The 71,361-nt window shown below is 35.7% G+C and overlaps 1 protein-coding gene across 2 annotated transcripts; it reads right to left on the reverse strand.

Annotated features, from left to right (window-relative positions):
- Positions 1-23,550: 23,550 nt before the first annotated feature.
- Positions 23,551-59,233, reverse strand: ptchd4 (patched domain containing 4). 2 transcript variants are annotated; one of them, XM_073817106.1, is made up of 3 exons: positions 58,198-59,233; positions 51,486-51,966; positions 23,551-25,214 (listed from the first exon to the last, which is right to left on the reverse strand). In XM_073817106.1, exons 1-3 carry the CDS (start codon positions 58,627-58,629, stop codon positions 23,551-23,553), a joined length of 2,577 nt encoding a protein of 858 aa, XP_073673207.1. In that variant the 5' UTR covers positions 58,630-59,233. The 2 variants fall into 2 exon arrangements, with proteins under 2 accessions (XP_073673207.1, XP_073673206.1); XM_073817105.1 differs by having other exon boundaries at positions 58,024-59,233.
- Positions 59,234-71,361: the final 12,128 nt, after the last annotated feature.

Below are 71,361 nucleotides of genomic sequence, written 5' to 3' on the forward strand. Positions count from 1 at the left end.
CACGTTTTATTAGCTCATTGGTTGGCTTGCTAGTTATAAACCCACGATGTTAGGATTGAAAACAACATCAATCAGTTAATAAAAAGTATTTATTTCATCCGTCATTTATATATTTGGCTGTATTGTTTTTCATTTTTGACTGACTGTTGAGTCCGCCCTTGGTAGAACCCTGCTCTTGAAATAAACAGTGTGATCTCAGCGGGGGCCACAATGTGATGTGTGTGAGATAAACTTAACACACACCATGATTTTTTTGATTCCAGAGCGGGTAGAAAATGGGCTGAGAACCGGGAGATTCAGCTCAACACAACAGACACGCTGTGCTGATGAGCTCACAGCCGCTTACCCACGCGCGAGCACAAGCCCACCTCCCTGCGACAGTCAAATGGACCGTTCTCACGACCTGATGGGAATCACAATTAGCCCAAAACTCCTTTACAGTTTCAGTCATTTCTTATTCACTCTTGGAACAGCGGTATGTCTCTTTTTAAAGCATACAGGCATTTAACTTTTTGTATGGCAGCTCCTTTGTACAATGCAGTAATATTCGAGAAAGTAGCGAAGCATGTTAATAGCCTACTATTTCTCAGCAGTGGTAGTGTCGCGGTTTTTAAAATCATCCTGCTGTGTAGAAAAACTATTTTAGCATAGCATAGCAGGCGAGCGTTGTTAAACGCTAAATTTTTTCTTGAGACATTTTGAGCAGAAAAAAACTGAGGTATTCTTTTTCGGCTATTTTGAATCAAAGAAAGTGGTGCCTGATTCTTTTCAACCTCGAATCGTCAGTTTGAGTTTGAATCAATTGCAGTAGCGTAAATGACTCACTAGTGAATCAGTTGGGAGGTTCGTTTAAACTGGACATAGTTTTCTTCTTATTTCTTACTAATCTGTTATTCACGGTTGAATAAAATGTACTAGTCTATGTACTTATGTACTACTTAACACGTTGTTCTGCTAATTTATGCTGTCTTAACCATTTGAGAAAACATGTGGAAGTCGCTAAATCATATAGAGAAGGAGGTCAGCAGGAAAGGGCACAATATTTTGACAAACTAAAGTTAACAGGTGTTTAAGATATGTACAAGCAGAATTAATTAAGATATTAGAGTAATATTTCACCTACCTGACTGAAATGATAAAAACAAACGTGAATGTTGTCAAGATTGTTGCCCTGGAATTCCTGATTCAGTTTGGCCAACGACAAACTGCCTTTTGTTTCTCAATTTTTTTGCACTCTTCTCCTTGATTTGTTATAACTTTTGGCAGTCTATAGTACTCCTAATTGTATTCCCAGTCTGATAGATGAATACAGCCCAAAACAAGTCAATAATTGATCATTTTTTTAGCAGCAATAATCAGCAAAATATGCGAGTTTTGTTGAGGTTCAGTGGCATTGTTTACATTCACTGCCACCAATATGGCCAGTTGATGGTGCATCATAAAAACAGTCTTTTCAGCAAATACACATGAATAACAACTGGAAATATGTATTTTTTATACTTATTTTGGATTTTAATAAAATTTAAATAAAATGATTTGGTCAAAGCTTACTATTCCGAAAATGAATAGCTTGAAGTTCTCCCTCTGAAAGGTCTCTTTCAGCATAGCTTAGCTATGGCGCCGCCATTTGTAAATGTAATGGGTTTGGCTTCCCTGTCATTGGCTTCCAGCGATTTTTACACTCCTAAAAATAAACGTGCCTTATGATGCCATAGAAGAATCTTTTTTTGTTTAAATGGTTCCATAAAGAACCTTTAACATCTGAGAAACCTGTTTCACAAAAGGTTTTTGTGGCGAAAAACAATTCTTCAGATTATAAAAAGGTAAGAAAGAGGTGGTTCTTTAAAGAACCTTTGACTGAATGGTTCTTTGTGGAACCAAAAATGGTTAATCTATGGCATCGCTTTGAAGAACCTTTTAAAGCACCTTTATTTGTTAAAGTGTAGCTGTACAAAACGGTTCGTTTTGCTGCTTGATATTGCAAACTGGTGTCTTACCATATTATTTTAATGTATTATCTTACTAGTTTGTAGGGCAAACAGTTTTACCGTTTCCTGCATTTAGTTATTCTTCTGGTTATTTCCCTACAGCAGCTAATGAACCAGAAGTCTTGCATAGTCACAGAAAAAGGCTTACTTCTGTGTTGAAAAATAGGGTGGATAGTATAGCAACACTCTGGTTAAGCAATAATTTTTCAATTTTACTCTCTCTCTCTCTCTTTCTCTCTCTCGCTCTATGTGACCCTGGACCACAAAACCAGTCTTAAGTCGCTGGGGTATATTTGTAGCAATAGCCAAAAATACATTGTATGGGTCAAAATGATTGATTTTTCTTTTATGTCAAAAATCATTAGGAAATTAAGTAAAGATCATGTTCACTGAAAAAAATGATTATGGCCCCAATTAAATTAAGCATGATTCAATTTCGCTAGTTTAAATAATAAAAATTTAGTTTTTGATTTTAATTAATAAGTATTAATTGGTTTTAAGCGAATTACATGTGTTTTAAATCCAAGCCATGTGAATTAATTAAATTCAGTTAGAAAATATTAAGTAAACTTTCTGCGCATGCGCACAAATGCACATTCTCCCTGGCGCCAAAAGGAGTTTCCAGTCACTAGGGCTGTTCGATTCCGAAAATTTTGGAATCGATTCCGATTCCGATTCCTGGTTCTGGAATCGATTGGATTCGATTCCAGAATCGATTCCTCACTGTTGTTTCGATTCTTTTTTCGATTCTTGTTTTTTAGATTGGAGGAAGCTAATTTCGCAATAAATGCAGGATGTAAAGGTCGTATAAAGTTACCTTCTCATAATATGAAGCTTCATTTGTTAAAAAAAAAAAAAAAGATATATATATATATACTATTTTTCTGTAGCTCTGACTGTTTTCAAATTGTAATTCATTGCCCAGGAAATTAGTCATAACCCACAGCTCAGCAGTGGACATGCATTTATTGCATGAATAAAACAAGACGTGACGTGTATAAAATGACAAAATTAGCAAACTATACACTGAAACAAAATAAACAGAACTTTAACAACAACACTGATATAAGAGCTATAATTTCGCAATAAATGCAGGATGATATAAGAGCTCGAGGCGTAGCTGTCAATCAGATGCGCTCTCGGCCACTGACGTGCTCTCTGCATTTTCTTTCAGAGTTATCATTGGCTGATAGAAAGATTAAAAATAGCATTTATTTAAGATGTAAATAAGATCAAGACACGTCGTGATCTATTCTGTCGTGCAGCGCTCAAAATTGTGGACATCATGAGCCAGTTCTCCTGTAAAATAACATCTGAATCGTTTTTTGAACTGGTTCATTTATATGATCTATCCGAACGAATCTTTTCGTGGAAATGTTTCAGACTACAATAACTATTAGCGAGCAAGAGGCAAATTAATGGGTGCTTCTCAAACTGAAGGCTGCATCCTTAAACTCAGAGGAGTTTAGTAATGAGTCGATTTTATTACGTTTATTTTCGTTAATCGACGTTTGATGACTTGCAGCCGAAATATGCAGCCTTCATGAAATGCAGCCCTCCGTTTAAGAGGTAAGTTTTGTTGAACTGAAAACGGCTCTGAGTGAGGAGTCGATTCCCCTTGAGAGGATCGATTCCAAACGTTGGAATCGACTCTCGATTCCCAATGCCTCGGAATCGAGGAATCGATTCTTTTTGGAATCGATTCCCAGCCCTACCAGTCACGACTCAGTCAGGTTCACGGTGGGAACTTTTCATTCCGGACCCGGAGTTTTCATCATTCGGTCGATTTACACGGTGAGTAATATTTATGTGAGTAATAATGTAGTGTAGCACTGTTTATTACAGTAAATAGTTTGTTCGCTGTATAAATAATATCTGCAAAATGAGTCTTTGGGAGAAATTCCACAGCGACCAACGGACGGTCACATAACTTACACAAATAACACAAATAATATTTTTTTATGTGACAGAATGTACTTTTAAGATATTTTTGTATGACAATGTAGTTGTATAAGCCTAAAATACGCCGTTTATTTGAAAGGATAGCGTCTATTTAAATGCTTAAGCGCTTTCGGAGATGCTCAGGCCGGTAACGTTATTGGTGTTCCCGCCTAAGTAAAGTTAACGTTACCACAGCCAGTCCTTGGAATCTGCCGGCTTCTAATGTGGTTAAACATGACATATAACGTTAAATCCTTTTGGACGGGTCATCTTTAATGTCCTTAACTTGTTTGTTCAAGAGCAGTTTGTTTTGGCGGAAGGTAAGGTAGTGCTTGCGTGATACCGAAAAAAATTATTAACTTCTGTGGCAACTATTGCATTTAAAGCAATGATGGGCAGATCGTATCCTTAACTGCGTGTTTGTACTGTAGAATTGTTTCCACAGACTCAAACTTTATTTGTGGTGTTACGTTAGATGTGTTTCGTTCATACTGGACACCATCACAACTAGGGCTGTGCAATATGGACAAAATAATCATATTGCGATTTTTTGAACGAATATTGCGATTGCGATTTTATTTGCGATTTTTATTTATTTATTTTGCTTTTTCAAACAAGCTACATACATACATTCTAAATGTATTCAGTGCACAAGAAGTGCATAAAACATTTCACCATGAAATAACATTGTATTAAGTTTAATAAACAAAACTGTAGTAAAATTGTCTTTAAAACAGACAACATAAAATAAATAAGCCATTTTACTTTTTTCCCGGTACTTTAGCGTACTTTGTGCAATAACGAATACATTCATTTCAGTGGAAAAATAAGTCCAAAACTCTAAACTTTAACATTTTGAGGGTTCTAAAATCTTTTGCTTTTTTTTTTTTTTTTTTTTTTTTTTAGAAATTCTTATGTGTTTTAATTTTTCTGATAATGAAAAAGCATAAACATTTATTTATTTTTAATCAAATGAAAAATAAACCCTTTTAATTTTTGTCAAACAAACAGAAATTTACTGTTAAAATCAATGCGTGGAAGAAAAATTATATTCAGTTTAAAACGTTTAAATAATAATTAAGTGGTTAATCTTGTTGTAATATTTTTTTATCATATATATTGTTTTATGTAAATTATTTAAATAGGAATATATAAACACCTACATTATACTGTACAAAAGTAATACAGGACTAATATTGTTCTGTTACATGTTAAACCGTACTTTTATTTTGACAGGTTGCAGTGAAGTTTCTGTGTGTATGTGATGCTAGTTTTCTCAAATGAAACGGTAAAAGTGAAACTCACAGCAGCGATTTGGCGATTGAGTTTGTCTGTTCATGTGAGATCCAAATGCCAAAAATTAGCGGGAGCGTCACGTGTGGTTCAGTATGCATGTAGTAAAGAAATAAAACGCGTCTCTGCCATTCATACATACAGAAGCAAACGGAACATGCAGGATTCATATTAAAACGGTCTTTTGCATTTCAGTTTTCACAGACACTAGTCCATATCGCGATTTGAATTAAGTGACAGACCAACTTTTGATTTATTAATCCAAAAATCGACGAATTACGTGGCATTCCGCGCTATAGTAGATTAGGTTTTTATCAATGGAGTCCGCGATCCAGTCCGTGTTTTCTTGGAGGAGACATTGTAATCACGCGACCATGAAGAGACAGAAATGACATGCCTTAGTGTAAATAAGATAAATAACATAAGGCAATTTAGTATGTTTAATAAAAGAACTATGTATAGACCTGTTCTATAGGAAAGATAACCTTAAATGACTTCTATTGTGATGTGGCGCTATATCGAAAATAAAATGAACCTGACGTTCAAGGGGGGCGGGGGTGCCGTTGGGGGGATAGATAAAATCGCAGCCTTGTGCGGTTTAGAAATCGCATGTGCTTAAATCGCGATTTTTTTGCGATTGCGATTAATTGCACAGCCCTAATCACAACTCCAAATAACTATGCCTTGTAATAGAAAGTTCCGGGAAATCAAAAATATGGACGAAGGCATGAAGTTATGAGGGGAATTTCCAGTTAGTTCCCATCAGTAAATCTCACAATATAACATTGGATTTCTGAATGTTTTTAGTGTTCACAATTGTAATCATGTGAACATGCCCCTTTTTGCTAGCTTTAATGGTGCAGCATGTAAACTGTTTTAAACTAGCAATAATAATTATTGTGTTTTTACTTTCATTTGAGGGACTCTCTGCATGTTCCTGTGACTAGGACACATACCATTTCCTTGATGCCAAAGGAAGTTTCCAGGTTCGCCACTTTCCTGAAGTTGTATTATTCCAGCAATATGCACAGTAAGTATTTTTAGTATTAAAGCATTTTACAATAAACAGTTGACTTTAATGAAATATATCATATAATGTAATATGTTATGTTCCACAGATCACTGCTGTTTTCCAGAAAGGAGGTCTTACTGGGAGGAAAATGGTCAAATATTTCGGCATTTTACAGGAGGTATGTATTCATTTATCAAGTGTCTTTTCCTTTCCCATATGTATTATTATTTAACACAGTGATGTCAAATACAGTGTCCAGACAAAAATGTCTCTGCTTGAATTTAAATTCTACTTAAATTTCAAATACTAAAAGGGTTATAGTTGCCCAAAAAATGAAAATTCTGTTGTTAATTACTCACCCTCATGTCTTTCCAAACCCAGAAGACCTTAGTTTATCTTCAGAACCAAAAAAAATAAAAAAAAAATTTTTAATGGAATCTGAGAGGTTTCTGGACTTGCATAGGCAACAATATAACTGGCCCAAAAACGTACTAAGGACATAAGTGTAACCATTTATGTGACATCAGTGGTTCAACCGTATCTTTACAGAGCTAAAGAATAATTTTAATGTGCAAAGAAAACAAAAATAACTTTATTCAACAATTCTTCTTCCTGCCTCCATTGTCAAGACTACAATGACATATGCGTGTGTTTTTCTTTGCTTATAAACATGGTTCAGCCCATGCATGTTCATGTCAGCAACACCAAACACTTGTATCATGGTACTCTCATGAATGGCAGACGGTGGCGCGGAGGAGTCTGTATTTTTGTTTTCTTTGCGCACAAGTATTCTCGTAGCTTCATGAAATTACTGTTGAACCACTGATGTCACATGGACTATTTTACCAATATCTTTAATGTGTTTCTTGGCCTAAGAACATTTCAGTTGAGTTGCGTTGCTGTCTATGCAGGGTTAGAAAGCTCACAGATCTCATTAAAAATATCTGAATTTGTGTTCCATTTGCAGATTAGGAACAACATGTGGGAGATATACAAATAGATTTGTCAGTTTTCTTTCTCATCTGCTTCCTTTCACTTTAACTTAAAAAAAAACAGCTGTTTATGATGACATACTGATTTGTTTTTGTGCATATTGGCTGGTAAATATCAGTTGATACACAACCCTACTAATAACAGTTTCTTTTTATTTAAATATAGGACAGTCAAAGAGATGACTCCTTGAAAGACCCACAACACATCACCATGGGCATACCTGTAAAATCCATTACAAATTGCAGTTTGTTGCATGACATATGAACAGTTTTAGCACTATTGTTTTATTCACTATTGAAAAAATACAATACACTGTTTAATCACTATATTCTGTTGCCTGTTTCCAAATATTTTTTATTAATTTTGCAATTCCAAGTCCGCACTCAACAATGTGGCCTCTTTCACCTGTGAATTTTTGTTAATTTTTATTTTGTGAATGTGCAACGTTAAGTAAGCACTTGTCTTCCAAACACTTGTTGTACATACAAAAAAACTGTTACTGAATTTACATTTGATGACATTAAAAATAAATTCAAAACATTAAACTTGTTGTGTGTATTTGCAAAGCCATTTAAGAACCTCTCCTTAAGAAAAGGATTTTTTTAAGGTAAGTGATTAAAACAATTTTGAAATTTAGTCAACAAAATGTGATTATTTAAATGTAGCTAAAATAAATTGATTGCAACCACTTACCTTAAAAAATTTGAGTAAATTCAATGAATATTTTTTCTTCAGAAACAATTAAATAAATTAAGAGGAAGTAGCATATTTAAATTGGGCTGAAATTACTCATTTTTTAAATACTAAGTTAACTAAATAAAATTGTTTAAATCCAAATAAATGTGTTTGTTTAAATTTAGATCAAATCAATTGATTGCAACCACTTACCTTAAAAAAATTGAGTAAATTCAATGAATCATTTTTTTCAGTGTTCCATGAAGATTTTTTTGTAAAATTCCTACTATAAATATATCAAAATGTAATTTTTGATTAGTAATATGCATTGTTAAGAACTTAATGTGGACAACTTTAAAGGTGACTTTCTCAGTATTTTGATTTTTTTGCATCCTCAGATTCCAGATTTTCAAATAGATGTATCTCGGCCAAATATTGTCCTATCCTAACAAAACATATATCAATAGAAAGCTTATTTATTGAGCTTATTTATTTATTCATATGATGCATCTCAGTTTTGTCAACCTTATGACTGGTTTTGTGGTCCAGGGTCACATATATGTGTGTTTGTGTGTGTGTATGTGTGTGCGTGCATGTGACTCAAAACCAGTCATAAAGGTATTTTTTTTTTTTTTAAATTGAGATTTATACATTATCTGAAAGCTGATGTACAAGCTTTCCATTGTATGGTTGTTAGGATAGGACAATATTTGGCTGAGATAAAACTATTTGAAAATCTTGAAAATCTAAATATTTTTTTTAGAAACACCTTTTAAGTTGTCCAAATAAAGTTCTTAGCAATGCATATTTCTAATCAAAAATTAAGTTTTGATTTATTTACGGAAAATTGAGGGCAGACTTGGCCTAATGGTTAGAGAGTTGTACTTGTAACGTCGCAAGTTCCAGTCTCAGGTCTGGCAGGAATAGTGTTGAAAATTTCAAATTTGACCCATACAACGTATTTTTGGCTATTGATACAATACTATACCAATGCTACTTAAGACTGGATTTGAGTCACATATACTATTTTTTATATCACCTCAAAGAAATATGTAAGCTTTGAAAACTATTTTTAAAATCTTTTATTTTTAGAACATAAAAATCACACGAAAGTGTACTTTGAACTTTTCAAATCCCAGTTCAGATGTACACACTAAGGCTCAATCCCAATTCTACCCCTTACCCCTACACTTAGCCCTACCCCTCCGTTTGGCGCGTTCACGTGAAGGGGTAGGGGTGTCTCATTTCTCTTTTGGTTGGAGGGGTAGGGGTAAGGGGAAGGGCCAGATAGCCCTCCAAACGAAGATTTTTCAGGACCTCACTTCAAACGAAGGGCTAAGAGAAATTTCCAACATGGCTGCTCACTCGAGCAAGCAGACTCGTAAATATAAGTAATTTTTGCCTTTAATAAGGATTTTCATGACAATGTTTCATTATATGTATATTACCTTCAATCTTGTGTTTGTGTTTATGGTGTTGTTTTGTAAATAAACGTTTGCAAAAAAATCGCTAAAGTTTGCTAGCAGATAGCACTGATTGCACGATATTACAAAATATATTTTTATGTCATATACACTTGACTGCATGTTAGAAACATGAAAGACCAGTGGCACGGCAATTTGCAACGGTGGTGTAGTGGAGGGTGTACGCAGGTAACGTATACAGTGTAACGTTATACACACTTCCACTTTTTAAATCCACTCTGATGCGCATTATTCAGTGTCCTGCATTCGCCAAAATCATGGCAGTCCACCACATCCAGTCATGTGAATAAATGTAAATATTCGCTCAAAACACCCAATAAAGGCAGTGATGATGCAGTCAGGACCGTGGAGCCGGCTTGCTTTTAAATGTATTTAATGATTGCGCCTAATGCACCTGCGCCCGCTCACCGCACCAGTAATTTAAATCAGTACATAATAATAAAAACGATACCTTACAAATAAAAAGAAGCTGATTTTTACGATCAGAAATTTCTTAAACAAGTGAACCCCTGTAAACATTTTAGTCCAAGGATCCAGAAAACGAACGCGTTCAAATAGAAAGTTGAAAACGAAATTCACAAATGAAGCATATATACTTCTCCAGGCACCACTACACTGATCAGCAATTTGCCGCGCATGTGATAATGCGTTGTTTGTTTTGCTTACGGCCACATGTGAATGAACGGTGCGTACACCGTACATTTGTACTTTTTGCAACATGACAACATTTTGACATCTTGGAATGAGTGATAAACATCTGCGCATGTCCTCTGACGTAACATTAGGAACTAGCGACAACCTATGATGACGTATAACAGTGTTGTAGTGGTGTCCCATTTCTTAGGGGAAATATTTTAGCCCTTCCCCTTTACACTTTGTTTCAAGGGACAAGGGGAAGGGGCGAGGGGTAGGCGAAGGGGTAGAAAATAGAATTGGGATTGGGCCTAAATGTAAATCCCTTAGGCCAGGCTTGTACGAACTTAGCAGAAAGGCTTGGAGACATGTCTCTGTGGACAAGTCCCTCTGGGACTGGAGAGAGAAGATCAACCTGTCTGTCTGCACTTTCATGTCTCTTAGCATGTGTTTGAGGTTATCCCTGGACTTACCCTCTCATTCAAAAGGGGAGTTGCAGGCAAGGCAGCTCTGATGGGACCCCAAGATAATTACTGTATGTTCTCTGCTGGTACATCAGCATCAGTCAAATGCAGCGCAGTTGGTCAAAATGTAGAAAATTCATCAATTATGAATACAACATTAATAGATAAAATAATGTGTCTGAATGGCCATACAGGCAAAATATATATAAAATATAATGATTAACATACAAAGGATGAACATTTTTGGTATTAAGGGGGTTAAAGTTTGGATGGTTAGCATTAGCCAGTTAGCATCTGTGGTAGAGGCTGTAACCACACATCTGGGCCCAAAAATCTTTCTCTGTTTATTGAGTGCCCTTCAGAAGTAGTCATGTTTTATGATGAAATCTGTATTTGATACCTTTTAAATATTTAATTATGTTTAATGATGTTTTACCATGCCTAACTGTTGTATTTAATTATTTATACTTATAGACTACTGTTCAAAAGTTTGTGGATGGTAAGATTTTTTTTACAGAGATACCAGTAAACAGTAATAATGTGAAATATTATTACAATTTAAAACAACTATTTTCAATTTTAATATATTTTAAAATGTAATTTATTCCTGTAATAGCAAAGCTGAATTTTCAGCAGCCATTACTTCAGGCTTCAGTCACATGAACCTTCAGAAATCATTGTAATATGCTGATTTGGTGCTCAAGAAGTTAATTCAGTCAGTATATATAGCAGGGTTCGTACAAGGTGCTTGAAGTACTAGAATCTGACTTTTTGAAATGTAACGCCTGGTAAACACTTGAAATTAGCAATAATTCTGAAGAAACACTTAAAGTGCTTTAATTATTGAAAGACGTATCTATAAAATAAGTGCTCAATTTTTTCATGTCTTTACGCAAAATTAAAAACATAACTTTTTCATTTATTCCAGTTAATGTCATAAAACTAGCAAGCTAAGCCAGTAGTAGTACTGACAGTGTTGTTTAAACATGGCTGAATACTTGAAAATAAGAACAGATGAATCAAATCAATTGAGTCATTTACGTCGGAACAACTCCAACTGATTTAAACTTGTGACTTTGATCATTTATTTCAAGCGATTCACTAGCAAAAACCAGATAAAACATTAATACCCATTCATTTTTTCCAATTTCAACATCGCTTGTAATGATTTTAAAAAAGAAACTGAGCTTTTCAAAACTCTGAATCAGTTAAACCATTGTGTCACAAAATGATTCAAATGTTTCAAAGCGCTTCAATCGGATCGCGTATCACAAATCATTTGTTTCACATCAGGACTTCAAAATGCGGATCGCGAATCATTTGATTTAAATCGGGACTTTGGAGCAGGTTCGTGAATCATTTGATCGGAATGGGTTTGAGAATCATTTCACAAATTGAATGATTAAAATCAAATGATTCACCATACACAATCTGAAGTCTTGAAATAGTCATTTGCGAATCATTTGATTCAGTTAAGGACTTCAAAATGCAGATCGCGACTCATTTGATTTAAACTGGGACTTTGGAGCAGGTTCGTGAATCATTTGATCAAAACGGGTTTATGAATCATTTCACAAATTGAATGATTAAAATCAAATGATTCACAATACGCATTTTGAAGTCTTGAAATAATCATTTGCGAATCATTTGATTCAGTTAAGGACTTCAAAATGCGGATCACAAATTATTTGATTTAATTTAAGACTTTGGAGCAGGTTCATGAATCATTTGATCAGAACGGGTTTGAGAATCATTTCACAAATTGAATGATTAAAATCAAATGATTCACAATACGCAATTTGAAGTCTTGAAATAATCATTTGCGAATCATTTGATTCAGTTAAGGACTTCAAAATGCGGATCACAAATTATTTGATTTAATTTAAGACTTTGGAGCAGGTTCATGAATCATTTGATCAGAACGGGTTTGAGAATCATTTCACAAATTGAATGATTAAAATCAAATGATTCACAATACGCAATTTGAAGTCTTGAAATAATCATTTGCGAATCATTTGATTCAGTTAAGGACTTCAAAATGCGGATCACAAATTATTTGATTTAATTTAAGACTTTGGAGCAGGTTCATGAATCATTTGATCAGAACAGGTTTGGGAATCATTTCACAAATTGAATGATTAAAATCAAATGATTCACAATACGCAATTTGAAATCTTGAAATAATCATTTGCAAATCATTTGAATCAGTTCAGGACAAAATGCGGATCGCGAGTCATTTGATTTAAATTGGGACTTTGGAGCAGGTTTGTGAATCATTTGATCAGAAAGGGTTTGAGAATCATTTCACAAATTGAATGATTAAAATGAGTCACGATACGCAATTTGATCATTTGTTTCAGATCAGGATTTCGGAATGATTTTGATACATATACTTATATATATATATATATATATATATATATATATATATATATATATATATATATATATATATTAGGGGTGTAACGATTCATTCATTTTCTCGATGCATCGATTACAAATCCTGCCGATGCATATGCATCGATCTTGAAACATGGATTTTTGAATCGTGAATCGTTTGTTTCAGTCAATAATCGATTTAATATTTTAAAATCGAATGAATCGCGATTATATAACGAATATACGATGGATAATTAAAAAAAATAAAAATAAATCTTAAATTAGTTGCGTCTGCGACGTAAAGTGCGCCCTCACTGCAGTGGCGCAGTGGATTACGTCACTAATCTTCAATTCGCGCCTGTTTGTTGTCATCTGAATAAACGCAGCAGTGCACAATGGAGGGCAACGAAGAAGGAGAAATTTGCAAGGCACCAGCACCCTAACCCTAACATGAGATCAAAGGTTTGGGATTACTTCGGTTTTCACAAAGTAAATGGAAAGATTGACCGTTGCAGTTTGCAGACATTGTAAATCTGAGTTAAAATACTTTGGAAATACAACGAATCTCCGCAGACGTCATGCCATTAATATAGACATACCTGCACCTTAAAAGCAGCTAGTATTTCAGGGTCAGACGTGAGAAGTGTACAAATACAGTGTCTTTGCTGTATTTACACACTTTCTTTGCTGTATTTATACACTTTCTTTGCTGTATGTACACACTTTGCTGTATTTCCTAAATGTTCAGGAAATGTGTGCAATGTTTACAATAAAAGCACTCATTGTGCATTGAATATGTAGAAGTAGTATTATTTTTCTGGGTTTACTTGCCTTAATGTATTTTGAGTCCTAAGAAGTTAAGCTATTGAACTGAAGTCCTGAATCAAGTTATTAAATCTATTAAATGGTCATGAATTTCCCAAAAAATGATTTTATTTGCTCAGATACAGATGTATACTAAAATTTACAGAATAGAATCGTTAATAATCGAATCGAATCAAATTTCATTGTTAATCGAATCGAATTGAATCGTTCTGATTTGCAAAAATAGTTTTTGAATCGAATCAAAAACCTCTGAATCGTGAATCGAATCGATTCGATTCGCTGTCTACCCAAAGATTCACAGCCCTAATATATATATATATATATATATATATAAGTATACACAAATACAAATCCCTTATGAAAATTAATTGTGGTTTTACTGTAGTAAAAGTGTAGCAATTACTGTGCAATACTTTAGTAGTGATACTTTGCATGTGCTTTACTTTATTTTGTATATTTTTATTTACATGTTTATCTTTAGAATTTAGAATTTAATAAAGACATTGTTTGATCTCTAAGTCCTTAAAAATAAAAAAAGAAGTCCTTGAAAGTCCTGGAATTTTATTTTACAGTATCTGTACGAACCCTGATATAGAAAAGTTAGAGTAATTAGGCTCAAAAATGTTTAAAGTCATATTTTTCCAGGAATTCATCACCAGATGAGCAAATAAGATGAATGGGAAACCTTTATTCATGGAGAAATGGTCCTTGAGTAAAATACTGTAGCTGACAAGCAAGGTATCGCTCTCTATTATCATAAATCTTATTAGAACACATATCTTAATAATCAATGGAATCTATAACGACAAAAACTGTTACATTATGGATGACACTGTCGAAATGAGTTTGATTCACACTAATGGTAAATACTAGGATTCTCATTCATCATGTCTGTGTCAGCAGAGAAGAAAGATGCTAATTTTGTGCCAGAGAGAACAGCCGATCCACCCACCCGGTAAACATTATACACAGAGGGCTCCCAGTCATAATGCCATAAAGTTTCATAGACAAAGGCTTTAATGAAAAAATCCATATTTCCATGTTTCCATATAAAAATGTACATCAGCATAATATTTATAGCTTCAACATAGCAGGCAGTAAAAAATAGTTTACAATGAAAATATTCAGAGCATTCAAATGCATACATCTTATAAATTCAGACTTAAAGACATTCCTTTAAATGATCGCTTTACTATGGTTTCTATTTTTGGCTGATCGATTCAGTTCACGTTACTCGCTACCTTGAATTGTGACGAAACTCAAACGAAACAGTGTTCTGGTGCGTGTCACAAACGGAACACCATTTAAATGGAAGACATATTCATTATGTTCACGTCTAAATAAAACCAAGTCGTTGCATCAGAATGGAATCTAAAACGTCATGTTTTTAAGTCTTACATATCCACTTCACAGTGAACTCAAAAATTTCAAGACACCCAACAAGTGTACAACTGCACAAACAGACTCAAATCAGCATGTGACATCAATCTTGCGGCTCGCTCGCTCTTCTGTCTTTCGCATTGCGTTGGAAAAGATTTGATCTGCATGAGAGACTTATGCTTTGGGTCTGTTTTCAGGGCTATTCACACTCTCTGAACAAAGCACAGAAGTAATCAAGTAAGTAAGAATACAGAATCACTGCAGATAGGTTATGTAAGCCATTTGCAGCAGTTCATTGAATTAAGCGCTGGAGCTGCTGAGAGCAAAGCGGTGAGAAATAAGAAAGGAGGAAATGGGGCTACATGAACACAATTCAGATTCACACAAGTAAACACAGACTAGGAATCACATAACAGGGGTTTTAGGCCACACAGCCATGACATTGTCTAGCGTTAAGCCATTGTGAGTTAAGCCATTGTGACATCACAGTTTCATTACTGATGTGTTTTGTTCTTTTGAAATTGGGTTCGTCACTATCATTGGGTTCAGAATCAAACGTCCCGTTTACGTCACACCAATGGCTTCACTCCCGTTCCAATGCAAGCATGTCCGTAAAAGTAAACTTTGTATGAGCGTCACAGTGTTATACACAAGCATAGGAACTAAACCTTCATGCTCTAGAACTAATGTGTTAATAAAAAAGACATAGAGAGCATCTTTGCATACATAGTATCTTAACCATAACTTTATCTTAGCGCCATTTTAAAAATGTTACATTACTTAGTTTGTGTTGATCCTAAGGGGTTAAATGCAGTGGACTACTAAGTTTACTGTAATACCATTGCATATCCCTATTATGTTTTGTAATTGCACATATTTGGGCTCATAAATGGATTTGACTAACTGTTAATTTGATTCATACTAAGAATCGAGGGTGACTTATGAATCCTTCTTTTTTCTTCATTTTAAGAGCTAACATAGATACTAAACAGACAACAGTGAACTAAATCTCATAGAGTACTTTTTACCTGTTAAAAAACCCTTTAGTAATGAAATATTAGGTAGTCTCATTATTGTTTAAGTATGTACTAATTGCATTACATGTACCACTGAAAACTCACATTACCTTTTACATTGCGTAAGCTGCTTATAAAGATTTACTGCCGGCAATACGTACAACAAATGGTCACATTAATATATATTTAGCGCTTTGAACTGTCTCATAATTTATGAACTTGTGGGTCTTTGATTGCAAAAGCTAACATTTTAAAAGCTTTGATATGACACAATCCATGGCAGTCTAATTCTTGTCTAATTTAGTTTCAACAAAGCTGATGAGCACTCGCATAACAATCACACATCTTCATCGAGTGCGTCATTACCATTAGCTTAAACACAAAAGAAATAAATGCCAAGATTACCAAACATAAAGAACAGGGCATTATCTTAGACACCAGTTAATTTGCATTGTCAAGTATCATTTCCAAATTGTAAATACCAAATCAGGTCACTGACAATAAGTCACTTCTGATTAGCAACGACTAAAACATATTTAAAACCTGCCCTCACACTTATTATGCCAGATGATGTTTTTACAGTAAAAACAACACAGTATAGTTTATACAGATAATGCAGTGAACAAAGTTGAGCTCAGTTCTACAGAAGCTGTCTTTCCTTCTCATTGTTGGCTTAACACAAGACATAAATGTTTGGGCTCATTATGAAAATTGAAGTCACAAATTATGTAGCCTCACCTAAATCAAAGTTCTCAGCAGTTAAGAGCTTGTTGGACCATTCAGACATTTTATGTCTAGGATGTCATATTTATATTTAGCTTGGTGATTTTAGCTAATTTGTTCTGTTTAACCTGGCTAAAACTGGACTTGAAAACCAAAGATGGGTGTCATTGCTATAGCCAGGATCCAAAATTAACTTCTTGTTACACTTAATGTATTGAGAAAATTTGTCAGTCATAAATATTTGTAACCTGACATGAAACTACAGTTTCGCACTGCAAACCTATGATTAACCATTGTTTTTGCCTCAAATTTTTATTTTGGTGGCTTAACTGTATATATACAGTGGCTTGCAAAAATATTCACACCCCTTCATTGTTTCATGTTTTATGTCGCTGCTTTAAATTAATAGATTCCACATCAATCTAGACTCCATACATCATAATGGCAAAGCAAAGAACAGGTCCTTAACATCTTTGCAAATGTATTAAAAATAGAAAAACTTAAATTATTCCATTGCATAAGTATTCATACCCTTATCTGGGATAGTTCAAATTTAGCTCAGGAGCCTTCATTTTGCTTGTAGTTGTTACTACACTTCGAGAGAAAATTCAGTTCAATGGGTATGATTTGAAAGGGCACACATCTTAATAAAAGGTCTAACAGCTGAAAATGCATATCCTAGCAAAAAACAAGCCCTGAGGGAAAAAAAACTGCCTGTAGAGCTCAGAAACAGGATTGTGTCAAGCCAAACATCTGGTCAAGAGTTTAGAAAGAATTCTGCTGCATTGAAGGTTCACAGTAGCATGTAGACTTCTTCCCTTAATGGAAGACGTCTAAACCAACCAGGACTTTTCCTAGAGCTTGCCTCCTAGCCAAACTGAGCACCTGGTGGAGAAGGGCTTTGGTTAAAGTGGTGACCAAAAAGCTGATGCTATTCTAGTTGAGCTCCATGTTCATATGTGGAGATAGGAGAAACCTACAGAAGGACGAACATTACTGCAACACTCCACCGATCTGGGCTTTATTGTGGAGTGGCAAGACTCAATCCTGTCCTCAGTGAAGACACATTAAAACCTTCAGACTGTGAGAAACAAGATTCTCTGGTCTGATGAACCTCAATTCCAAGCATCATGTTTGAAGGAAACCAGGCACTGATCATTGCTGGTAGCAACCTCATGCTGTGGGTCTGTTTTTCATTGGCAAGGAATTGAAGGACTTGTCAGAGTAGAAGAAAAGCTCAGTGCACCAAAATATTGAGATAGCCTTAATGAAAACGCAGTCCAGAGCATTCAGAACCTCAGACTGAGCAGAAGGTTCACCTTCCAACAAGTCAATGACCCTAAGCACACAGCAAGAGTGACTTATAGACAACTCTGTGAATGTCCTTGAGTTGCTCAGCCAGAGCCTGGGCTCAAACCCAATCAAATATTTCTGGAGAAACCTGAAAATGTGCATCTGCCCCCATCCATCCTGACATAGCTTGAGAGGTGAAGAAGTGAGGTGAATCAGCCAAATGCTGATGTGCAAAGCTTGTCACATCATACCCAAAAAGACTTGAGGCTGTAAAGGTGCTTCGGCTAGGTACTGAGTTAAGGGTACGAATACTTATGCAATGTACATTTTTCAGGTTTTTATTTGTAATAAATTTATGAAGTTGTGACAATTCTGTTTCTGCTTTGTCATTATGGTGTATGGAGTGTACATTGTTGTGGAGAAAAACAGGAAATTAAAGCAGTTTAAGGCAGCAACATAGCAAAACATGAAAGAATGAAGAGGTATGAATACTTTCGCAAGGCAATTAATTTTTTTTTAAAAAGTGTCAATTTTATATCCTGGCTGAGTCTGAAGACAACTTGCACCAGAGGGGAAACAACAACAACATACTGGTTTGCGCTTTTTGTCACATTATTGCTCTGTAGTATGAAAGACCTGATTACAAAAAAAATACTACATGCTGGTGTGTGTTAAAAAGCTAACTGATATCCAGCGTTTTTTTATCACTTTGAAAACACAACATCATCAGATGCTTTTCTGTATTAAAAAGGTCCCTCTGCGTATTGCAAAGACTTTTTGTCCTTGGCAATGTATAATACAGTTCAAATTACACACAACAGACAGCTAAAGAATATGTTAACACTGTTATCTGCATTCTAATTAGCAAATCCCATGACAAAACATGGACTAATTAGGACAAACCTCAATCAAAATCAAAATAACAGTGATATACAGTATTCACTGCTTCTGTAAATGGTCAGTGCGTAGTTGCCTGTGGTTAGGAATATGAATGTTATTAAATTAAATCTGTTCAAACGTTCATTTGTACCCAATACTGATTAAATTTGACTTAAGTTTTGAAGAGCTTTTAAATAAAGTTCACTTCCAGAACAAAAAATTTCAGATAATGTACTCACTGCCTTGTCATCCAAGATATTCATGTCTTTCTTTATTCAGTTGTAAAGAGATTGTTTTTTGAGGAAGATTTTTCTTCATGTAGTGGACTTCAATGGTACCCCGAGTTTGAACTTCCAAAATGCAGTTTAAATGCAGCTTCAAACGATCCCAGGCGAGGAAGAAGGGTATTATCTAGCGAAACAATTGGTTATTTTGATTAAAAAATACAATTTATACTGTATACTTTTTAATGTCAAACGCTCATCTTGTTTTGCTCTCCCTGAACTCTGTTTTTTTTTCCGGTTCAGGACAGTATGTCAAAACTCCCATCTCAACTTCAAAATCGTCCTACATCGCTGTTTGTTTTTGAAATGATTTTTAAAGTTGAGGGAGAAAATATGATGGGAGTTGGGAGTTTTTCGACATACCCTAACTGTCTTAACCCAGAATACCGAATTTAGGGAGAGCAAGACAAGATGAGCGTTTGAGGTTAAAAAGTTATTTAAATTGTATTTTTTAATGAAAATAACCGATCGTTTCACTAGATAAGACATTTCTTCCTCAGCTGGGATCATTTAAAACTGCATTTGGGATCGTTTGAAGCCACATTTAAACTACATTTTGGAAGTTCAAACTTGGGGCACCATATTAGTCCATTATATGGAGAAAAATTCTGAAATGTTTTCCTCAAAAAAAATTTGCAACTGAAGAAAGAAACACATGAACATCTTGGATGGCAAGGAGGTACATTATCTGTAAATGTTTGTTCTGAAAGTGAACTTTAAATACTAGGTTGAGTGTGTTGAGTTAGCTATTCACAGAGCGGCAAAACGATAAAGTATCTGTTTGTTGTTTGACCTCTGACATTGACTAATAAAATTCAAAACTGATTCACATTTTTATTTAATGAAATCTAATATCACATGCTTGTTGTCAAAATGATTTGAGCCCAAAAGTTGATTTATGGCCCTCAGAATACATAGCTGGGTTCCTGAAGTCTGTAGTTTCACTGAAAACAGTGGTGACTTTGTGTTGACTTTGATTTGTGGGCCACTTTGAAGTTAAATAAAGCAGATAATAAGAATGTCGACTAAGTGATTTATGGTCTGATCCAAGAACATGCATCACAACAAAAATAACAGTATGCAGATTTTCATCTATGCAGCCTTAACTCTACAGATATGACCAGGAGTTTAGTAGACGGATATACATACACACAGTTGGGTTACATAATTAGAACTTAATTACGTGTCCTGAACGGTCAACATATAGTTATTTGGCGTTTTAATAGCTTTATCAATATATTTAGCAGATTTCTTACAAACTCTCTGTACCTATGACTACACATTGCATTATAATTAAGATTTCTAATTACGATTCAGTTTTGGCCACCTATATAGAAATGGATTATGCTGGGAGAGATGTTTTCCCCTGCAAAATTACATTGTGGTTTTCATAGAGGCTACTAGATATTGTAACAACAAAAGATCAAACATATTGTAGTGTGGCAAGAACCGACCTGTGAGGATGCAAATAATATTCCATGTTATTACTGGCCTACTGAGTTTTAGTTAATTTATTTTATTTTATTTCTTTTTTTGTTCTTTATTGCTTTTTTATAATAACATGACCTTCATCTTAAAAAAATGGTTCCATCTTTCATTTATTTAAAAAATTAGAAAATTCTATACATTTATTTTACAATTTATAATTTTTCCTACTGGCTTAAAGCACACCAGAAAAAAGAAAAAGAAAAAGAAAGTAAAACAAATTTCTGAAGATGGTATCAAGTATGCATTAAAATGTGTCCACTCCAGCAACTACAGCTCTTGAAAAGTCAGGGGAAAAATACACACACTAACCAAATACATGCATACATACAATACATGCATACACAGTCATTTTGGGAAGTATATGATTTTTTATCATTTTCATTAAGCATCTCTTGTCTTCGTATATTTAATTTTCATGCCCTCTTCCAACACAAATTAAATAGCTCTTAGAAAATATGGGGATGCCATCGGTTTAAACACAAAGCACATAAAAGTACTATTTATGAAACCTGCTGGGTTTGGAATGTTGCATCTAAACACGGTGGCCAATATCTTGTAACATTGAAAACATGAGATCATCACTAGACATGAAGCGTTTGGTCCATGTATCTAATCTCTCAAGTAATGAGAGGCCTTCTGCCTTTGGAATGACTCTACAATGAACCCAGCTGTTTGACTGGATCAGTAAGGCTCTGGCTACCACATGCGTTTTGCACAGTCCAATGATTATGAAATGTGTACAATATACACAGCAGGACAAAAGCTAGCAACATTTTTGGGTTCTAATTCCACTTTTTTTGGCAGGCAGTCTACGTTGAGGCATACATTGCGATGACTGACCTAGAATCGATTTGAATCTACATCTGAACCAATGGAAACATGGCAAGCATGAAAACAGTTTGTTGTTGCATGAGATAAGGATATAATTACTTTGATTACACCTTTACACTGTTGATTGGGACAATCAGAGTTTGATGAAATATTTATACTAAATATTTTTCATTTGTGATTATTGGAACATCTACCAAAAGGCTTCCGGGATGCAGACGTGGGGGGAATTAGACAAACAGCTGCTGATTTTTGCCTCCGTCTACACAGTTCATTCCATGGACTTTACATTAAAAGAACAGTTCATCAAGTATTGAACATTCGGTCATCATTTCTCACCCTCATTTCAGTCCAATTTAATTTGGTCATACAGGTTTGGAATGACATGAGGGTGAGTAAACAATGACAGAATTTCCTTTTTGGGACATTTTCCACATTACCTTTTGTGTTCGCAACAGGTTCGACTGGTGCTGTACAAATATGTGACGCAAAAAAACTGTCTTGATTGACTATGCTAATAAACAACATCGCCTGATGCAATGCCTAATATTCCTGTGGACAAGAGAACTGACACTTCTAACATAAGAAACATACTCAATTCCACCAGAATGTACCTTGATACCTTTATATTGATTTGTGCGAGATTCAGCGTGAACACAGTGTATATCATCTGCACTGCTCATCTTCGCAAACACAAATACAGACAAAACACATGCTACACTCAAAAACAATATTGCACACACTGTATATTTTTAGACGGCAGCCACCTGCCTTAATGTGCAAAACAACAAAACAAGAGAAAGGAAAACTTTCTAATCTCTTTTTCAACAGGTGCATGAGGAGATTTGTGGTTTTGTAACAAACAAACACACAAGCAAGTAAACAAAGCAGACCACATCAGTGCAGCTTTAAGACATGCTACAATCTCTTTTCTCATGGATGAGCCACTTGGGTGTATTGGAAATCCTTTTTTTAAATGGCATATGCAGTTTAATATTATATGCAAAACATTTTAGTGATTCATGTCGGTGGTCTCCACATAAAGCAAACCTTTAGACACTGTTTATATACCCGGAAGAGTAAAACAAATTACACTCTGAATATCAGCTAAATGTCAAATTTGACAAATGTACTTTCACTGAACGTTTAAAAGAGAAAAAAACAGCTTTTGCAATTCTTAATGACTCAATCTATTGACCATTAATGTTTTGCTCGGAGGATATTTTCTAGCTTTAAGGTGGGACCTCTTGGGGGGTGGGGGGGGGGTGTCTCAGTGAATACATCTAAATAACTGCTACCAGAGAAACTGCAAACACACTATTAGATTTGCTACAGGACATTTGTGATAAATGCATGCCAAGTGTTATTTGTAGGAGAGTGCTGCATAATTTGATGGATGCTGAAAACTGCTACTTCCGTTCGCTACTATTTTTCCACATAGTTATTTTTAAACAGAGTTGGCCTTGATTAATTATGTAAGCACAAGGCTGGAGAAACGTGAGGTGCATAACAGTTAGAAAAACACAGAGTGATCAAAAAGAATCGTGTTGGTGCTAAATAAGAGCAAATGTACTTGTTCTGATATCTGCTCTTACAAAACATACATGAATACCCTTGGGAATACCTCTGGAGATCTAAAACAAGCAGGAAACCACCTGCTTCAATTCATGCTGACGTTTTCTGTTTACGTCTTTTGTATTAGTTTGTGTATACAGATAACATTCTCGCGCAAACCTTTCAATTTGATGGCTTACGTAAGCTAGCAGCTGCAGATGTTATACACTGGACGAAGGGTTCACAAGAAATGAAGGGGGTTTTAACTCTGGACAGCACTGTTGTTGATTGCTGGGGTCACCCCAGGGGCGAGAGTGCCGGACTCGGCCACCTCTGGACCTGTGAAGTGCTGCCTGACGTCGCCCCCTAGTGGACAGGAGCTGATTTTTTACCACTCACGTTCACACACGTCTTTCAATCAAACATTGGTCACGTGGTCTGGGTTTTCCCTGACTTCGATGCACTCGATTTCCTCTCTCTCCCTCTCCCGCTCCCTCTCCCTTTCCCGCTCTTTCCGTTTGGCGCGTTTCTTTTTCTTGTGCCGCTTCTTAGAGGGTGGGAAAAATGTCAAAAACACCGGTAGGATGACGAAACAGTGCAGCACTGTGCAGCCGGCCGTGAGAAGGGAGCACTTGAACAGTGTGTAGGTCAGGTTAGAAGGCACAAAGAGAAGAGGCATTATCCCAATTACAAAACACGAGGTGTTCTGCAAAATGGCGGCCCCATGCTCCTCTAAAGAGATCTTGATGCACTGAGTCCGCGTGTGCTCAGTGGCCAGTACGAACGTGTAGAGGTGGGGGGCACAGTGATCCATGGCAAAGTTGAGAGTATAAATAAGGCACAGGATAGAGATGCTGTCCATGTCAACATTCCAGAGCGTCATGAGACCCAAGACGCCCAGTTCCACGGAGGTGACGGTCAAGATCAACCAGAAGTTCCCCAGTGGGTTGATGACCAGGAAGAAGGTGAGGATGAGAATGGTGAGCACGCTGAAGCCCGACGTTAAGATGGGGGAGATGATGGAGGAACTGTAGCGGTCCATGAACACGAACGTAGGGTTGAAAACTATGAACTTAATGCTGTTTATGAGGGAGAGCGGTCTTAGTCTCTCTAGCAGCTCCACGACCTCCTCCCTGGTCTTTTCGGTCGTCCTGGCCACCAAATACATCTTGGACGCGATGATGTCATACTCGTCTCCGTTTTTGGAGAAGATGATGTCGTCCACAAAGTGTTGATATTCTGGGCTCCTCAGAAATGAAGTCTTGAGCATGGTAATGAAATCACTTTTGGTTGACGCACTGACATTCACGACCCTCAGATAGTGAAAGTAATTATCGATCCATGAAATCTTATTAAAGCCCTGGCCCAGCGTCTTGAGGTGCTCCTGTACTGTGGAGTTCCAATACTCAATGGGTTCGTAGATGTAAAACCCAATCACCGGACTGTAGTTGCTGAAGTATTTCTGTTGGGTCAGGGCGAATGACACGCTGGGCGAATTACTAGCTAGCAGATTAATGATGTTGGAGCCATCGCTGATTTGTAAACATCCCATGAATGAAAAGGAGGCGTAAATCAGGTAGAGGATAACCACAAAAGGCTTGACGTAGGTGTTGGTAATCCATTCTGTGTAATGCTCCCTCAGGAAGTGCTGAATGAAGTGGTTCTGGTAGGGTACGCTGTCGTGGTGCGTTGACAAATCGTGGCCGTCACTCATCATGGTCTTGAACCAAGTGGGCTGGCGGTCAAGATACTCCACTGACGGGATCTTGCAGCAGAAGACGCTGTGATAGCGGTTTTGCTCCAGCTGCCCGGCGAACACCAAGCAGGAGCCGTAGAATGAGAATACATAGAAGTAGTTCACCAGGATTGCTACACACATGCTCTGGCAGAAAACCTTCACAGATTCGATGTTGGTGAAAGGGCTGGCACCCATGCCGAAGGTGATAATATAGAGCGAGCTGGTCATGGTGTAGCACACCATCACGTCGGCGAAAGCATCTGCCACTCTCTCCTTGAAGGGCAAACTCTCTCTGGTTCTTCTCCAGCCTGCCAGGAGTTCAAACACACCCTTTGTTCCATGGCCTGAAAACAAAAAAAAGAGGCAGTTTAGAGTTCAATGCATGAAAATTCACGAGAAACTTGATTAAACAGCTTGTGCAATGTCAGCATGAACATAATCTGCGAAAATATAAAACACGAGTAGTGTAAAACCGATATATCAGCCAGGGAGAATAATTGCTCATTTTCAAATTATCGGCATTGGGTGAAAACTGTGCCCACTTGGCTGATTATAATGTTAGCTTTGTCAGTTCCAAAATCTAACAACAGCCAAGTTTCAGTAGGCAATATACTTTTTGTACATTGTTTTTTTCAGTGAATTCTAAGCATTTCAATTAAAGGGTGAGTTCACTCCATAGTTAAAATTTCCTAATATTTTACTCAACCCAATGCCATCAAAGATATTCATGTCTTTCTTTCTTCAGTTGAAAAGAAATTACGTTTTTTCAACGTACGCGTCTGCTTCAAAGGGCTCTACACGATGCCAGCCAAGGAATAAAGGTCTTATCTAGCAAAACAATTTTTTTTTTTAATTAGAAACCACAAATGCTCATCTTGCACTAGCTCTGCATCCACAACTTCACGCATTACGTAATCACATTGGAAAGGTCACGTTTTTTGCTAGCAGAAGATTTAAAACATCCAGGATACACATGTGAAAACTGATACATAGACATATAAATATATGTTCTTCAACATACAACACTTTTGAATGGTCCTTCTTTTCCACATCCACTGGGTTGGTACTTCCACCTACATCACGTGTGACCTTTCCAATGTGACTAGCATTTGTGGTTAAAAAGTACATGGGTTGTTGACGTGACATGGCATTTTCACTGTCCCACAAGATAAAAATGAATATAATTAATATTGTCGCAATTTAAAATTCTGTAAATCGTTAACCATTTCTTTGTCCTACATGGAACTGTTGGTATGAAAGCTGCAGTGTTATTAGATTTTTTTTTACATTTTTGAGCCAAATGTCAAAATTGTCCTACGGTGTGACTATTTCAAACATGGTTCAATAAATTACAACTATTATAAATTAAAAAAAGAAAAACATAAAAATGTAATTGTACAAGTGTCTGTTTTAGTAAATGGCAATATTTTTTTCCTTCTATATATTTCTGAAAGCATTTGAACTACATTTTGTCTCTGAAAACCATGTCCTCTGGTGTGACACCATATCCTGATTGTAATTCAGCCAATGCTGAAATGTCCCTTAGTGTGACAGAAAATGTCCTCCGGTGGGACACCTGTACTGTCACACCATAGAACAAAATTGTCACACCAGAGGACAAGGTCTCTTTAAGAAGCATTTTATATAATTAATTAAGAGTTGTTTTACTTTTTTGGTTTTATTGATGTTTTTTGATGATTTTCGGTGTTCTTAAATGCAATAAATATATTAATTAAACTGTTATAAAGTGTGATGAAAATAAGTATAAAATGTGATACTTTGTTTTTGAAACAAAAAAAAAAATAAGGGAGATCAATTAGTGGAAGAGAGAGGACAGAAATATAGACAGAAGATTAACAGAGATCCACCAGAAGAGAGGAGATTCTAAGAGAACGATGCAGAAAGTAAAGAGAATCAAAATGATGCCTTAAAAAGAACATCCAAATAGTTAAAAAAATAATAATTCACATCTTAACAAATATAGTTTGAATATCAATCATATTTAACTGTGCCACACATTTTAAAAGAGCAACAGTAACACACTGATTAAAGGAGACTTTTTGATAAAAATGATTTTTGTTTTAAAAAAAAGTTGATATTGTTTGTATGAAAATTAAACTTTATTTTTCATTTGACATGTTCAAAATTAAATTTTCAGCAGTTTTGAACAGATGACAGCAAAGTTTGTCTTGAAATTGTCCAACAAGTCATGGGGGAAAAATGGTAATTATAATTTCACTATGAAAATATTTGTCTAACAATGAAGATAAATCAATCTCATGCTATTTGTATTTTATTAAGAGTTTTTTTTCCCCTTCATTTTTGCTATGTCACATCATAGGACAAATTTATGGTAGTTTAGTAAAAAACAAAAAAACAAAAACAAAGAATTGATGACATTAGGGTCAGACTTCACCCTATATAAATAAATATATGCATTTCTTCTTCAAAAATGGTCTTTTACAAAAAAAGAAGCATTTTTACTTGCTATTTGTCAACTACCCATATAAATGTATACATTTTTTATTTTTATTTTTTTTTTTAGAAATGACCAATCATTTTGCTAGAGAGATCACGTAGAGCCCTTTGAAGTTGCATTGAAACTGCAATTTGGACCTTCAACCCGTTTGCTCCCCATTGAAGTGCACTATATGGAGAAAAATCCTGGAATGTTTTCTTCAAAAACCCTAATGTCTTTTCAACTGAAGTAAGAAAGACATGTTGGATGACATGAGGGTAAGTAAACTGTAAAGAAAATTGTAATTGTGGCATGAACTAACCCTTTAAGTTTCTTATTTATTTTAAGTTATGTTTCTTTACATAAAAAATAACAGTCTTCAGAAACATCGGACTAAGATTTTACATAAAAAAAATCCTGTTTTTCAAAGTGCCCTCAGACCTCACTGTGTATCTGCATTTTTTCAGTCATTGGCTAGATATTGGCATGGTCATCGGTCATAATGGTCAACCACTAAACGTGAGTTATGGAATAATAAGCCTTTCATGATAGTTGTAAGATGAGCAGTAATTCAATTACTCTTCTAGCATCCACCTTGAGATCACTCAAGCTCATACATCAGTTCTAGTGTGTGTGCACACTGTAGCCTTTGAACATTTTAATACATTTGACTTCATCCATCCACTAAATATTTCACTCAGCATCAAGGACATCGCGGCTCATCCCTGTGCACTCTGTCGCTGTCAGGAATATGTCACAAAAACTACTCTCTTACCTCTTTCTACAAAATCATAAATTTTCATTGACCTGACAAGACACGGAGAAAAACCTAATTAACCATAAAGGATTACGCCAATGTATTGAGTCAGATGGACTGGCTTTCCCTGCTTTTAGCTTTATTAGGAGGAAGAACAAGTCCATTAGCTTGTGTGAATTCATCTGCGAGATGAGGAGGGCATGTGAGGGGTTGGTGGTCACCCAGTGGCCGAAGATCCAGGTTGCTAACACAAAGACTGCATGTTTAATAACATACACTCACAGAAAGGGCATTGCAATCTTTCTTTTATCATCAAGCACACTTAAGATAGTCACTTAGCCTTGGGTTACTCCGAAAGGGCTGGCCCTGCAATTACAGGAAGCTGTTCGGAATAAAAAGCAGCTGCTAAATGGCAATTAAAACCTAAAATACTAAGCACAAAGTTTGGTTGAAATGAAACATTTACACATCCAAGCGTGACCACGGTCACTTCTTGCCAAATGATATAGATCAACAAAATCATTGTATGAAGAATTTAATTTGTGATTAGTTGCTGACCCTGCCATCTCATGAACAACACTATTACTGCTTGAGCAATTCTTTTGCATTCTCCAGTTAAGAAGATTAATTAGATTCATGAAGTGACTGCCATTTATTATTTGGAAAATGCACAAAGAATTGCAAGATGCTAATGCATGATAAAGAAAGTTTCACTTCATCTTTGCTAAATGGAAATGGAAATGTAATCTCTTGGCTGATGGAGGATAATTAATTTAGTTCAGTGATTCCCAATCAGGAAAGTTTCATTTGTGTGTTTTGTTAATAGACTAAAACTATTACACTGGGGAAAAAAAAAAAAAAAAAAAAAAAATTTCTACAATTACAAAGAAATGGCATATAACATATTGAATAAGTGTACAATTTTGAAATTAAAAAGTATTTAAATAGTATTTTCATATTTGTGTCTTTGATCTTTGTTTTTAATGTACATGTATTTTTAAAACATAACCACAATGCATTCTTTAATTGATTCCCTGTCTTATTCTGCCCTCTAGTAGTGGCTAATATCAAAATAAATACAAATCTTAACATAATGAGACTTATGTCGAAATAACGAGTTATGTCAAAATAATGAGTTATGTCGAAATAACGAGATATTGTGTTAAAAAATTAGTTAATATCTCTAAATAACGAGTTGTCGAAATAACGACTTAATATCTCGAAATAATGAGATATGTCAAAATAATGAATTATGCTGAAATAATGAGTTACGTCAAAATAACAAATTGTTCAAATAATGAGACATGTTGAAATAACTAGTTATGTCCAAATAACAACTTAATATCTCAATATAATGAGATATGTCAAAATAACGAGATATTATGTAGAAATGACTACTTTATATCTCGATATAACGAGATATTATGTCGAAATAATGACTTAATATCTCGAAATAACGAGTTATGTCAAAATAACAATAACGACTTAAAATCTTGAAATAAGTCATGTTAAAATAATGAGTTACGTCAAAATAACGAATAATTTTCAAATAACAAGATATAACGATGAAATAACTTAATATCTCGAAATAACAACTTAATATCTCAAAGTTACCAGTTATGTTGAAATAACTTAATATCTTGAAATAACTTAATATCTCAGTTACCATTTATGTTGAAATAACTTAATATCTTGAAATAACAACTTAATATCTCAAAGTTACCAGTTATGTTGAAATAACTTAATATCTTGAAATAACTTAATATCTCAGTTACCATTTATGTTGAAATAACTTAATATCTCGAAATAACAACTTAATATCTCAAAGTTACCAGTTATGTTGAAATAACTTAATATCTTGAAATAACTTAATATCTCAGTTACCATTTATGTTGAAATAACTTAATATCTTGAAATAACTTAATATCTCAGTTACCAGTTATGTCAAAATAACTACTTTAAATCTCAAAATAACGAGATATTATGTCAAAATAACTACTTTAAATCTCAAAATAACGAGATATTATGTCAAAATAACTACTTTAAATCTCAAAATAAGATATTGTGTGGAAATAATGACTTAAAATCTCGAAATAACGAGTTGTCAAAACAACAAATTATATTGAATTAACGACTTAAAATCTTGAAATAAGTCATGTTGAAATAACGAGTTACGTCAAAATATCTAATTATTTTCAAATAACAAGATATAACGATGAAATAACGAGTTATATCAATATAACGACTAATTATTTCAAAGTTACCAGTTATGTTGAAATAACTTAATATCTCGAAATAACAACTTAATATCTCAAAGTTACCAGTTATGTTAAAATAATATAATATCTCAAAATAACGACTTAATATGTTAAAATAACGACTTACTATCTCGAAATAACGAGATGTTATGTTGAAATAACTAGTTATGCCGAAATAACAGCTTAATATCTCGAAATAACGAGATACGTCGAAATAATGAGATATTATGTTTAAAATAATGACTTAATATCCTGAAATAACTAGATATTATGTCAAAATAATGACTTAATATCTCGAAATAACAAGTTGTCAAAATAACAAGTTATATTGAAATAACGACTTAAAATCTTGAAATAGTCGTTGAAATTAAAAGTTATGTCAAAATAAGTAATTATTTTCAAATAACGAGATATTATGTTGAAATAATTATGTTAGTTATGTCAATATAACAACTTATCTCAAAGTTATCAGTTATGCTGAAATAACTTAATATCTCAAAATAACGACTTAATATCTCATATAACGAGTTATTATGTTGAAATAAGCTATGTCGAAATGACAACTTAATATCTCGAAATAACGAGTTATTATGTTGAAATAACTAGTTATTGTTTTGAAATAAGGTAAGTTTGCTTCCTTACAGTGGCTGTAGCATGTCATAAAGAAATGGCCAAATATGAAAGATTAAGTGTACATTTGAATTAAATGTTTTTCAGCCAAAATTAAAGGATTAGATGGTGCAGTAAAGTGTAAAAACAATCGTCAGGACTTTAGCGCCCTCTGCAGTAATTTGTATTTCACAGTTTTGTTCAATAAAACCAAACGATTATTTGCTTTCGATACTTTATTTAAACTAATTATTATTGCCTTATTGCTATTGAGTCATTTTAAATGCCATTGTTTGCTTAGGTCTATTTTCATTACCTGAAAATAATTACTTGATTAATCTTCAGAATTACTTGATTATCAAAATAATTGTTAGTGACAACCCTAGTAAATGCAAACACACTGAACTCCACATAATTTCCTGCTAAAGTAACCATAACTTTCCATGTTATTTTTTAATTAACCTTGCATATAAATCAAGAATATTTTGCCACTGGCCTGCTGTAGAAGTCCTCTGACAGTCTTCACATTAGGGGTGGGCGGTACACCGGTGTCATAGTCATCACCGGTGTGACATTGTGCCACGACATGGATTTTCTAATACCGTCAATACCGTAATAAATTAATTATGTGCCTTGAATGGCTGCATTTACATCAATAATAACTAATTCTAAATAATAAGGCATTCAATTTTCTTCAAACGTTCAGTTGTGGTCTGAATACCTGTCCTTATACTATATATCTTGTTGTAAATAAAAAAGTAAAACATATTCGTATCAGCTTTACAGGTGGTAGGTAAAAGGGGAGTGGCCATTAAACGACTGGTGAAACATCGTGAAGAAAGGTCGGGCCTGTAGCCTATACCAGGGGCGGAGTAGCAATCGGGACGACCGGGACTTTTCCCGGCCGGCCGTCCGAAGGATTTACACAGCGGATCGCAAATTGAGTGGGCGCGAGACGAACACGACCGGCCTGAGTTTATTAGAATCATTAACGTTACTAAATTCACTGCGAATAGCGGCCAAATACTCCCACATACTCCTCCCTAAATGTCCAACCAATATTTATATTAGTTACATGTCCTTGCATGATGCTTGAAATTTCCATCCAATCACAAAGCTTTTTCTAGAATGCTCTTAGTTCTATAGTTCCTTACAGGCCCGGCTCCACGGCCACCCAGTCAGAAGCTTGGCCCACCCGACCTGAGCCCCACACTACATAGCCAATCACAAAATTGGCGCGATATTTAGTTGAGCTCCATATTTTTTTCTTATCGGCGCACCCGCAAATATTCTAATATTGTATAGAATTTTCGCACTTTCAACATGCAGGGTATAGAAATCGCTTTTACAGTTTTTTACAGACGCTAGGACACATTTCTCAATACTTAGGTCACTTTTGCAAAACTCTTCACACAATTCTCCTAACCGACTTTCAGCTTGGCAAAGCAGTTCATTTCACATTCAAAATGCACTACAACTACCAAAACACTTTATTCAGGTCTCAAATAAACTCATTCTTCCAGAACACTAGCAAAGGTTGACAGCCCACAAACACATTTTGTCACCCACAAAACAATGAGCTAAAAAACACTAACAACATGTAGCATTACACAGTGTTTTCTTGTGTAAAACAAGGACACATCTCTGTTTATATTTGCAATATATATTGTTTATAACTGCAATATATGTTACTGGAATGAATCAGACATGATGCAGAATTCGTCAATATTTTATGTCGTTTATTTATTTTTATTTTTTTGCACTAAGTAATTCCAAAATACAAAAATTTGTATACACACCATCCACTGATACATATACAATAGTAATGCTAATCTACTTGGTCTTCTCTATTTTTAGATTTGAAATGTGTTTCAATAAAATATTGCTGTTGAATTTTGCTGTCTTATTCAGTTTTGCATTATGTTATTGTTTTGAACATAAGTTTAACAGTTTTGAAAACAGTATGTAAGCACGTGCAAAATGTCCTGTACGTACAAAGATTTTTGGCAGTTGTTGTGTCTGAGAAAAGAATTCATGAAATTTGAGAGATGTAGTTATTGAATGCATTTTGTGCCAAAACAATGATAATTTATCCTCAGTTTAGCCCACATAGACTTCTGTTGTGCTCACTGTGTGAAGAGTTTTGCAAAAAGTGACCTAAGTATTGAGAAATGTGTCCTAGCATCTGTAAAAAACTGTAAATGAGTGCTCGCGCTGTTTACTTTTACTTTCGATTTTGCGATAACGCACACTCTGTGTAAAGGGAGCAGCACATCTTATAATAGATATTTGTCAGTGAGTACAAGATTACAGCAAATCCTCCAGTCTCTTGTCATCTCTCTTTACTTTCGACCCGTGATCATTCAAATCTAAAGGTCATTGTACACTGAGTCCGATTTTCATATGCGTTTTTAGTTTTCTCATATTCGCCATCCTTATCAAAATGCTTATTATGGATGCGAAAATGCAGAAAATCAAACACGATCCAAATTTTTTTATGACGGACAAAAGTTTCAGAGGCAGTGTGTAAACTCGACACTGCACGTTTTTTTGTAAACGTGCAAAAATCTCGGACGGAAATGTCGTACTCATGTGTGCAATGACATTACCTCCAGCAGCTCGTGTTGGATGCAGGGTTGGCAAGTCCGCGTTTTTCCCCAAAGAATTGGTCTACTTTTAAACTGTTACCATGGGTTGATTTCCCCCAGTTATTTAAAGGTTTTAAATATTGCAGAAATTAAATTTCAATAAAAAATAATTTTTGTTTTGTTGTACACTGTTAAGTAAGATCTTTAGGTTTCTTTTTGATAAGGATACCTACCATTTACTTATTATATTATAAAAATATTAACTTTATTCACATACTAAAGGGACAGGACAGGCTACTCCTCCCAAAATGTACCAAAAAAAAGTAATACCGTGATATTATAACGTCACCGTTCAAAAGATGAAAAATACCGTGATATTAATTTTAGGTCATATCGCCCAACCCTACTTCTCATTAACATTTGTAAGAATGAGTTTCACTTGTGGGATATTTCATAAATGTTGATACGAGTTCAAATGAACACATCTTTGTTTTGGTGCCAATGCAGTGATAATTCAGTTTAAAAGGGTTGAGAGAAATGCTTATCATAGCATTCCTATGATTAATTAATGGCATTTTAATTATTTAAATATTAAAAATATAAATATTTGAACAACAAAAACACAAAGATGATGTTTTATTCAGGCATTATCATTCCATTGTTCTGAGTTTGGACATCATCACCTTTGATCACTTAAACATGATTCAAGCGGGATTTCCTTATGTAGGACAAATGTGAGGTACTGGATTGGTACTCCTAAATGTATTATAAAACTCTTTTCCAGAATGACACGGCGATTTCTTCAGTGTGGGCCGAGAATGAATCACCACAACATAAATGGAGTGCCATCAGACTGCTGGTGAAGGGCAGGAAGAAAATGTGCTCAGTTGTAAAGGTCGCTAATGAAACAGGACAAAGAGACAAAACATGACTTAACTACTGCATATCTGCCTAGATCAAGCCTTTTTTTTTCTTATGCTCTCCACAACCCCATCAGGGAGGCTCAAGACTATTTTCATCTACACCAAATCAGAAAAAAATGTTTCTTATTATACTACATATCATTTAGAAGTTCTTTTAATTACAAAGAAAAATGATGAATAGTTTTTAATTACCCTAATCTTTTACTAACCTTAATATTTTCAAATTTCTGTTTTATAGGTTTAATCTTGCCAAATACCTCCTCAAACTTGTTTAAGTGCCCTCTGTGGTAGCTCACTTGGCAAGTGTTTTAACAAATATATATAAAACAAATATTCTTTGTTTTATTCTCTCCATTATAAATGCTTTCAGTTATTAATATCCTCTATTATGTTATTCTTTTATTTGCTTTTCCTTTGTGAAACGATTTTATTCTTTCCCCATCTTAATTTCTGTCATCTTGTAACAATATGCAAAAGCTTACTCCTAAAATAGCATCTACTGTATGGTGGTCATTTTGTTTCAAACAAGCTCTGTCAAAAAGGGGTCCATCCATTCAAGGGTGTAAATTAAATCGGGGCCACAAGAGGACATCTTGAAACAAGACTGACACGTTTTGCCGCAGACGCAGCGGCTAACATTAAGGAGCGCAGCAGCAAATAGAGTGTATTGAAAACTGAAAGCACAAAGCCGTGAGCTGGCACTAGAATGCCGCTTATACATCACAAAGGAAGACAGAGACTATTGAAGCATTTAAAATAAAACCATTTCAACAATGTCTAAGATGATTTCACCAGACCAGCACTTGTCTAATATGGCCAGTGGGACTCTCACTGCCCCTGAATGTGGTATGAGTGAGTGACCCATTGCTCTTCCAGACATACATAATGTACATTTACTCCACTGTCATACTTTATCTTATATCATTAACATACACCAGAGAGGACAAATAGGGGCAAAACCACACTGCAAATACTTTCATTAACCACCTGCAATCCATCTTCACTAGACAAAAAAAAAATGCTAAAATGAAGTTTAATGTCATTCTTTTTATCACAAATAACCCTTTTTTTTGCAAAATGAGTTTAGCACAGATTCAATTTTTTTCGCATAACGTACTTATTCATCAAGTGATGGAAATGATCAATATAACATATATATAATTCAATATAGCATAGACATTGAAGAGGTTTTCAGGCAAGAATGTACTTGTTTATAGTACAAATATGCAGTTTGTTAAAAAAAAAAAAGATAACGTCTATTTAAAAATTTGCTTGTTGTTTTCGGACATGCGAGCTCAGGATTGTCAGCGACCGTTCTGCGCTCATTAATTCGTCCGAAAGCACCTCACCTTAGCCAGATCTTCTAGAATTTACCACTGGCTCTGATGTCTATATAGTGGTTAAACATGAGATATAATTTGCTTTGCGTAAATCTAACGGGCAGTCTTTGGTCTCATTAAACTATTATTTGTTCCAGAGCAAATAGTTTTGGCAAAATCAGAGCTCTGTCTTTGTAAGTTTGACTGAATTGCCTAGCAACGTTTATGATGGCTGTTGTTGTTTATTAAATATTAATATTCAATACATTATGTTTTATATAAATAATAGTATTTAAAAGTGTTTATTATTAAAGTGGGTCCTATTATGCTTTTTGACTTTTCGAATTTTAGCCAGTGTGTGGTGTGTATGTTTGGGCATAAAAACATCTACAAAGTTACAAATCTCAAAGTCCACTCCAAAGGGAGAAATTTAGTTTTAAAAAAATACCTTTTCAAGAACTACAACGAATGGCTCCTTTGGACTACAGCGTTTGTTTCCTGGATGCTATGAAGTCACAACACGGTCCATTAGAATATTATTCAAATAAATCCAGTCTACGGAAATTCGAATCGTTGGCAGGTGGGGAGGGACAAGGTGGGGGATTCGCCGAACTTTAGTGATGTAGCATGGACAACCACATTTGGGATGCATCAGCGAGCCGCAGGGCAGTTCGTATAAACGCCAGCATTGACTAAATTGTCCGCGAACTGCTCCGGTAGCCTGATGTAAACACAAGCATTGACTAGCTGTTGACGTGTGCAGTGTGTGGTAAGATATTTATTCATCATACAGTTTAGAAAACTTCACTAGCCTTATGCTGGAGCTGGTTTCAGGCATGTAAATAATTAAATAAATTAGCACAATAATGATAACAGCATAGCGTATTATTTACTCACCCTCCATGCATCCTAGGTGTATATGACTTCCTTCTTTCAGACAAATGAAATTGGAGTTATAATAAAAATAATCCTGGCACTCCCAAGCTTCAGAATGGCATAGACTGAACGGCTGAAGTGTTTCTCTCCATCAGTCTAAAACAAGTCGATCTATAATAAAAAATGCCTCACATTGCTCCGGGGAGGGGGGGGGGGGGTCAGTAAAAGCCTCCTTTAATGATCCGATGTGTTTTTGTAAGAAAAATATCCATATTTAAAATGTAAGAATCTAGCTTGCTGCTTTGGGAAGAGGGGCGTGGCAGTACTGAAAAGCCAACTGCAACACAGTGGGACTGCTAACCAATCATAACACATTTCGTTTTTTGGAAGGCGGACCTTCATCAAACCCGGAACTAATCGAGCCATTTGTGCCAGCCTGGGGAGAAAGCTATTGTAATAATGTAAATTATATGAAAAATAATGCTTTTTTCGAACCACCAAGCATGAGAGCATGTTTTAGTGCATAATAAGTAGTATGATTGTACTGTATCTCTTAATGCCCGCCTAGTTTGAAGTTGAACTTGCTAGAAATTGCTTTCTTCATGGAAGCTTTGCGTTCAAATATTTCAACTCAGATCAATATTTTGTGTTTAATTGTTTAGTTTTGTAGCAAGTAGCCATGTAATAAGCGGGATAATGTACATTTTGTGATAACCGGCTGAATGTACATTATCCCTGCATTTGTTACATGAACTATGTGCTCTATTTTTTTTTTTTTTACAGCATTGAAATACAGCATGTTAAAGAAAAAGCATTTAGTAATACATTTTAAAAATACTCTTTGTTTTATTCACAACTTAAAAAAATATATTTTTTACATTGTTATGTCTCTACTTTTAGTTATTTCCCAACAATGGTAGTCGAGCAGATTTTCAATATTTCAATAAGCAGATTCAGATCCCAGGGTAGTAAAAAGGATTGTGGTAAAAGCATCCTACACAACCTAACACTCAGAACTGGCCTGCAAATGGAGAAAATGCACTGTGCAAACTATGTTTTTTGTGGGTGTGTTTATGTATTACCGGATTTGCATAATTCCTTTAGTGAATCGGGAGCTGAAACAATGCAGACCGCGTACACAAATAAACAGTGGGCGCAATTCATTCACAGTAAATTCCCTCCCCCAGAGTGTTTTTCCCATGCTACTTGGTGAGAACACCTAGGGAACTGAACTGCAGTGTTCCCTGCAAGTCTCAAAAGGGGTACGGAAGGAAATAAAGGGCTGTACCTCATGTCTCTGGGTGATGGTGGACAGGTACAGCATTCCACATAGCTAAGGAGGGCAGTTTGTCACAGGCCTCCCGTGGACAGTTCCAGCCGGCACTGGCTGGAGAAAGCTACTCTGAGGCCGTGGCTTCAATATAAAGAGCTGCATCGCCTCTCTCGCTGCAGTGCAGTGAGTCATTAAACAAAATTACTGCTTTAAAACTTCAGCACCACAGCAGCTGCAAACACATCCATCACCGGCAGGAAAACACCCTACGGATGGACCCTTCGTACACCTCTCATAAAGCATGTCCAGTTGTGACACAAGATGGGAAAAATATTACATGGATTTCCATACTGTGTCAGTCTTTCTGTGCTGCACTGACAAGACATCTACAATAGGCTATATATCCTCTGAACAGTTATTCTGAAAGTGGTGTGGGTTTTTTTTAGTTATTGTGCCATTTTAAATGGCATTACCACATTACAGAAAAAATTGAGGAATAAAGTTGTTATTTTTGTTTTCTTTGCTCATAAAAAAGTATTCTCGTAGCTTCATAAAATTACAGTTCAACCACTGATGTCACATGGACTATTTTATCGATGTCCTTATTACCAAACTACCAATTTCTTAAAAAATATCTTCATTTGTGTTTCAAAGATGAAAGAAGGTCTTACAGGTTTGGAACGACATGAGGGTGCGTAATTAATGACAGAATTTTCATTTTTGGTTGAACTAACCCTTTAAGGAATAATTCACCAGATTTAGAGTAATTCACCAATGGATTCCTCTGCAGTGAATGGGTGCTGTCAGAATAAGAGTTCAAACAGCTGATAAAAACATCACAATAATCTACAAGTAATTTACATGACTCCAATCTACTAATTATTGTCTTGTGAAGTGAAAAGCTGCATGCTTGTAAGAAACAAGGTGTTTGGATTCTCATTCTGACGGCACCCATTCACTGCAGAGGAACTATTGATGAGCAAATGATGTAAGCTGAATTTGTCCAAATCTGTTCTGATAATGAAACAAACTCATCTACATCTTGGATGGCCTTAGGAGGTGAGTACATTTTCATCTAATTTTCATTTTTGGATGAATTATTCCTTTAATGTGCTTTTTATGCATTCATATCTTGTTTTTAAATGAAAAAATAAATTTCTCTAACTGAAAAATATCTTAAACGTTTTTTCCACTAAATAAAAAGTTTTTAACCTTACATTTGTATAAAACAAGGAAAACGCCTTATTATCTTACACAATTTTATTTCTTAAATATTTCTTGTTTTTGCAGTGCAAAAACAAATGTTCTTTAAAAACTGCTTTGTTTTGTTGCCTGACATTATCGGCATCAAGGCAGCACTGCTCATTCAAAATTAGTAATAAAACATGCTGAGAATGCTGCATTACAAAAGTGTCCAAAATTAGCATGTCCTTTGACAGTGAACATGTCCTTATCTTAACATGGCACACATCACAGCTCACCGTTAATCCTGCTGCTAAGGATTAGGTGTGCGATGTGCACAAAACTCAACACGACACAACAGTGTCTAAGTAGAAACCTGGGCACTTTGCAGAGCCAGTCAAACGATTGTCGTCAGAAGATGGAGAGGATGGTGTGACACTTCTGTCGTAACGAGAATCATTGTATTGAAAGGCTGCTGCTTCTTGTGGCACCCAACACATCTGCTGCATCTGCAACTGCTAATGAAAAAGCTTCTGCAAATGCACCGCATGTAAATCAGCAGAGGGCTTGAGTTACGCGCACGTAATTTCATTGGAGTGGACCTCATCAATCCTGCTGTTGACTCTACGAACCATCATTTAGCTGTGTTTGGGAATGAATGCGTTTCAGTTTTTAACCTTAGAATTTCAAGATTGTCATTTCAATGGAAACATAGTACAATACACTACTGTTTAAAAGTTTGGGGTAGGTAGGATTTTTAAATGTTTCTTAATGTTCTTTTCATCCAATTTTTAAAGGGATAGTTCACCCAAAAATTCTTACTCACCCTCATGTTGTTTTAAACCTGTAAGAACTTCAGAACACAAATTAAGATTTGTTGGTTGTGGTACTCTCGATAATAGTGGTGGACGGTGACGCAAAAGAGAACGATTGTTAAATGAAGTCACTATCTTTGTTTTCTTTGCACAAAAATTAATTCTCATAGCTTTGTAAAATTATGGTTGAACCACTGATATCACATGGACTATTTTAACAAGATTCTTACTACCTTTCTGGTCTCGAAACATTTGTTACATTGCTGTCTATAAAGGGTCATAAAGCTCTCGGATTTCTTAAAAAATATCTTAATTTGTGTTCAAAGATGAACAAAGGTCTTACAGGTTTGAAACGACATGAGGGTGAGTAATTAATGACAGAATTGTATTCCCTTTAAATCAGACATGATCAATTGACTAAACTGATGCCTTAAGATCTCTTTTTTTTTTCTGAACGTAAAGAACCAATCTAAAAATAGCCAAGAGAAAGTATTCACATATGTAAACGACTGCCCAATAAAAGAAGTTTAATAAAAAAGTTGGGGCTTTATATCCATCTCGAATGAATAGTTAAAACTTTCCCATCTTTCTTATGGCCTACTTTTCTGCTGAGCTGAACAAAACACCTTGAATTTATTGCGCCAAGGGCCACACTATTTTTAATTATTGAAATTTCTTGACCTCAAACCCATTACGAGAACACTTTAATTGTTCATTAACAATATTGGAGAGTAAAGAGGCTACCTTAATATCAAAAAGACAATGAACTACAACAGCTAGTACCATTTTAAACAATACATCAGACTTAAAGGATTAGTTCACTTCCAGAATAAAAATGTCCTGATTCCTGTTCAGAATAAAGATGTTCACGTTTTTAAGGTTTTTAAGAAAAACATTTTGCACCAGCTCTGCTCGCATTATGTAATTACATTGAAAAAAAGTCACGTGTGGTTAGTTCTTTGTCTGTGTACTTCAATTTAAAAAGGTAGGGTAGGGAAAAAAAATATCTGACATCACTGTTTTAACTTTTTTGTAAAGGGCATTTGACTTTCTTTGAATGTTCGCTTTGTAAACACTGGGCTGGTACTTCCGTCTAAATCTAATGCGTGAGGTCGAGCTAGTGCAAGACGAGCATTTGTGGTAAAACAAAAAAAAGTATATTAATTTCATTTTTTGTTTAAAAAAATGACCGATTTTTTCGCTAGATAAGACCCTTATTCCTCGGCTGGAATAGTGTAGAGCCCTTTGAAGCTGCATTGAAACTGCAATTTGGACCTTCAACCCACTGGACACCATTAAAGTCCACTATATGGAGAAAAATCCTGGAATGTTTTCCTGAAAAACCTTAATTTCTTTTCGACTGAAGAAAGAAAGACATGAACATCCTGGATGACATGAAATTTTTATTCTGGAAGTGAACTAATCCTTTAACTGGAAACTTGTGGGAAGCAGCAATCAAGAAAGTGGTTGAATATCTCATGATCGTCCCTTTTCCATCATTCACTTTCTATAGGGGAGAGTGGGGTGATTCATGCCAGTGGGGAAGTTGTGCCACCCCTTGTTTCTAGGAAACCATAGAAGAAATTGGTTATGTGACCACATACTTTTGTAGAGCCATCCAATTTACCCATCCCTCAAAGAAGAGAGACACATGGCATGAGGGCTAAGCACATTTTAGCTCAAAAAACAGTTTTTTGCCTTTCAAAGTAAAATTTATATGATCAAGGTTTTTTGATTGTTGCGTCTGAACAATTATATACACGTTTGAAAATATTTCACACGTTTTAGTGCTTTAGTAGGCTACACAGTGAGTCTATACAGTTAGCATAATGTTCTAGACCATCTAGACTGGGGCTGACCAACCCTGTTCCTGGAGATCTACCTACCTGCAGACTTTAGTTCCAGTCCTGCTCCAACACAGCTGTCTGTGATTAGAGATTAATTAGCTGGTTCAGGGGTGTTTGATTAGGGTTGGAGCTGAACTTCGTAGGATGGTAGGAACAGGGTTGGGCATCCCTGATCTAGACCTACATACCCACAGGGGATAATCTGTGTGAGAAGATGAGCGTGCCTCATCACTGTTTGATTTACCTGCCGTTTGTCTGTTTTTTAAGTGGCAAAAGTCACAATGGGATGTTCAGAAATGTTCATAAGAAATTAACTTCTTTCCTATATGTTACATAATTGACAGACAGCGTTTTGTTAACAGGCAGCATTCTGATTATTCACAAATATCATATATTGTGTATTTGAGTTTTTTTGTGTTTTACGAAAAAGTAGAAAATATGACATGCCAATAGTTCAGTAGGGTAACGATATCTAAATACACCTTAAATTAGCAATTTTGTATTGAATTTGTCTTGATTTTATATAGCATTACAGTTCATGACATTAAAATGTTCTTTTTAACTTAAATAATCACTGGCACAATTTACCCCACTGTATTCTCCCCAAAGGCACAACTTACCCCGCACCGGGGGCAAGTTGTGCCACGAGACCACTTTTTTTATGAAAGCTATAATTCTGAATCAGTTTATTTCAGATCCAAAGTTATTGTTCCCGGGGATGCACCACATCCTGAAATATAAGTACATGTTTAAATTGGAGGGATTACTGTCATGGCTTCACTATAAAGTCACTTTGAGTAAAAACTGGCACAACTCACCCCACTTTCCCCTACGCTGTGGCTTCAGTCACATAAACACATGGGAAAATCTACCTTACAGTCTATGACAGCATTTCATGTCATTGTAAAACATGCCACTGTCAGCATATGTCAGTGTGTTCAAGGCCTTCACCGGAAGATCTATTTCTCCTAACAATTGTACTCCCACACTCAAAACAGCACTTTTCCTTTTAGTAAAAATGACAGTAAAAATATTGTCAAGTTCAAACCGCTTCAATCCAAAACACTCTTGTATTTTTAATACCAATTATTCCACTTAAAGCAAGCCACTAAATGAAAAAAACCCATTTCTGTAATTTCCCATCTTGCATAATTTGCAATCAGAAAAAACCCTGTGAAACATAAATCATACAACTGAAGGATAAAGGACTGGAATATTAATGACAAATGGAAAGAGGATGAAGAATAGCTGGACGCCTGTTCGTATTTCTATTTCACGCACCGATTCAGTGGTTGCACATCATGCCTGACCAAGCTATGCAAATGATTTTTTTCTCTTGGCTTGCGATGTCCAACAAACCTTTCTCATCCTGATTCTTCCTCCTGACATTGGCAAATTATCCAGCCACAGGCTTAATGGCATGTAATATGTGACGCTTGAAGACATTTGTGATAAGTAGTTCGTTGGTAAGACCCCTAATCTCTTCCCCAGGACTTGCTCTTGCCTTCTAGAGCAGAGGCAAATCAATGGCATTCAGCACGGCCAGTTTTCAATCTACTAGCACCCCATCATCTATATTTTCCTGCGGGAGACAGCAAAGTTCTGCTGTAAATGCTGGTGGCTGTACGTGTTTGTTTCTAGAATGGTGATTGAGACGGGATTGGGCTTCCCAGGCACTGTGAATGTGTGCTAGCCATGACCAGGCACAATCATGCTTGTGTGGAGAGAATTGCAAGGAGACGGCCCAGATCCCAGGGCACATGCTGTTCCGCAGTCTGTGGCCCTAAATGAGCTCGATCAATAGAACTGACATGCTGGGGAGTGACTACGCCACTGCACACACATACATACACACACATGTACACACACTTACATTATGGCTCACGACAGACATGTGGACCTCTAAACCCAAAAACTTATCTCTTATAACTGATCTTATTTATCTATTACGCTATTTTTCTGTCATGTTTTAACTGAATTGCTAAAACGGATGATCTTACATGGCTGTAGAAAATCAAACCAAAGGTACAGCAATTATTCTTTTGCAATCTGGACAGCTTTAGCATGTCACATTTTACTAAACAGTTTAAAAATGTTGTAGTTTTTACAGCAACCATAAACAAGTTTTTGTCCAATTAATTTTCAATGATGTAACAACATAAAAAAAACAAATGTGACCCTGGATCACGAAACTAGTCATAAGTAGCATGGGTATATTTGTAGCAATAGCCAAAAATACATTGTATGGGTCAAAATGATCCATTATCCATTATTCCATTTTCTATCGTAAATATATCAAAACTTAATTTCTGATTAGTAATAAGCATTGCTAAGAACATAATTTGGACAGTTTTAAAGGCAATTTTCTCAATATTTTGATTTTGAAATTCCTAATTTTCAATTAGCTGTATCTAGGCCAGATATTTATTATTTATTCAGCTTTCATGTGATGTATTAATCTCAATTTCAAAAAATTGACTCTTATGGCTGGTTTTGTGGTCCAGGGTCACAAATCAGCATTTGCAGTGGTTAAATCAGCTTTTATCCTAACCTAGGCTGCGTTTGTTTTCCAAAAGCATCATAAAACTAAGTACACAGAATACACCAATGGTCTGTTTAATCTCTATAAAGTCTTAACATAATTTGTCTGTTATTTTAATATGAATTGTTGGATAAACTCTGCCTTTTTTTTTTATAAAAGAATGTGGCATTGTGCCACTGCGCTGTTTCTGGCTTCACCTTTCTTTTCTTTTATGAATTTTCATTTCTTTGCTGTCAACATGACTTGCTCACTATGTGAACTTCTCGCATCTGTTCAGTTTCAAAATATTCAGCAGAGCAGACTATTTTTGGAGAGGGTGAAGGGGACCACAGATTGAAATATTAAAGGGATAGTTCACCCAAAAATGAAAATTCTGTTTTCAATTACTCATCCTCATGTCGTTCCAAATCCGTAAGACCTTCGTTCATCTTTGGAACACAAATTAAGATATTTTATATTATCTAAGAACTTTCTGACCCTGCATAGACAGCAACATAACTGAAACATTCAAGGCCATAAAGGTAGTAAGGACATCGTTAAAACAGTCAAAAATACATTTTGTGCATAAAGAAAACCAAAATTATGATTTTATTCAACAATTGCTTCTCTTCCTTGTCAGTCTCCAGTCATTCACAAGAGTACCACGACGCAGGAGCCGGTGTTCTGACTTAGTCCTATCTTTTAGTTCCTCATCCTTATATTCTGATTCAAATAAGGCTGGGCAAAAAATTGCAAGTCATCATTTCTGTCAAAATCTTCAGACATGTTTACAAAGACTGTTTTATGTGCATCGCCTTTTGCTTGTAAACACGGCGCAACGCATCCAGGATCTACGTCAGAACACCGACCCCTGCCTCAGCAGCACCACAGAAATGAATAAATAAAGTTGTTATTTTTGTTTTCTTTGTGCGCAAAAAGTATTTTCATAGCTTCATAATACTACAGTTGAACCACTGATGTCACATAGACTATTTTAACAATGTCCTTACTATCTTTCTGGGCCTTGAACGCAGTGATGGGCAAGCTACTTGGAAAATGTAGTGAGCTAAGCTAACAGTTACTCTTCATTAAATGAAGCTTAACTACACTAAAGCTACAGCCTTGGGTAATGTAGCAAGCTAAGCTACAGCATCATGGCAAAAGTAGTTCACTACATCTAAGCTATTTTTTAAAATTTCATTTTTCTATTGAACCAACATCATACCAAGTCAATGCTCTCTCAGTGATCAATTAAATTGTCAGTCATACAGGCATACAAGTTCAGTTTAATTGTTTATTTAACCACTCTTCCAAACCAATTTGGCAAAAAAAAATCTGTATCATGTACAGGCCTGGATTTATCTCATATTTTGGGGCGTTGAATTCTTTCTTGAAAAAAATAAAAACAAAAAAAGCAATGGCACCAGTTTCACAATATTAAACGAATAAAACAGGGAAAACACAAAATTTGTAAATAAAATAATTGTATACATATTATTGAATAACAGTCTATATATGAATGGGTGTTCGTCAACTGATTGCATGTCGTCAGAGTTTACAGTGTTGACAGCTTCGTAAAAAATAGCCTAATGGAAGCGCTGTAGATTTGTTGTATATAGCTACTAAAATATGACAGACCGCACAAAAACAGCACTTTAATTTACTGCCATGATTGAACAAAGATGGTGATTGATTTCATGAATACAGGAGCCTGTTTTTTTTAATTGTCAGAATCTATAGTAGATAACAAATACAAAAATAAAAACAAATCACAAACTTTTGCAGTCAAGACTGTGAATAAAAGACAAGTGTGGAATGTAAGCCAGATTTGGCCCAGACCCTGTTACTATCTGGGAAGCAAAGCTAAATTCTATTGTAAATTTGTTAACTGACAGTAAGAGTCAAGCGGCTATTTTCGTTTGCAGAAGGTAAAACACATTAACGTAAATTGTAAGTCTTTGAGAGGAAAAATTAAACCGACAGGTCACAGCGGCTAGGCCTATAAGTCACATTTTATTATATTCTGAAATAAACAGGCCTACAGCGTAATGTTGACATGACATTATTTCCCTCACTCCACAACAAATCCTTAACTTTAATCTTATTCAGAACAGAACAATGACAAAATAAATAAATAAATAAATTTGCCTAAACAATCCAAAACAAATTACATGTGAAACTGAAAGTAGTTGGGCTTATGTAGACTACCTCTCTTGCCACAAATACAAATGTTTCCATATCTGCAATGTATTTGAAGCAAAATTATTATGCATTGGGTAAGCTTTGTACTTCATGCACGTCGATGGAAAATATCATGATGAGCAAAAATGTTCCACGGGACCGGTGGTCATGCTGAACTGCACACTATTAAATACACACTATTTAAATTGACTAATGTAACTTTTGGGTGACTGTTTTATTTTTCAAATGTGTGCGCGTAAGACACCAGCGCGATCAAACAGCTGAATATCATATTCTGTCATGTTGGTCATAGTAAAGGCATAATTCACTACTGCAAAGTCCAAAGCAGTTTGAAGTATTAAGAATATTAGCAAAGATTATTATAATTCGTTTAGACTAGAACACGGTTTCATTCTTATTTTGCTATGGAACCTGGTCGTTTTATGTTTGTTTGTTTTTACTAACGAACCGAAACATTTTGCCTTTCGCCATGAATTTGACACCCACCCTCTGCCCATCTCGTACTTCTGAGTTTGAGATCTTCCCAGAGCACTAGCCTGCTTCAAAGACTAAAAGGCGCCCATCACTAGTTCTAATACTACGTTTTGCATTGCAGATTATGCAGTTTTCTGTTGCTATGTGGGCGCTCAGTTTTTTTCTGACATTTAGCTAAAATATTTTGTCTCGACAACAAGTGTTAGACTAAGACACACTTTTCTCATCTCCTCGAATGCAAAAAAAAAAAAAAAACATTAGCCTTTATAAATACAGTGCTGTGTTATAAATACAGAAAACATACTTTTCAATCAACACTTCTTTATTTACCTCAAGTCTGCAAACACGCTGAGATGCTTCAAACTGCGCGCCGCACTTCATTCACGAGAGAGGCGGGAGGAATAATGAGGTTTGACTGACAGTTTAATGAGCCAATGGCATCACGAGGTTTAGTGGCGGTGGCGTCGCTTACTGACCCAGGATCAGTGATCCGTAGCAGTTATATTTCCGATTTGAGCTTAAAGTATAGAACAATATATAGCTTGTAGCTTTTGTTGACGCTACCGCGTTACTTGATCAAAATAATAGCTTAGCTACTGAAAAGCTATTTGATTCAGAAAACAGCGACGCTACCACCACGCTACTGAGAAATGTAGTTAAGCTAGTAGCGTCACTACTTGTAGCGACGCTACTGCCCAACACTGCTTGAACGTGTCAGCTGCGTTGCTGTCTATGAAGGTTCAGAAAACTTTTGGATTTCATCAAAAATATTTTAATTTGTTTTCTGAAGATAAACGAAGGTATGAGTTTGGAACAACATCAGGGTGAGTAATTAATGACAGAATTTTCCGTTTTGGGTGAACTATCCCTTTAAAACTACTTGCATGGGAAAGAGCACAATTTGTGGATTTTTTTCCCACATAAAAACTGTTTAATTATTTATTTCTAATTGAAGATTGAAGACTCCTAAAAAATGTTTACAAATCTTTTGTGGTGCATGAAAACAACAAGTAAATGATGACAGAATTTTAGGTTTTGATCTGCATCCCTTTCATTTAAGGATCTTTTTTAAAATATTGAAGAATAAATATGATGTTATAAGAATTAACCTTATAATTTCCCATCATACGTCAACAGCAAACAGCTTTACTGTATGTGCACTGAGATCAGGAGGTGAGTGAGTACTCTGACATTGATTTCCTATCCTGTCATTTGTCCCAGCAGAACAAAGCATTCGCCGCTCCGCCACTAAGACGTGTGGCAGAAAGCAAGTCTATAAATAGGCCTCTTGCTGTATGCGTCTGAACAAAAATAACCTCCAAACTTCAATTGAAGGTATAGCATGCACTCCATTCATTGTCTCAGACAACAGTGTCACACATTGTTTTCTGCAGAGCATCCATCTTCTGCCAAGTCCTTTTAAAGGGACAGATCGCCCTAGAATGAAAATTCTGTCATTATTTATTCACAGGTGTGTCATTTCAACCTCTCATTAAAGATAAAGATTTATGTAGCTTGACCAAAGAAAAAACATGAAAATGATAAAATTAGTCCAAACTTGTGGAAATGCACTATATTCCAAGACGTCTGAAGCCATACTATAAGTGTGTGAGGAAAAGTCCACAATTTCAACTGTGTCTATTCTATCAAAAAACCTTTCAGAATCATCCACAACTTGAATCCAATGTCACTTCGCCAACTCGACAGAGCCACCCCGTGTCCCCGGGGTCCCCGCAGCACATTGTGATGTGCCGTGTAGACTGTCACCATTCATCTTCGCCGGCGGTACAAAATCTATTTCTCCAGATTGTCCTTCCTGCGAAGCTCAAATGCAAAGCACAGTAAATCACAGGTCCTCTGGTATTGTGCAAAGAGCTCAAAATCCAGTGGTCAGGGAGCAATTAATCTTTCACGCTGGGCTAGCCTTGCAATAAGACTGAGCATCTGAGGGGTCCAGATCATTAGGGACGCCGTAAATGGCTGGCTGAGGCTTAAGAAGTGAGTATACAGTATAGCACCAAGCATTATTACCTTTGATCCACAAGCTCCACAAGGACATTCATGATCATAAAATCCAACAGTACAGTCAGTCTTTTCCCTGACAATGTTGGCGGCATCTTAAATTGGGAAGCTGCGTGTTATTGATGGTTGATTATTCTATTGCGCTGTTACAATAACCAAACCCATCGCAGGGAATGACTGAGAGTAAGAATGCTGTAAGCGGTTAATCTCCGCAGGTTGTAATTGTGCTTTTGCACCCTGTATATCCTTGTTTTGAGCGAATCATGATTCTACCTCCACAGGAGCAAACAAATCGACACGCTTTAAATCCGAAGCTAATTAGTTCCACTCAGTTGAGGGTTGTGACAGTCGTCACCTAAGGGCATCCAATGCAACCTAGACAGGTGTAAAATCTAAGGGTGTTTTTAACACCTGCGAGATGTGTTGAGTTTGGAGTTCGTTAAATTTCCAAGTTTGTTTTAGCTTGCTAGATTGTGTTCCCAGGGGTCCACAAAAATAACACGTCAGAAAGAACACAGCACTGTCGGAAATTAATGACTGTTCCTTATTATTCTCCCAAAACGCAGGCACGCACAATGAAAAGAGAGTTACCAATTATCATTAAAGGATAAATATTCTGCAGACTAAAATGTTCCTTCAAATTCACACTGCAATTATAGGTGCAATGACATGCAAACTAAAATCACTTTTTGGATTTACTATAATTCTGGATTAAGTTTCAATCAAGCACTATTATGGAGAGACCAAAAAATGGCTCCAACACATTAAGAAATGGTACAAAAGTAAACAAAATGGCATCAAAAATCAAATACTGAATTGCTTATTCTATATTACTCTTCATCCATCTGCTTATTCACTACTTTTTTCTGTGACTCTCGACAGGTTATATCAGCCAGAAAGTGGCAACAAATTACTTTTTTGTGAGTCGATGAGTAAGATTTGTTAAAAACGATTCATTAGAGAACGAGACGATGAATGAGCCAATAAATCATTCACTCATCAGATTTGTTGAAAACACTTATTCATTTGGAGACTAAAGAGTCTTTGAAGAATTTATTCAACTGATTTGTTCAAAACACTGATTCGTTCAAGAACTTGATCAGTCGATGAGTCAGATTTGTTAAAAACGATTCATTAGAGAACGAGACGACTGAATGAGTCAATTATTCATTCACATATCAGATTAGTTAAAAACACTCTTTCATTCAGAGGCCAAAGAGTCACTGAAGCATTCACTCAAACAATTCGTTCAAAACACTGATTAATTCTAGAATGAGATGACTGAATGAGTCAATGAATCATTCACTCAATCAGATTCGTTGAAAACACTTATACATTTAGAGACTAAAGAGTCACTAAAGCATTTACTCAACCGATTCGTTCAAACCACAGATTCATTCAAGAACGAGATGACGGAATGAGCCAATTAATCATTCACTAATCAGATTCATTAAAACACTCACTCATATAAAAAGACTAATATGTCAATGAAGCATTCACTCAACCGATTCATTCAAAGCACTGATTCATTCCGGAACAAGATGACTGAATGAGCCAATGAATCACTTACTCATCAGATTCACTGAAAACACTTATACATTTAGAGACTAAAGAGTCATTGAAGCATTCACGCAACAGTTTCTTTTACAACACTGATTCATTCCAGAACGAAATGACTGAATGAGCCAATGAATCATTCACTCATCAGATTAGTTGAAAACACTCATTCATTTAGAGACTAAAGAGTCACTAAAGCACTCACTCAGCCATTTTTTTCACAACACTGATTCATAGAGAACGAGATGACTGAATAAGCCAATGAATCATTCACTTATCAGATTTGTTGAAAATACTCATGCATTTAGAGACTAAAGAGTCATTGAAGCATTCATTCAGCCGATTGGTTCAAAACACTTATTCATTCCAGAACGAGATGACTGAATGTTCAAAACACTCATTCGTTTAAAGACTAAAGAGTCACTGAAGCATTCACTCTAACGATTCATTCACTGATTCATTCAGGAACTAAACACCACTACAAGGTGATGCTTGATTTGAGCAAAAATATGGGCAATAGTGTCTAAAATGTTAGTTGCTGCCAAACCATGGTTTTGTTCTGTGTAAAAGGGTCAACAATTTACATTAAATGGTTTATCATAAGCAGTATCAGTCAGATCTGCAAATCATGTTAATGCTACATCAATTTCTATTAATTTAACTTGAGATTCTTCACCATTAACATGGAATTTTCAGGCAAACATTTACAGATTTTTCATTGTACTACTAAAACGTTGACCTCTAATTATCTTCCATTTCTATTTATAATATCACAGATCCTCCCTCCATAATGATGAAGCCCACTGTTGCACAAGCACTGACCCCGATGACTGCCATGGAAAACAATTATACCCCACCTCCCGAGTAGTCACACAGCAATTATAATAATCCTGCATACAATCACCGCAGTCTCTGTGAACAAAGCCACACTTACCCATGGCAAAAAAGGGGATCCCAAGCAGTGTAGAGTTAAATTTCCCATCAGAGATGAAAAAAATTCCAGCTGCCGTCACATTGGCGATGCAGATGGTAAGGACGCCCAACAGGCCCAGGAAGGGTTTCCCGCGCAAGCAGTCCCGCATAGAGCTGGAGATGGTGGCTGCCAGGAGCACCAGCACCAAGCTGACCAGTACCTCGCTCTTGGCCAGCACGCCTGTCTTATGGAAGTCCCGCCATAAGCTGAAGGACGTAAGCGACTGGATATGTAGTTCCTGGCTGTCTGTAGCCAGCTGGTGCACCAGCTTACAGAATTCACTCTCCCACTTCTCAGAAATGATGTCCTGCACCACTGGCCCAAGGTTGCGGAGGTAGTAGGTGATTTGGATGGCGCGAGCAAACTTGACCTGTTGGTCCCGGCTATTTGCTGGCAAGGCCACGCCACCCAGCTGATGGCCAATAAAGGACACTCGACCATCCTAGAGGCAAAACAAACCAGTTACTAATTTATTTCCCTCATTAAAGAAAAACTGTTATGAGTAAAATTGGATTTGAACGCAATCTAACAAGTATACTTTGCAATCAGTGAAAATCAACCGCCGTCCAAAAATATGTTAAATAATTGGTACATTTGGAACATCTGAGGAATACTAAAGTTGATTAACAAATGAATTGAGATCTGTAATGGGCTACTAAAAAGAAATAGCAGTAGCAGCCATGCACCGATCAAAGAAATTTCCACATTGAAGTAATTTGCAGCATCAGTCTTTTTTTAAAACTATAATTGTGACCCTGGACCACAAAACCAGTCGTAAGTAGCATGTGTATAGCTTCAGCTTTCAGATAAATATTATATAAAACCATTTTAAAAATTGACCCTTATGACTAGTTTTGTGGTCCAGGGTCACATGATAAATATATGATAAATACAATTTTAAATAAGTGCAGGGCAGGGTATGCAGTTGGTAAGGTTAGGTATGGTCAATAACATGGAAAGAGAAAGAAAAGGGAGTGTGGAGAAGTCAGTCAAGGATGAATTTGCTGAAAGGAAGGCCTGGAGAATGCAACTAAAATGAGTGAGTAGTGTTTCATTTTACATTTTCATGTCTGTTATGTGAATATTTCATTGGGCTGCCACACTGATTGTTTGTATGAAGTAGTTTAGCATTGACATTGCAAAGTTTGGCTGTGCCTTAGTTATTTTAGACTTACGTTAGTTGTGAAAAGACACTGGGTAGAGTTATGCAACTTAAGGTTGCGTGTTATGCAATTCATTGGTTTATTTATTAGGTAACTTTCTTGACAATTTTTGACTATTATTAATACTACTCTTGAGTTGGATCTGGATGTCCTGTTACTTTACAGAGATCATGTATTTATCAGGATACTTAGATAATAATGACATATAAATGTCTTTTGCAAAGCAATGTGTTTGGTATGATACCCTACAGTGATACGCCTCTTTGTTGCACTTCTTGTTTGGAGCCCGTTAAAATTTTTTTCCATGAGCCAAGGGCTGACTTGCTACGCTATTCCTGCATTTTAATATTAATTTCACATTCTAATCGTGTGACTTGCAGAATCAGCAAACCAGTTAATGAGCAGCTTTGTTGGTATGAATTTGCTCTGGTATTTGAATGGATTTAACACATTTCAAGAATGTATTAAAATGGTCTTCCATAACAAAAAACAAAAATAGATTTCTTAAGGCAGCAGTGTGTACTTAGTTTCTTTCAGCTAAATGTCAGACAAGCAAAACAGGCAAGAGGAAAACACAAGCTGATACCACAGTATGAAGTTGGATAAATATGTTAAGACAGTCTCCACAGTTAAACAACATTATTATTGCACCAAAACAATGCTGAATTAATAAAATCCAGAGCAGATTGAGTGTTATTGTTTTTTTTTTCTCAATAATCTCAGTATTTCAGCATCCACCCTTACGAAAATTAACCATGTTTTTTTTTGTAGTAACCATGGTTTAACTATGGTTTTTGAAGTAAAACCATAGTAACTACAAATAACCAATCAGCGTCAGGGGTTTGGTGTTGTGGACTTTCGCTCCGCCTCCCTCACATCCCTGCACCAGTAGGAAAGTCCACAACACCAAACCCCTGACGCTGATTGGTTGGAACACTGTTTGTTTTTCTGTGGAAAGGTTGGTAGTGCCGATTGTTTTTTTGGCATATCTCGGACCCTAGGCTGACCAGAGAGACGCGGTTTTTTCACAGACAATTTATGGGGCAGGCAGCGAGTGGATCGTGAAGAAAGGTCAGCTGAAATTGACACTTTATGTTTTAGGCTAGAAATCGCTGATACAACCTTTAACCATGGTAACCCACAAAATAGCAGCCTATATGAATACACACAAATGTAAACAAATAATATGTATTTACTGAAATTCATAATATTAAAGTAAGGCAAAGATAATAAATATGATATTTCATAATGTTCGAATGAGTTCAAATGTATTACATGTGACTAAGAATTCACAGAAATACGAACATCTATATATGGTATTGTCCTGTCCTGATGCGGCCCCTTTAAGAAATCCGAATGTAGCGCGCCTGCAACTGTAGCGCGCGTCATTTGAAAATAACGGTCGAAGAGGAAAAGCAGCGAATGATTAACGGTGTTTAACTTGTTCAAATTTGATTTCAAAGATGCCAAAAATGATGATATAGTAACATTTATTTGGTCTGTCTCCTAAACCAACAATTTTGGGTGATCTTGGTGAGTTGTTGAACTCGCGTTTGATTGTATCTGCTGATTAGCACAGCAGCTGTGTCAAAAGCTATGAATCTGTATAACTGATATTATTAATGATAGTTATAACGTTATATGTTTATGCTACTAATTTTCATTGTATAAAACATTGGAGTAGTGACTATTCTGCCACCATTTGTAGCTGTTTTAATTAATGCTGTGCTTTACGGCTTTGTAGGGTCACTATACCTTAAGTGCAAATAGCACACGTTGTTGGCAGAGGCTATTTACACTAACTCCATACACCAATGTGTGATTACAATCTGTACTTTTTTTTTTTTTTTTTGGTTATGTCCTTTATTTATTGTCACAGTAAAGAGTTATTTTTCTTTCCAACTTCCAGTGTCCTCTAAGTTTTATATCTACCTCCCTTACTCAAGTCTAGAACTGCTCCAGTGTAGTATTTGCAATGAAGTGTTACATTCTCTCTCTCTCTCTCTCTCTCTCTCTCTCTGTGTGTGTGTGTGTGTGTGTGTGTGTGTGTGTGTGTGTTTGCGCTAAAGCTGTGTGCTGCATCAAGGTGATGTAAACGACAAACTGCAAGTACTATTTGTTAGTAAAATAAAAACAGTGGAAAAGTGCACTTTCGATTACAAAAAGGGGAGAAAAGGACATGAACAGGCATCCAATTTGATCCCATAAAAATCTCATAGAAACCATCCAACAGAATATTTATATCTTGTCAAAAAATCCTAAAGGATTCCAATAAGAATTTTGTACAGGATTCTTATTGGAATTTCTATCATATTTTGGAACAAATTTCTATAGGAATATTCTTATAAGACATAAATATTCTGTAGGATCAGTCCTAAAGGATTTTTTATGGGATCTAATTGGATGCTTGTTCATGTCTTTATGGAAACTTTTATCTGAAGGTGCACTTTTCTACTGTTCTTGTTTTGCTAACAAAAAGTACTTTCAGTTTACTGTTGACATCACCCTGATGTAGACGTTGTTCATTGTATGTTGCTTATCAAAGAATCCTAAAGGATTCTGATAAGAAACTTGTACTGGATTATTATTGGAATAGGAATTGTCTTATAGGATTTTCTTATGGGAAAAGACATAAATATTCTGTATAGGATAATTTCTACAGGATTTTAACAGGATCCTGTTTTATTTTAAAGCATCTAAAAAAAGAATCCTAACACTATTCCTATCAAAATCCTATAGGAACGGTTCCAAAATATGATAGAAATTCTAACTGGAATCCTGTAGAATTCCTATTGGAATCCTATAGGATTTTTTTACAAGGTTTACTATAGTATTACTACAATATAACCGTAGTAAAACCATGGTATCAGAACCATGGTTTTTTAAAACCAAAGAAAAAAAAACCCAAAAAAAACCACAGTTACTACAGTCATGGTTAACTACAGTTTTACTATAGTATTACTACAATATAACCGTAGTAAAACCATGGTATCAGAACCATGGTTTTTTAAAACCAAAAAAAACGCACCAAAAAACCACGGTTACTATGGTCATGGTCAACCACAGTTTTACTATAGTAAAACCATGGTTAATTTTCGTAAGGGCAGTAATGAGCTGGACAGTGCATCACCCTATGCTGAGAAAGCGATGTAGCCTTGGATGCAGCAATACAGCCTCAAGATGTTCAGAAAAAGACTGGCACAATATGAATGAGCTCTTGTAGAGGCCACAGTAAGCGCCTCATTCACACAGATCCTGCTCCTACTCCTACTGACGTAGGCTTGGGAAAACAATAAGATATCTGGCTTGCTATACTGTTGTGTTATATTTAGTCTTTTGTCTGTGAATACTGCAGCATTTTGATGAAGACTGTGTCTTACAGGTCTGATACAAGTTGCATATTCAGTCTCTGTTTAGGACACTTGAAATTTAACAATGTCCAATACACTGCATGAAATGACTCTATGCTACTGTAGATCATGGATATAAACTATATTTAACATTTATGCTCATGTTTTATTGCTATAAACTGTTAGTGCGGAAATGTACTATGTATATGTGACCCTGGATCACAAAACCAGTCTTAAATCTTTTTTTTTTATGCCAAAAATCATTCGGATATTAAGTAAAGATCACATTCCATGAAGATATTTTGTAAATTTCCTACCCTAAATATATCACAACTTAATTTTTGATTAGTAATATGCATTGTTATGAACTTTACAGGCGATTTTTTAATTCCCGATTCCAGATATTCAAATAGTTGTATCTCAGCCAAATGTTGTCCTATTTTAACAAACCACACATCAATGGAAAGCTTATTTATTTCAGCTGTAGATTATTGAATTTAAGTAGTTTACAGTCATTTCCTATATGAGCACACCTTTTACTCACAATTCCAACAGTGGTCTTCCCAGCATGCACTAGGGCCTGAAAAATTAATATGGTTTCACTGTTTCCAACAACTGTTGTTGCTGTGTTGTTATATTTACTGTAGTAACAATACACTGCAATATATGATTCTGTGCTACTGTAGAGCGTGAAACGCAATATATAAACAATGGTATATTTAACAGAATTATGTCCTGTTCTTATGATAAAAATTTGGGTGAACATCATTTAAAATGTTAATTGAAAATGTACTAATATAACAGTGTTTACTGCTGACTCTGAGCAGTTTAAGCAGTTACATGCTCAAGCATTCTTTTTATGTGATATGTCATAAGGGGCATTTTAAAAAAATGACAGCTGCATAAATAAGCTTTCCATTAATGTATGATTTGTTTGGATAGTATAATATTTTTCTGAGATACAATTATTTGAAAATCTGGAATCTGAGGGTGCAAAAAAATCAAAATATTGAGAAAACCACAGTTAAAGTTGTCCAAATGAAGTTCTTAGCAATGCATATTACTAATTAAGTTTTGATATATTTACGGTAGGAAATTTACAAAATATCTTCATGGAACATGATCTTTATTTATAATCCTAATGATTTTTGGCTTAAAAGAAATATCAATAATTTAGACCCATACAATGTACTGTTGGCTATTGCTACAAATATATCCATGACTGGTTTTGTGGTCCAGGGTCACATATAAGTACAGCTTTTGCTTATAATTCATGCACTGAGCCTGAAAAATGAATATGGCTTCACTGTTTCTCAATAGCTATTGTTGCTTTATTGTCAGGTTTAATAACTTGTTGTCTTGTAATGGTAGGATGTTTGTTTCTCTGCTTAAAAAGATTAGTTAGTTGATTGTTACATGAATATGTGTACAAAACATTTCAAAAATTTTAAAACTATTTTAAGTGAATACAACTTAAGAAAGATGTAATTGCAATTAACTCTGTTTGCATTTGAATAATTTAACACAGCTCATCTAACTGAAACTGAATTCTAAACAGTTGTATTTAGCTAATGTTGCTTGTAATATGTTGTCATCATTTTACTGATATACTGATAAGGTATCTGTTATGAAAAAATCAGGACAAATTGTAAAAGTCTAAATTCTGTGAGTGTCTTCTAGTGTACATTGCATCACCAGGCTCCTCAGAGTGCAGCACTAGAGAACTATGCAGCTGATTCCGAGGCTGCACACGCTAGAATACAGCAGCACGGAGTCTATTCATAATTCTGAGCGTTTCCTAAGGTTTTATGAAGCCCAGTCTCAATATGCCAAGATGGGTTTTGCAGTTTCATTGTTGCAATGTGGCTCCATCGCACACAAAGGCTGCGTCTCAAAAGCCTCGGGAGAAAAAAAACGCTGTCTCGTTAGGCGGCTCGCGAGGTTTTGAAACACAGCCGCTGTGCTCAAGATATGTATGTCTCTTACCTTTAATGTTGTATTCGGATAGCTCACGGGGACCTTGGAAAAAGTGCTGTTAGACAGAACAGCTAAGCGAATGTCTTCGAATATGGTGATGATATCATCCAGGAGGCATCTCTTGTCCCGGTGGCTCAGGACACAGAGATGCGCGAAAGTGTAATTGAAGCCTTTGTAATTGACACGCATATCCAGGACCTTCTTGTGCACCTGGAGCACCTGCTCGGCCAGCTCCAGGATGTTTCCCCCGGATTTGGCCAGCAGAATGAGTCTGCCATATCTGCCGGGGGTGTGCAGGTCCGAGTACAGCTTGTGCTTGGACTGGTCGATGGGGAAGAGGCTGTTGGCGAGACTCCGCTCGATCTTCGCGAGGCTGTGCGTCGGGGCGACCAGGATCTCCAGGTCCGTCTCGGGCTTAAACCGGCTCAGCACCGTGGATCCGAAAATGATGGTCAGGACTGCGGGGACGGTGAGGAAGAACACCGGATGCCTGCTCACGAATAAACCCAGCCAGTAGAAGGAAGATTTCAGCCCTCTGTGTATCACTTGCCGCAGCATCCTCCTCCAGATCCAGCTTGCAGCAGATGATGCCCCGGTTCTTCCTATGAAGCACATGTGACATGTGGCTCCAGTTCAGTCAATCCGTATGAGAATACTCGAGTGTACACCTGTGAAGCACTGCAGCGATTTGCAAAAGACAGTCAGATATTGATCACTATAGAGGCTTTTTGGTTCCATCCCTCCCCCTGATGTGTGACTGTTTCTCTCGCTTCTTCTGCTGCAACAGCAGCCAGCCCCAGTCTGATGTGCATGTGTGCTTAATTCGGACTATTCGATCGGAGGCGCCTGATTTATGGGCTTGATTGTAACCATGTGCTGCTGTGTGCATGGACGGAGGCACGACGGGGAAATGCTGGCTGGCTGCTTGGGTGGTTGGGGGCTCATTTTTAAGAACACGCGCGATTCAAAGCTCTTCACGATCGTGGACTCACCTCTTGAAATAGCCACTCTATTACTAATGAATGAGGCATTCCAGTCTTAAGGCTAAGGGCGGCAGTCCACAAGGCCAAATGCAGTCACAATGCAGACACGCTAAAATAACGTTCATTTCAACACTTAAACATATGAGTCTACTCAAATCAAAGTCCTTAGGAGTTTGCTGATGAAGTGACTTATTTACCACAAGTTAATACACTAATAAACTTACACTAATAATACAAGTATTTCTATTTACATATTTAAATAGCGTTTCCACACGTTTTACTAACCACAAAAGTTACTAACGTACGCTGCCAAAACAGACTTTATGGAGGTAACCATAGCAACAGTACGTCATTCGATTTCCATTATTCGGAAATACTTTGACAAGTCCTGACATTATTTACAGTACCCTATCATCTCATTAGGGCTTATACACTAAATAATATTTAATACTCTATATAATTTTGTGCTATACTTTTTCACTAATGATTTAACTCTGAATAACTCTGAGCTCTATTTTATTAACACATAAAATTTTCTTCATGATTATCTTTATATTGTACCACCTTCATCTCTGCATAAAATAGAATACACTCAGCCTGGGGTGATTCTTCAGTTAGAAGAATGAAACTTTTCTTCTATGTTCCTTGCAAAACTGACATATTAAAGCATATTATGCTTGGTGAGCAGCAGAACACTGTCAGAAACTAAGATAAATAAAAAAAAAGACCAAAAATAGATACTGTACTCTCCATACTAAAAAAAGATTACCTTACTATTCTTAGTTTTTGTTTTATGTGTCCATCTAGTTTGATTGTGTTTCTTTTTTTTTGTGAAGTGGTGGTTGTGGGACCTAACTTACTTTAGGCTCTAACTTAATATGATCTAAAATATAATTTACAAGCCTGAAATACAACCTGTAATAAAAACTGGGCTACTCCATAACTAATTTATATGAGTTCATACTCTGTAAATAAATAGCTATGACAACATGATGAAAAAGTCTGTAACATTCAGTATAGCAGGAAGTCAAAAATAGATTTAACCAGATCTTTGAGTTAAATAGTGAAGAATAAATTCACTGTGAACTTGTAGTAGATAACATTTCTAAGTGTTATTTGTCATTTTCACTGATGTTCTCCTAATGGCAGGTAACCTATGAAGTGAATCCAGTTCTACCCGTGGTTTTAATAACCTGACACAAAACTCTTTCCACATAGCTATTATGAATGCATACTTGTTGTTTGTGCAATATTTTAACAGAAGCCCCTCGTAAAATAATTTTCTGCACTGCTGATCATGTGTGACTGCAGAGATGACCTGTAATCCTGTTCGGTTACAGCTTCTTCATTATTTATGTGTGGATGTTGTCGTGTTTACAACCAGTGAATGCTTAGACATGGTCACCAACACAGAATAACTGTAATTTGGTTGCTGACTATGAATAGTAAGAACTTTACCACCTTTGAACATAACTGGATGCAAAAACAAGCTACATTTGTGATTGTACACACCAAAATCAACAGTTATGTCTGAATGACTGTTAATGGAGAAAGATGCTTTTAGCATGCAAAATGTTGTAGTTACAGCATCTACCAGAAGGGGATACCTGCAGAAGCGAACCATAGAAACACTCACAGATTGAACAGTATGAATGGTGCAGACAAATGCCTCCCCCTCTACGTAAATGTGACATGGCAGAAAGCAGCATGTTGCAAAATAATTGGGATAAAATGGAGACGGTCACAGAATAGTATGACTTGTCCTAGTTTATTCCCCAGACCATTACCAAAATGAGTGCACTTCTTTTCCTAGCTTGACAATTTAACCTAAATTTAGAGCCATCAGCTCAGTTATCTTCTTGAGCTCAAAGGAATTAGTGCCTACAGTAGATCCACTACAGGTGTCAGGAAAGATACACCTAAAACTGCCATTAGACAATGAAATGATATATCTAGATTCACAACCCTTCCCACACCTGACATTAGAATCATTTAGGCTTTTTAGTGACTACTGCAGTGTTGCCAGATCTCACTAGAAAAACAAGCAACCTGGTCTGACAAAACAAGCCCAAAATAGGCAACTAAAATAAGTCTAAATAAGCAAGGTTGGAAGGTAAAGACAGAAATACAAGAAAATAAACTATACTGATTACTAATGACATTATGAAGTGTGGAGCTCAAAAGAAGTAGCTATTTGTGGTTGGCCATATTTCATTGCGCTACACAAGCCAGGTACTAGCAAGCCCAAATGCATTACTATATTCTAGAAACAAGCCAAAAATACACAAGTTGTGTTGAGAATGAAAAATGCGATGTGAAAACAAGCCAAAAGTTGCTTAGAATTAGCAGACGCAGCAACACTGGACTACCGAGATGATGAGAGATAAATAGCGCTGGAGTTGGAGAAGGACGTGGAAGAAGAAAGTGGGACAGGGTGTCGTGCGGTTGAGAGGAATCCCATATTTTTTGCAGTCTCAGTGGATACGGGCCTGCAGTCAAAGCTTAATGTGCACTTCCTGCCAACCGCTGTTGCCAGGTGGTGGGCTTGTGCAAGATTGGCAGGCCAAACGCACACACACATCTTAAAACACAGCTGCGGAAAAACCATATTGTAAAATTGCCACAAAATGCGCAAATACAAAACAGACACTGAATTCAATTAAATTTAATTCAAAAGAACACTTCCAAAGTAGCCATCACTAGATATAAACGCGTATGATAAATTATAGTCTGAATTGCCAGCAATGTCAGAACATAATAAACCCTGTATTGTATGTAAAGCTCATATATTTCTAATAACGCAGTGTGTTGCGTTATAAATACCATAAATGGTGTGATGCTACTTTAAGTCAGAAGCGCAAGTGCACCAGTGAAAAACAGGTGACAGATTGTGAATAACGCACCTCTTGAGTTAACATCATAGCCTGAGGCCACGTCTGTCAATCATCAACAGAGACCTGAATAATAACCCATGCTATGGTATTAACCTTAAGATCATTTATATTGTACGGTGGGTTTTCTTTTAACATTTACAGTTTTTTTTTTTTTTGACAGAAACATGTATGCTACTCATCGAAATATTATTTAAAAACATTATGTAATATATTAATAAAAAGTAATATAAATATCAAACGTCTGTCATTAATTACTCACCCTCATGTCATTCTAAACCCATAAGACTTTTGTTCATCTTCGGAACACAAATGAAGATATTTCTGATTAAATCAGAGAGCTTTCTGATCCTACATAGACAGCAATGCAATTGACATGTTCAAGGCCCAGAAAGGTAATAAAGAGACTGTTAAAATAGTCCATGTGACATCAGTGGTTCAACCATAATTTTATATAGCTATGAGAATACTTACTGTGCACAAAGAAAACAAAAATAACATTGCAAAAATGCTTTTCTTACTTACTTACTTACTTGTTTCCAGCCAAAATATCTAAAAAGTTTGAGAAAAAAGGTAAAAATTAAGTGAGTTAAGTTTGCTTAGAAATAATCTGCCAATGGGGTAAGCAAAATAACCTTATTTCAAGCAGAAAACAACATTATTATGTTTACCCCACGGGCAGATTATTTAGCTTGTTTCAAGCAAAAACTCACTTAATTTTTACTTCTTTTTTCTTTTGTCTAGAAAATCCTTCTTGTTTTAAGAATCTTTATATATTTTGGCTGGAAACAAACCAAAAATCTAAGTAAGAAAAGCATTTTTTTGCAGTGTATGACTTTATTCAACAATTTCTTCTCTTCCGTGTCAGTCTTCGACGTGCGTTCTTGCTACCTTTCTGGGCCTTGCACATGTCAGTTGCATTACTGTCTATGCAGGGTCAAAAAGCTACCATAATACTATAATTTGTGTTCCGAAGATGAACAAAGGTCTTAGAGGTTTGGAATGTTTTGGAATTTTCATTTTTGGGTGAACTATATACCTTTTAGATTCCGCTAGAGTTTATATATATAGCCTACAGGCTAAGGTAAAAGATCTGGTAGGTATAGTAGGACAGTAAGACAGTAATGTAAATAGGCCTGTCACGATTCCTTGATTCAATCAGAGTACTAAAAAAATCCTCGACTGCAATTTCCCATGTCGAGTAATTGGCAAAATACTGTAAGTGTATTGTTATCATTAAGTGAGCTGTTATTATTTACATGTGTGGAGTGTCTCAAACTCTATCTCTGCTTATTGCTGCGAGTTTAGGTTTATTAAAACGTTCATCTGTGAATGCAACGCGTGCCATTTTCACACCTATACAAACCCAGGAGATTACATTAGTATCTTTCTAAATATGCTAACTGTTCATCGCGATTTAAAAATAAAAGCTCAAAATATCACTCTGAGTTTACACTCTGAGTTTGCTTAGGTCTATTTTTTTACTTAAAAATATATATATAATTATCTGATTACTCGATTAATCGTCAGAATAATCGACCAATTACTTGATTACCAAAGTAATCATTAGTGATAGCCCTCAATGTTAATTGTGATATTGTTTCAATTCGGACAGAAATACAGTCTGTTTTTGTTTACGTTGTGGCATATTTTGCTCTATTTAGCCCTTTGAACTTATTTTCGATTACTGTTAGTTTGACAAGATATAAAAATTGTGACCGTAACGGTGAACACACACTTTCCATTTAACACCTGTGTTTCTTCTAAGGGTTATGACCGAGAAAATAGAGCTGGAAAAATAATCTCATTATTATTCCTTTGCAGTTGCCTCATGGCTTACTTTTCTTCACAAACATCCTCTCTGTCTAGCTTTGACCAGCCGCTAACATATGTGAGTTGACACAGAGCTCACATTAGCCTCCGAGAGAAGAGAAATGACCCATCTTAATTAAAACAGCCTCTTCCCTGCCATTAGCCCTCATGTTATTGGCTGCTGTCAATACATCCATTTCATGGGAGTAAGTAATCCCATGCATTATAAATAGCTAACTGGTTTAATGCAGTTTTAAAGAAGCCCCTGGGACCTCGCTCATATCTGCTTATGACAATACAGAATAGATGTTTTGTTCTTACAGAAAAAAATAAAAAATGCCAACTTGCACTTTCCATAAGCAGATTTAACAAAAATGAAATAATCTTATTAAAATTCTTCTCATCCCAAAAAAAAAAAAAAAAAAAAAAAATCAAGGTTGTATTTTTTAAGTTTTCAACAAATGTTCAGAAAAGCACTTAAACCTTTGAAAAAAAATGCTGATTCATTTTATATGAGTTTTGAAGCTTTGGTACAGGTAGCTGTTGTAAAATTCAGGATGTCAAAATACAGTTTAAAACCATGTTTTTGTTATTTTTGATAAATAAACATTAAAATAAAGAATTAAATATTAAATAGTAAAAAAAAAAAGATAAACTAAATGTCAATCAAACTGATTTTGAAGTAGAATATAAAGTCCATTTCATAAAACAACGAAACCTTTCACAAAATGCCTTGACCGAGCCTGCCACCATGTTCACATCTACGATATCATTTGCCAAAAGAGTCTAAATCATGTCCTTAGTTAAATATTTTCTTCATATCCTCTGAAAACACGATCTGTTTAACACTAGACGACGAACAATTCGATAAGACCAGAAACATAATGCAGCTGACAGCAAAGTCAGTTCCTGGCACTGCTGCTCAATTCGCGCGCTGTGATAAATTAATCAAATCGCGAACGATTGCTGAAAGAAACAGGGCTTCTCTTGGAGGTGACAGTGTGCTTTGCTATTGTTGTCAGTATTATGAATGGCCCTCATATGGTCCTGCTGCAGAATGTGCCTCGTGCCCAGCAGAGTCCGTGCAACCTTGAGTCATGAATTGCTTTGGCTCCCACTCAGGAAAACAGGAAGCACCACCTGCTGTTCAAATCTGATGTTAATTTCCCTGAGTAAGACTTCATTGAGGAGGAGAGCCGGTAACAGGCTGTAATAGTGAAAGACAGCATGGGCGTCCTCTTTGTCACTGCTGCTCTGTGTTATATGCACGATTACCACTGCATCAAAATCACAGACACCGTTTAACAAAGTGCGACTTACTAAAGTGAGGCAGTAGGGTGAAAAGACCTTGGGATGAACAAAACATATTTTAGGACTGTGTCACAGACCTCTTCTGATTACATGACAAAAATTGTAATTATGTGATCTATTGCATTACAAATTTTAGGTAATATAATTTGACTACTTTTTGATTACTTTTGATTTAAATGGAAAAATCTTAAAACACACTGCAAAAAAATCAAATAGATAGAAAGTATGATTGATTTTTTTTATATAATCAACAACATTAAGTGAATTAAATATTATATTACATTCAGTGTTGCGTAGTAACCAGTTTTGTGTAATGGAATTACATAATCTGTTACCATTACTGAGAAAAGTGTGTCATTAAATTATATGACACATGCAGATTTGATTCATTTCTTTCCCAAATTGCATTGACTTCTCTATAAACTAAACAAAATAATATTTTAGGTGTTTACGAAACTAAATAGTTATTTGATATCTGTTTTATTTCCTATTTTGGGATTATGTTTATTCTTTATTTTTTAAGATTAACTGTTTTTTTCCCCAAAGAATTGCTAAATGCCAGTGTTTTTCTGTTTTAGCTATGCAAAGATTTGATTTCAAAAAACAGTATCATAGCTATTAAACTATATCTTGCTATGATTTTAAATGAGTATGTAACCTCAGAATGATCTTAAAGTAAAAATAGGTGCTAAATTAAAATTATAATCTTAATTCGAGTGATGAAGGATTCTGAAGGTCTGACAGTAATCAGTGTTGAGTACTACTTTAGGGTTAACCCTGCCTGCTTTAAATGTTTCAAAATGATTAACAGTTGAAAACATTAGCTGGAAATTTAGAACTGATTACATTTGATTAATTTTTGATTATTTTTCTAAATTTCCAGCTAATGTTTTCAACTGTTAATAACTTTTAACAACTAGCAGTTATTAACAACAGTTGTTAACAACTGCTAACAATTGTTGAAATAAGTCGCATTATTAAGTATTGTATTATATAAGTATTATTTACATAAAGTATTCAATTACTTGAATGAGGTATTTAGGTACACTACTTATTAACATTATTACATTTTAAATAGGGTAACTTGTAATCTGTAACCTGTTACATTTCCAAAGCAACCTTTCCAACACTGCAGGGAGTTTGTTGCTATATCTAATAATTAATGCAATTAAGTAAAAATAAAATATATGATTTTAAAACAAATCAATCAAAATAAAACATGTTAATGTAAAAGATGTGAAGATATTTACATTAACCAACATCAGAGAGCTGAAAATCTCAAGGGATATTTATTTAAATATATAAATTTGAAGAGGTTCTGCTGACAAAAAAGTTTGGGAACTCCTAGATTAAATGTAAATACGAAATGACAGTTTGTGCATTTTAATGCGTTTCAAAGACAAAAGCCTTTCAAAGACACAGTAACAGATTGTTGAATGACTCACGGAATAATTATTCAAATAATAATTAAAATGTGTCAACACGATTAAGCAATTCCAACCCTACTGAAAACTTAAACATAACTTTCTGAACTTATAAAAGTGTTATAAGTGTTAATAAAAAAAAAAAAAAGAAAAGAAAAGAATATTGGCATTCTTGGTAAATATGAGCAAAGGAGGCTGTGAAAATAAATATGTATTGTTTATCTGTCTGATCGTTCATTAAAAAATGTGCATAATTCTTGTGCATAAAGCTTTCATTGAAGTGAAAAAATGCAAAGTGGGAAACTCTCTTTATGAAATAAATTCTTTTTTCTGTTTCATATTGGCCACAATTATTGGTACCCCTAAGAATATGAGTAAAATATCTCTGAATTACAGTATATTCCTATTTGTATTATAAAAAAAATTAGGTGACTAGAAGCATGAAATTGTACAGCCATGACTTCCTGCTCCACAGGATTATAAAGTTGAGGACCACAAAGGCCAAACGAAAGAATATAGTTCTGATGTGCAGAACAAGATTGTTGAGATTCACAAAATAGAAAGTTGCTGTAAGAAAATAGCTAAAGCATTGAAAATCCCCATTTCCATCATCAGGGTAATAACAAGGTGTTACAAATCTGCCTGGAAGCAAGCACATGTCTGTATCGTCCTTATGCACGGTAAGGAGAGTTTGAGTGGCCAAAGACCTTCCAAGGATCACAGCTGGTGAATTTCAGAGATTAGTTGAGCCTTGGGGTCAGAAAACCTAAAAAAAAAAAAAAAAAAAAAGTTAAACTGCATCACCAAATGTTGTTTGGGAGGGTTTCAAGAAAAATCCTCCTCGTTCATCCAAAAACAAACTCAAATGGAACTTCAAACTGTACTGGCTTCTGTGGTCATGGAAATAAAAAAGAGCTTTTCGGCAGCAGACCCACCAGATGGGTTTATTGCAAACAGGGATAAAAAGCACCTCCATGCCCATGGCTATATATACTGCTGGATCTTTAATGTTTTAATTTAATGCCTTTTTTTGCATCATGTATTCCATCAAATACCAACCTAAAAAAATCTAAACCTGACTGCCTCTGTTAGAAATCTTATAATGGGCCACGGTTGGATCTTCCGTCAGGACAATGATCCACAAAAAAAAAAAAAAAAGAACACAAAAATGTCACTGAGCACAAAATGAAGCTTCTTTCAGGGCCGTCCCAGTTCCCTGACCTGAATCTGATAGAAATTGAGTGGAGAAGCACCAACATGGAGCTGACTCTAAAGGGTCTGGAGTGATTCTGTATGAAGGAGTGGTCTCTGATCTCTTGTCAGGTGTTCTCCAAATTCATTAGGCATTATAGGAGAAAATTTAGAGCTGTTATTTCAGGAAAAAGGAGATTGCAATAACTGGGTGCCAATAATTATGGCCAACATGAACTATAGAGAAAAACATTTATTTCATAATGAGAATTTCTCTTCACTTTCCATTACTTCAATGAAAGGTTAGAATTTTGTGATTTTTTTTGTGATTATCAAAAGGATAAGCAATGCAGATTTATTTTCACAGCCACCTTTCTTTATATTTACCAAGGGTGCCAATATTAGTGGAGCACACTGTATCTGTATAATATAAGTACTTTATTTTTGGAATCTGAGCACTCGCTGTACACCAGGGGCGGACTGGGACAAAATTTCAGGCCGGGAAATCTCACACTCATCCAGGCCATCCCAAAAACCCATAACAAATTCTGAAACCATGGACAATAAAAAAGTATAATCCACTGGTTGGTGCCACGCAAAATAATTAAAGATTATCTCTTGAACTTCCATTTACCTTTTTATAAAAATGTAAGTATTACATTAGGACCATGTGCTATTGTTTTATCTTGCCTAAATGTCAAAACTGTTGGCCTACAATAATAGCTACATCTTGAATATATCTTTAGTAAAATCCTAATACTGATTTTTTTTTTTTTTTTTTGCATTATCATGGGTCATGTTTTGTCCTTAGGAAAACATTTTGATTACAATTTGTATAACCAGAGTTTTTCTACAAACATTTACTACAAATACCAAGTGTACCAAAACCTTTGTTAATTTGTGGTTACCATAGTTTAACTATAGTAACAATGTTTTTTTGTTTTTTAGTGAAAACATGGTTAATTTTTGTAAGGGTTGTATTGTTGTTAGCCTTAGCTCCCTCTAAACGTGTTATAAAACAATGTGAATATTTGTCTGCTAAGTTCCTACTCTTTACAAGTTATGCCATTTTGTAAATTTTTCAGCAAACGGACTGCTATTGATAATATTTGCAAGCAGTTTAATGCTTAACTAAGTAAACAAAACTACAATAGTCTATTTACAGATGTATCTGACCTGTAAATGAAGCACTGAACAGGACAGTTTCGACTCTCTGCTGCACCTGGGCAATCCGTTCTCGAGTCTTGCATTCTTTTGGCGGACGCGCGGATGGGCGGAGCGTGCGCGTGGCGAATTGCGTTGTCAGTCAAGACGAACCGGATTACGATTTATTAGAGTATTATTAGTGAATGGCGAATTTGGAAATAATCTCTTTAGTACATTCGGCAGGCAACAGAAACAACAACAACAATATATATGTAAAATAAAATATAAATGAAAAAAATGGCAGCGGGCCAAATTGGCTGCCAGGCCACCGGGAATTGTCCCGGTTCTCCCGATTGGCCAGTCCGCCCCTGCACTATTCTATCTGAAACTATATTAAACCATTTTAGTAATTGGGTTTGAAGTTACTGTGCAGATGAATATAACTTTCATTGCAAGTGTGAGTATGAACATACAATGTCTTGATATTTGTTAGCGTTCAGTAAATGCACTCCAAAGCACCCTCATCAAAAATATTACCTCTTGTTAAATGTCTGCAGCAGTCCTTCAAAGCTCATTAATCATTTCACTTGTCGTAGTGTATTTGCCACCATGCTGACATTGCTTTTCTGGGAATACATTACCTTCAGCTAAGGGGCTTCACCCACAGCCCTCCCGCCGCGTTGCGCTGCCTCATGTGAGAGTGAAATTCATTGGCAGGGGTTTCATATTTTATTGCCCAGTAACTAACGTTAGCGAGCGGCACCAGTTAAAGGTTGGCGCTCTTGGCCTATCCCCGTAAGTGTGTTCTCCTGTACGATGGTGACTCATCTGACTGGCCCAGTTTTGTATTACTGCTGAAACAATCATTTCAGATGAAGGTCAAACGTAGCCTTAAGGGCATGTGTTCCAGCCTTTAACGATCCGGAAGACTTTACAGCTGAAGATCTTCGCACATCAGTGTGACAGAGTGGCTTTTGAACTCAAGGGGAGTATCTGGTGGTGATAAAGTTGTGTGAAAATTGGAATGTGTTACTCTCGTGTTAAAATGAGAGAAATGTGATGGAGAGAAGTTGAATCAGCTGTAAGTGAAGCTTAAATCAGTGCTGACAGTTTTCCTACAGTAGTTAAAAATGCTAAAAATAATTCAGTAAAGACAATGTAAGGAACAACTTGTTTAAAGCTATGCCAGACAAGCCATGCTGCTTGTATGCCACATGTTCTCATGAAGTGAAAAATATATCAAGGAGCAAAGAGGAAACTGACATAGTGCAGACAGACAAGACAGAGCAGGCTACTTCTGGTATGAACCAAAGTCTTAGCTTTCAAATCGTGTCATTTTTAAGAAATTCAAACAATAAATACCGTTTTGTGGCTCTTTAATGTGTCGTGACAGATCTCTGTAGCGCCTCAGTTCAAACGGCACGTCAACCGATCATCTCTTCCTCTTTACTAATTATAGCATGAAAAAAAGCATGACTAAACATCAGAAGGTATTTTATTTTAACGACGACGCCAATACACACCATTTTCATGGCAGCTTCTGCGTTATGATTTGTCAGACTGCCTGTCAATCAGGCTTCCTGCAATGGGTCAATTAGTTAATGACTCCTGCATTCCATTAATTGTAGCGTTAATTTAGAAGATTCACTTTCGCATTTAAATGTGGTTTAAACTAGCCTGAAAATGCAATTGAAAAAATACTTAGGCCTACACCTACCTGAATTTAGCTGATTTCTGAGCCCAAATAACATTTTGGTCAGAATCTGATACAATGTTTATAAATATTAAAAATATGTCTGCGTAGAATATACAGTGAAGATTATGAAACCAGCTCTATAAAAACAGCATGATAATACTTGCAATACAATAAAAAATTATCTCAATCTGGCCAGCTAAAGGTGTATGCATTGCCAACTATATATATATTGATATATTATAAACTGAAAAAAAAAGCTCAGGTGTCTCTAAAAAGTCTCTAAACTGCTTTGAAACCAGACCAACAAACTATCATAGGCTGGGATACACTTTGTATTTTCCCCTCCAGTTCACTTATTTTTTGTGTTTTTTACTGTGTTGTCTTTGCTCTTGTTCATGCTCTTTTTACAGAGCTTGTTTTATACACTGCACTGTGTATTCAACACAAATCAGAAATCAGTTGTTCATTCGAAATAGTTAATGTTTCATTGCTATTTTGATATCTCTGTACAGATTATGCAGATTTACTCCAGTTTAAATGGTTGGCACTCATTAAGTTAAATACCTGAAAACTAAAATAAAAATAGCTTAAACCTTTTTTGTTTGAAGTGGTTTTAGCTGACATAAGATGGTTTCCCTGCTTGAGTAGTTAAAGTGTCTTAACCCATTTAAGGCCACTGGCAACTATAGTTGCCACAGTTTATAGTTGGGATTTTCCTTTTGTAAGTATTTTTCTAAATGTTATCCATGTTTTATGTCTCAATGACATGCAAGCAAACAGCCAAATAAAGGATTTCAAGGAATAAAAGGCATTTATTTTCTTCCTGTCACATAAGGCTGTCAATGTCCTTCCCCTCCTTCATCTTACTAACAAGTATTTTTGTTGACATACTG

This window comes from Garra rufa, chromosome 13, assembly GCF_049309525.1.
Source record: "Garra rufa chromosome 13, GarRuf1.0, whole genome shotgun sequence".
Classification (NCBI taxonomy): Eukaryota; Metazoa; Chordata; class Actinopteri; order Cypriniformes; family Cyprinidae; genus Garra; species Garra rufa.

Coding starts and splice junctions, on each gene's coding strand:
- ptchd4 (XM_073817105.1), bottom strand. CDS start 58,629: ATGTGCTTCATAGGAAGAACCGGGGCATCATCTGCTGCAAGCTGGATC. Junction 51,967..58,023: donor ATCCGAATACAACATTAAAG/GTAAGAGACATA, acceptor TTTTGCCTCTAG/GATGGTCGAGTGTCCTTTAT. Junction 25,215..51,485: donor GATCCCCTTTTTTGCCATGG/GTAAGTGTGGCT, acceptor TTTTGTTTTCAG/GCCATGGAACAAAGGGTGTG.